Raw genomic sequence first — 72,089 nt, 5'->3', positions numbered from 1 at the left:
TGCTCAAAATAGTTTTTGAACTCGTCGATTTAGATGCCTTTTAGTGCATCTGCCGTTTTTGTTTCACCTTTCTGACATCAGCAAGACCTTTCTCTTTGAGGACTTTTTTCATCCAAGGAAACAAAAAAAAGTTTGGGGTGAGATTGAGTGAATGAGGCAGGTGGGGAGTGGGGTCTTGCCATTTTTGGTTAAAAACTCCTAAACACACTGAGTGCTGTAGGCAGGTGCACTTGTAAATCACCCATTACAGAATGGGCAAACAAGTCAAGTTAAAAAAAAGGTTCACTGAAGCGCAACACAGCCTCTCACAGCAATGCCAGCTGGTACACTGATACAGATGGGTTCCTAGAGCACTCACCTAGTGGAGGAAGCCTGTACTACAAGGGGCCACCTTCCAGAAGACAACTCTGGTTTTCTTTGGGTCATCCTCATAAGGAAAGGGCTTGGGCCATTTGGAGGAGTTACTCAGTTTTCCTGGGTATCTTCCATATATACAGGAGACATACACATTATTAAGCTTCTGGGTTTTTTTTTTCTTGTTAATCTGTTCTTTTATCACAAGGGAGGGGGTCTCAGTCAAGAACCTAGAACCGTAGAAATAAAATTATTTTCCTCCTCTACAGCAGGATACATTAATTATCAAAGAAAAATAGTAAAGTTTTACTAAAGTTATATAGGCTCTATAGTTCCACATGGAGAATTGGAGAGTGAATTTTCATGGAAAATAATTCTGAAAGAAAAAAAGGAAGGAGGATGGAAGGATGGAGAGGGGACCAGTTGAAGAAGGAGATAAACCAAACAGTTGTTTGATTCCTTCTAACCAAGTTTCAAGTTTAGATATGTTCACAGAACACCAAACAACTAGGGCTGAAAAGAACCAGTTGAAGGCCTAGCTCAGACTGTCAGGAAGCAGTTCACCCCTCTCCCCACCCTCTCTTTTCCTCCTCACTCTCTGTCTTTGTATTTCTCCTTTTGCCTTTGGCTTTAGCTGTGTGAGCATGTGAAGCCACGGTGATCTACCCCTCCACATCTGAAAAAAGAAATTAACAGAGAGGGAGCTGAAAGTTTGATCCCAATTTTTCAATTACTTCAGTCCTGAATCAAGTTATACCTGAAGACAGCCCTGTTTTATGTTGCTGGTTGTGTGAACTGAGAAATTACTTTGTGCTTGAGCCAGTTTGGGTTGGGTTTTCCACCTACAGGTAAATGAGTCCTAAGTGACACAACCCTGTTTTCCAGCCTTAACTCAAGGTGTTCAAACTAAAAATCTTATGCTATAGGATGTAATACAACCTGAACTCAAACAAGCTTAGGACTACCATATCATCACTCCACTAGTCTCACTCTTTTAAACATTATTCAATTGCAGGACACAACTCCTCCTTGGGCTGCTCTACAGTCAGTATATGACTTCAACTTACAATGGTAAATCATATCTTTAAAATTGTTGTTCATGGCACCAATTCATCAAGAAGGAATAGTACCTCTTTAAACTCAGCACACGCATATGGATTCTCCCCATGCAAGAAGGGCCCAATCTCACAGAAGCTATTACCTCATCCAGGAAAATTTTGTAATATGGGCTTTGAAACAGTTGGAAAGATTTGATGCTTCCCATTCCCAATATGGATTGTAATTTTTTAGAAGGAATATGTGGGCAGAGAGGATAGGTAAAATCTTCACAATGACATTACAACATTGCATTGCAGGGCTTCTTTTTTATTTCACAATGGGTAATTTTTTTTCTTTCCATGGATACCCCAAATGTTCAAATATTAAAATTATAATGTAAACACCGATATATAGGAATTAATTACACAAATTGATTCATCCATTTATCTCGATCCCAATAAAACAATCATATACTCATATAGGTACTTAGATAAATATTTTAATTTTCAATTTAAAAAATATTAAAAGAGGTACAAGAACTATTAAAGAGATTACCATTAATTTAAAAAAAGAGCTCTTGGCACAAATTAGTCTAAAGAACTATAAAATCAATTTTCCCAAACAGAAATAAAAGGAAGTTAATCGTTTTCTCCAGAATTTGATGAACATATAACATAATATAAAAGGTAAATTTGCCACAAAGCTAATGTTGCACACACAGGTCCCTTCTAAAGCACCTGATCTAGCTTTTGTGTTTTTAATTTTCTTCAAAAACTCCCACCAACTGCATAATTTTAAAACTCTAAACAAGGTGGATTGATACTGTTAGATAATTTTTTAAATAATTATTATCTTTAGTTTTCCTAATCATGTTCTAAAGATCATACATTATTTGTTTCTTTTAAAATATTACTTCAGCTAGTAAATTTAGTTGTCGTAAATCCATATGAAAGTTTACTTTCTTGTTATTAATTTCTTTAAAAGCATCCACATTCATTGGGAAAGAGAAGTGTTGACCTGAAATTGTCTTACAAGATTTCTTCAGTCTTGGGGCCTCCACAGAGAAGAGTAGAAAGAGACTTGCAAGACGACAATCTACTCAGACCAATTATTACACTCTGATATATAAAATACAAGGATACGTATTTTGCTAGTGCTGTTTGAACATTCTATTATTTTCCAGTCACTATGTAAAGTTCTGAGAAGAATTATTTCACTTACACCTCACAACAGGCCACTGGGGACATCAACATTATCCTTATTTTTCAGATGAGGAAATTGATATTTAGCATGCTAATAAAATTAACTTTACTGTATATTGCAGCATGCAGCAGTTAGAATGTATACTTGGTTATTTTGGAATTCACTAGTAGAAACTTCAAATGATTAGCACAATATACACTACTTTACCTATATTAAGCTCTAAGTCCACATTATGAGAAACCAGAAAAAACTGTAAATAAAATATATAATTTTCAATATATTTCACGGGGACTTTCAAATCCATAAAAAACAAAAATAAACCTTGGTAAAAAATATTTAGGTGAATGTGATATGCATTCCCATGTAACCCCTCAAAAATATATTTCTTTACTAAAAGGAAAAACACTAAATTTGATTGTATTTATTTTGTAATTATTATATTTTTTGCATATAAATAGTAATAAGATGTTAAAAAAATTGTAATTGTACTACTCCATGTCCTACATCCTACACCTTATTATATCTATAACAATATGCCAAATTCCTGTAGCATAATTTCATACATAGATGAGACATTATTAAATAAAACAAGGTGTGTATGAAGTCCTAGAATAAAGTAATTGTGCAATCTAGATTTAATTTACAGAAGAAATGAGTAGTAAATATGAACCACTGAAACATAATTAGAAAGTTAAATGAAATCTTGAAGAAACGGCAAAATACCACTCTGAACCAAACCAAGCCCCAATGCAACTTGGAGAAATAAACAGAAATTCTTCCTTGGGCTTTAGGTGAATAGCATGATCCTTTGCATAAGAGAGTAACTCTTTTAGAGAAGCTTCTATAATGCAGTAATAAGTGGGTAGAGAAGAACCAGGCAAATCAAAATTACATTTAGACATATTAGGAAATATCTTAGGAAAAGGCATTTTGAGGAAATTGGAGACATTTGAGGAATCAGCAAATACTCCCAAAAGTTTAATAAAATAATATGTTCTTCTTTAAAAATTCATGTATCCATGGATGGACACCCAGCATGTCTGAATACAATAAATACTTAACATTTATTTGATGAAAATATTAAAAAAATGGATGCAGGATTGTCTTCCAAAATAGGCATAGTGAGGGCTATGTCCCATCACCCAAGGGGGATATCTCAATTATTTATTCCTACCTTATAAATTAATGGTTTAAAGAAACAACTGTTTTATTTCTTCATGATTTATGGGTCATCATTTTGAGCTGTTTCTTCTGCTGGTCTAACCTGGGGTCACCCATGTGACCATAATTACTGGAAGCTCAGTTGTGTCTGAATGGTATAAGGTGGCCTCATGTGCATGCCCTGCCATTGATGCAGGCTGTCAGCTAGGTCACTGTCTCCAGCAGTGAAACCTGGGCTTCCTCACATGATGTTAACATTTTCCAGGAGGACAAGAGTGGTGGATATGTGGTTTCTGGAGGATTCAGCTTAAAAGTTATACCGTATTACTTCTGTCACATCTATTGTTCAAAGCAAGTCAAAAGCCAGTCCAGATTCAAGGAGAAGGGAAACAGATCTCTACTCTTGATGAGAAGACATACAATGACTTTGTGGCCATTTTGAATTTTCCTTGGAGGTAACAGTAAATAACAGCTGATAACACATCACATGGATTAATCTAGAAGTGGTCTGTTCTGGCAAAGATATATCTAGAATTAACCATCAGATTGCAGTTGTCAGGCCTCTTTGTCGTTAAAGTAATAGCAGAGAAATCTGGAATAGAAGAGACAAAATGAGTTTGTCGTTTGACTTTTTTCTGGCCTAGTCCCAAAGGGAAGGAGGTAACTGGGGGGTGAAGCCTGACACCCTCAGTAAGGAGTTTGCACATCAGCCTGCACAAACTCCATCACAAAGCGGGTGAGAGGACAGTGGGATGGAGAGCACTATCAGACAAATGTAAATGTTTCCATGATAAACAGTGTGCTCTCCAAGTTCCATCCAATCTTAACATTCAAAGAATTCTCTGGTCCTTGAGCACTAGGAAAAGTGCTCAAGGGAACACTTATTTATTAATCACCTAAGACACATCGGCCAGTGTACAATAGCTTACAAACCCCTTTTACAGATGAGAACTGGTAATTAGAGTGAATCACCCAATATGACACAGTCTAGTTTAGAAGAAAATGTGAAAAGAAAACAAAACATCCAAAAGCCAGTAGTATATTCTTATATTCCAGAATCAGGATTAAACACTTCCTTCTCATACAGCTACAGAACCCTCCAATGGATAACTATAAAATCTTTCATAAACTTCCAAATATAAAATATGGCAATTCAGAAAGTACCATAAAGAGAAAAGAAATTAAGAATGAGATACATATTCAGAGGATGGCCATCCACCTCAAAGGAGGCTAAAACACATTTATGAAATAATCAACAAAAAAACAGCCATAAGGCGTAGGAAAAGGGGGAAATCTCCTAAGTATAGCAGTCATAGCCTCTTCTTTAGAATCAGAAAAAATTGGATTTGAATTCTAGCCTTATCATCTATTAGTCATATAATCATGGACAAGTAAATTAACTGCCCTCAGTCCCCACTTATTCCTCTAATAATGTCTGTAATGGTGCCTGAGCTGCACGAATATTCCATGGAATAGAGGAAAGTGAAAGCCACCAGGGCCTGCCTAGCACAGGGTACATTCCCAGGAAATGATGAAGATGCTGCTGCTGCTGCTGCTGCTGATCCTCAGCTATTCTATATCATCCAAGATAACATTTATCAGCATCTCCTGTGCTTTCCACATAAAGCACTTGGCAGAAAACTCATGTGCTCTCCTCAGTGGAGGAGATCATAGAACTTTATTCATCCTCAGGCTCTTACTTTCCAAAGCTATCTAACAATCTTGTTATTTTGTTAATATGTTCCTATCAATGAGTTATAAAAGGAAAACAGGCTCATTAGGAAAAGTTAGCTAAAACAGAACAAGGATAAATGAAAGAAAACTCATACATAAAAATAGAAAGGAAAGAAAAGAAGCTGTAGAAAAATTACTTTTGGTACAAACTGCCTTAAATATGTCACAGGTTGGTCCCTGGGAGCATTTTGCAATCATTAACATACAATAAAGACCTGAAGTTGTTAAAAGAATGATAACTGTATTTAGAATTAGTATGTCAATAATGTAGCTTACATTCAAAGTAAAATTTAAAACAACATTTTTTAAACATAATGCCTAAAAAGAATAATATTCAAGGTTATGAAGAATGTTGATAACTAAAAGACCCATTCTGCAGTATATCCTATAAAGGGAGTTTCATTGTCATTTCCTCCCGTATTCAAATTATTTTTCCCCTTGTGAGTAATGAGGCGACAGCATATGGAGGCTGGAGAAACTGCTAAGACTGTTATTGCCAATTTTATTCAAAAATGGAGGAGGTTACACAAATTAAGTAGCATCAAGCCTTTAGAGTAAGTTAAAAGGCAAAGTTGTGAGAATGTCATCAATACTGACTGAGGCCTCGGGTTGCCCTTCTAAAAGAATATCTGTTCTTCACTCTCAGCTGCAGTTTGCCCAGAGTGGCATCTATGCCATTTGGCATTTGTGTCTCAAAGGAAAAATAGTGAGCAGAGTCTCAGCATGCACTAAATGCTGAATAAATGTTTGTTAAAGGAATCAAAGAATGGGCCTTGAGTCATTCTTATCTAGATCAGAGAGCCCCTGAGGAAGCCACCCCATCACCTGAGGATGGAGATAAAATCTACTAATCTTACCTTGCTCTATTTCATTTTCATATTTATTAGGAACAACATTATTATGATTTATATTAGTTTTCTTTCAATATTTAGTAGAAAAGATGTAAGTAATTTCATCATTATGAGCAAAACATGACGTCAGTATTGAGAAAGTCATCTCAGAAATGGACCTCTAGAAGATTCATTTGTTGTGAATCCCAAGAAAAAAATCTATCAGCTAAGATGGACTCTCCATGGTCAATGAAAGGCCCAAATTTTATGAATAATAAGAATCCAGCAGGGATTTGCTGACAGGGCTTCCACCCTTATACCAGGAAGAACCTCAGACTAAACTCTCAGCTTCCCCCAGTATGCTTCACTTGTCTACAAAGTTCGACTCAACCACTGCAGGAAAACCCTCTTTTTGTCTTTGTACCAACAGTTTGAGGCCTGCCCTGTCCAATCAGAACTGCACAATTTAGAAACCTCATTTACATAAAATGAAATTAATTGAGAACCTGGGCAGGAACTTCTACTATAAAAGGCAGCCTCCCTAATTTAGGTTGTTACCTGAATCTGTGTCTCCTGGGCTTTATCTCCTTTTTGTTCAAATAAATGTCTTTTACTCTTTATTATAGTCTAAAATTACTTTTGGTTTACACAGTATCTTTACTAAGGTTGAGACTCAGAACGACAAATATCCTTAATCTTGTGACCAAGCTTGGATTGACGAGTTGTAGCATCCCAGAGGCATGCAAGGCCTCCAAGGCCTTGTCCAGGCTCAAAATGTAAATAGTAATTGATTAAGCAGCAATATTGACATGAGTGCAGATGGAGGGTTACAGCATGTACCTGCTTTCTCTGTTCTAGAAACAAGGAAATAATGACCCTGCTCAAATCTTCACTAGTCATCCATGGAGTTTGTTGGCACAGGTACCACACTTCAGTGAAAAGTGAGGCAAAAACCTGAAGTCCATCTAGAAGAGAGCATAGTTGAAGACAATACAGCTAACATTTATTGAGTGTAAAAGGTACTAGGGGCTTGAAATCATGACTACTTTGGGTCCAGAGTTATGTTAATCAAAAGCAGAGCAATCATGGTTGGTGATCTCAAGCAACTCCGTTTAAATATCTGAGGTACTGTCATTGGCATTAGACTTCTTGTGTGCCCCTCCTTCCATACTGAAATTAATTAGAAGCTACAGGATGCCAGGTTTGAGGCTTAATACCAAGAAGAAATTTTATAATGTGCCCATTCAAAACCGGAACGTCCTCCTCTAGGTGGAGTGATTTTAGAATCACTGAAGGCACTAAGGCTTAGTCAAGATGACCAATTGGCAGGAATGCCTTAGAGAAAATTTTAAAGTGAATATATATCAGAATAATACCAAAGCTTTACAATACCAGATCCAGCAAGGGTTAAAACAAATTTAAATGTTAATGTCTTGGGTAAGTCTTGCATTCTCCAGTGTACCAGAGATTCTGCAACCTACAATTTCTTAAACCCAGTCAGATTTCCAGCTTTACATCTTCTGCTTAGTGTCTGAAGACAATGGACAACACGGCCCAGCCCGTGATTTGGCTTTTGCATTCCTTGGAACCCTGAGGGTCTAAGGCCCTGCAAGGGTAGGTCTTTAAGTCACCCAATAATTACATCCTTTAGTTTCAGCCTTTACCTTCATGACAGCTAATGATGAGATGATGATGATGATGATAGTAGCTAAGTATCTTTTATTATTAGCTTCATTTTAGAAGTGAGGACACTAAGTCTCAGAGAGGTTATAAGACTTGCTCAAGGTTACACAGCCGTGAGACACAAGTCTGTGAAATCCCCAAATCTGAGCTTCTAACCATTGTACATACCATCCTCCACAAGGCACAATTATGATTTCCTGATTTCCTCTTTCTCTCACACTAAAAAGCACAAAATATCAACATCAAATTAAATACATCAGTTACTTTTAAGTTTATCCATTTGTTTATATCTTTCACATCACTAAGAAAATAAGTTCCTTGAGGTCAGGATCCAATGTTCATTTATACATTGTTAAAGTGTCTAACATTAGAACTATCAATATGTGGCAAGTACCCTCCATAATTCCTATTAATAACCCCAAACTTTCAAAGTCAAGGTAGGCACGTTTCTCCTAAATGAGGCATTTCAAACTAAAGTATCTCGAAATATTAGTGATATAATGATCTCCCTCCATGTGGGATAAAGCATATATACCACTAAATGCTATGTTCAGTGTTGTCATATGAACTACATGGACTTTAATGTTGCTATAAAAATGCCTTAGCACTAATAAAATGAGTGAACATAAATCATATCATAAGCTATTTTTTATACCATGGGAAAAATAATAAAAATTGTTAATTCCTGAGAAATATACCACAACCTGTACTTTTAAAGAAAATAGAGTAAGCTAGTTTTTATGGTTAGAGTTGATATCTTTTCACTAGTAAATCACTTTAATGCAAACATCTTATAACTGTCCAAGTGACACTACTGAGATTCATGAAAAACCTACTTTAAGACAGGAAATGAGAGGTCAGCATGGGGAATGGAATCCAGAGAACAACTGGTATGTGTCCTTTAGGGCTCTTTAGCATTTCCTCAAAAGGACTACACAAGGCCAAGTGAAAATGTGTATGTAGTAACTTAAACAACACTGTCCTGGCTTCTAACCCTGATAAAATATACTGGCTCTAATTGAGTGTATATTGATCTAATTAGTGATTTCTTTCATTCTCTTACAAAGAATTAAGAAACTGCTCCCAGAGTTGGGGGGGAAATCCTGTAACTTTGTGTATCTTATTATTGTACTTCTTTTAGAGTCTTTTTGTTATAAAATCTAAAATAGATCCATTATTCAATGGCAATTCTACAATTGTTCTTCACAACGATTATAATAACACCAATTTCAAAATATTTCATTGGAAGTTTTTTTAAAGCAATGAATCACATATATGCTGTCACAAAGAAAAGAAGACATGAAATTTAAGATTAAACAGATTTCTTCTATAAAAATATATGTAAAATATATGTTTTCACGGAAGACCCAAATTGGTCAAATGGCATTTTCCTCCCATTATGACCAAGTCTGTAACTTAAGAGTGAAAGGCAGTTTCCGAGAAATCTTACAAAAATAGCTTGTAGTTTGAAAAATAGAGCCTTTTCATGGGGTTTACTTGGTATCAGTAAAATGATAGTGCATTTATGTAACCATGTAACTCCATTGCAATATTCTATCACAGGTTAACTACCTTAATAATTAGTATTGAATTATGTCATAGTTCAGTAAATAGCACTCTATCAGAACAGTATCTGTCAGAAAACTATGACATAAAAGCTTAAATATAGCATTAACTATCCTAGCTCTGAATTAAATTCTTATATTTATATTTTTTATACTGACATAAAATTTCGATTTTCATAATTGCATGCAATTTATGTTGGTAGAGCACAATAAAAATGGTTCACCTCTAACCAGAATAGCTTCAATACTTATAAACATAATACTTCTTAATTTCACCATGAACACACCATGTAATGGGCAAATTATACTACTTAGCTTTTAAATCGTCCTCAATGATTAAAGGATGCCACAGGAATAAAAATGGGGGCTGTAGAAACATAATGCATAATCTTACTCTCTAGATTTACCGAACAAGGCAAAACTATGCACATGTGTCAAAGGAATGATTTAGCAAAATTCTCTGTTAGTCACATATTCTATGAGGTCACAATCACTTCTATTTAAAAGCTTAAATTTATATCTTTATACCTCAATGAAACATAAAACTTAGAACAGATTATGTTACACACAAAACTCTGAAAGTAATGCCAATATATTACATTTCTTGGTATAGAGGAAATAAAAATCACTGAAATTAGTTAATAGATTAGCCAGTTAAGGCTTTAGAAAGTTTCAAGTAGTCTTTTTCCTCCAACTCCAAAACTGGCACCAAAAAACTTATTACAAATATTTATTTATTATAAACAGACCTTAAAATAACTGGGTAGTTATGAGCTATTATGTAGTAGTTTCATGTAGAAGCAGGAACATTGTTAGATATCTGCAAGCACCTCACTCCAACCACATAACAACATAGCAATAGTATCAGCAGAAAGCAAGAGCCTAATTTCACCAGCTAGAAAACTCAGCAAAACTAAGAAGCTAAAAGTGCTTCAAGCAGCAGGAGGAAATAGAACACTGGTTTAAATGAACCAAGGGAACCGATGGTCATTAATGAAAAGATAAAAGGCAGATATAACCTATGACGGTTATTTAAACAAAAATGCTATAACCAGATACTGCTTTAACACTAAGAATACATTTAATGACGGAGGAGACAAAATGAATGGAAGACGGGATAAGGATGGGGCAATTTTCCCCCAAGTAACCACAGCTGTTGCTATCCCCTCTCTAGAAAAAGGAAAGAACATCACCTCTGGCTGATATCTGTCAGATATATCTTGATAAACGTCCCCCCTCCAAAACACACAAGCACGGAAATCTCGTATTTCATAAATGAGGTGTGTGTGTTCATATATGTATACATCACATGTTTGAGGAAGGAAAAGACATTTGTGAAGCATAAAGAACTGCAGACTGGTGTTGCTCAAGGTCATTCCCTTCTTGAAAAAGAAAGGGGGAAAAATGACTACAAGAAATGGTCTAGGGACAGGAGTCAAGTGACAACTTCTTTTTACCTGCCTATATGTTCACATCTGTTCCTATGGGTGCCCTGACTTTCTTATTATTCTTTCCCTCTTAATAGTGACATAAGAGGGCTTACAAGGAAGGAAGATTTTGCTGGGCAATTTCCTATCAATACAAGTCAGTTTTAACCCATTAGTGAGCCAGACCAGCTCTAAGTACAATGCTTAACAAACACTGTGAGTTCATTTCCAAACTGGTTTGCAAATCTCTGTCTCTCCATACAAGGGAGCTGAACAGGGAGCAGAAATATCCATTTTTTCAGGAACTTCTATACATGAAACTCTATGCTAGCAGATCCTTTTGGTTATGACTTTTCACCTAACCCTTGAAGATGTGGGTACTAAGACAACACTTAATCTGCAAAACACTAAATTTTTACTGAGAAAAGGCTAAAAAAAGAAAAAAGAAAGAGAAAAGGAAGTGAAATGAGGAGGGAGAGAGGGAAAACATTATTTTTCCAAGTACTTATATTCTCCACCAGCATTCTTTCTTTCTTGGGCACCCTCTAAACAGGGATGCCCTATTCGTTAATGAATATTACAAATGATACAGTTTTTGTTGTAATAATTTCCTGGAGAAATTTGGGGGACAAAGAGGTGTCCTCATCAGATTTTTAGAATACACAGTCAGTTTTTTTGTTTAGGGTTTTGTGAGTGATAGGATAAATACCAATACATTCACTAAAGAGGAAAAAATAAAAGAAAAATTCTCACCTAATGTTTTCCTAATTGTCAGTTATTTTAAGTTTCATGCAGGCAGTCATACCATTTTTGAGTCTTCAGAAGGTAGAGTGGGGACCTGGTTTTCTGTTAAAGCTGAGTTACCCTATAACCGTTTTTTGATTCTCCCTGGAGTTTTAAGTTACAGGGCAAATCTGTCCTTAGCAAATCTGCCCTACCTTCTTAATGTTTGCTCGGAATTGGGTGAAGGGGGTGGCATCGTTGTCTTTCCATTGGTATTCCAACTGAGGGCAAAACTGGAGTATAAATGAGCTGATTAAATCCAGGAGAGCAAGAGGGAAGAGAAGAAAGAGACAGATGGAAATCTAGGAAAAACGCACTTAGTTTCAGGTTTTGAATACTGAGAAATCCTACAGTATTTGAATATCAAGGCCTTTTGGCAGCAAGCTTTCATTCTATGTTCTCGAATCTCATTTACAAGGGTGGGGAGGAAGTTTCAGGCCCAGAACATTTCTGACCTCCATGCACCTCTTTTTACCTCCTTCCCCTAATGTCCAGGGGGCCACCTCAGCCATGACGCGCCCGTGGTCTGCCCGGGGGCCCGCTGAGCTCTGCCGGCCCCGCCCCAAGAAAGTGTCCACGAGGGCCTGGCAGCTGCAGAGGAGGAGCCCAGCCCCCAAGCCCGCTGCAAACATGGCCTTGTAGCACCACCAGCCTGCGAGGGCTGCAGTAGCAGCCGAAACCAGACTCCAGAAGAGTCGGGCACATCAAGGAGAGCAGCAAGATAGTGGCCAGCTTGCAGTTTGCAAATGCCATCATATGGAAATGTATCGAAACGCAGCTAGAAGAGAAATAGCAGGCAGCACCCTTACACTTTTCTAACCGGCTTCGGCAGAAAGAAACCCTGGGAGCCGTCCCAGCCAGTCTCCTAAGAGCAGGGCGCCTTTTGCTCGGCCTGGCCAAACCCTCCCCTGGGTGCAGCCATCAGGCAGCTCTGGATGGCGGGAGACAAGCAAGCACTCCTCAACTGAATTATTCAGACCACCTTCACTATGGAATAAAACATTGATGAGACTACTTTAGAAGTGCTCTACCTTGTTAATCCTAATGCCCTCCAGAAGGGAGTGAAATTTCCTGTAGGGGACACTGGAGGTGATTGGAAAAAGAAATAAGAAATAAGGTGGGAGGGTGAGGGGCTTTGGAAGTTCACAAAATTTGTTCTGCCTCAGCCTGCCATGGGAATCTCCATTTTAACATCAGACCCAATATGTTAATGAGGCAGTCACAAATCCACCGCCTCCTCGTAAATCGAGAATTTTCAAAAATACATATTATACAAAACAAAAACAAAAAACAAAAACAAACAAACAAAAAAACCCACTGCACACAAGCCCCTCTCCACAACTAAAACAATACAGCTGGGGACGGTGCTGGGGTGGTGGTTATGGTTTTAGCCTGGCTCCTCTAGATACACAAATGACTTCTTTCATGAATCTATTTTGCTACATAAAAGCAAACCCTCACAGTTACACCCATATCTCCACACACACACACACACACACACACACACATGACAATGAATCCCTTCCATGCAAAGCAAGTTCCAAAAAAACTCCATTTGGGATTAAAGTCTCCAGATGTGCAATTTACAACTACTAAAGGATCTGGCAAGCTTAGCTACAATAAGGCAAAGAAAACAATTTGACACCAGAGGTAGAGAAGGGTCAAAAATGATCCTTGCCTGAAATGATGGGTGGAAACCAAGCACCCTCTTGCACTCCACAATCTGGGAAGGGTTGGATACCAAATGGTCCATGACAATCATAACCTGAAGGAAATATGGGGTTTTAATTTCTGGCATCTTTAGATAGGTTCAGCATGCCTTGCTTTCCAAAAACATCAGTTAGGGTGGAGCGTATCCATATTCCCTTAGCTTTCACTGCTAGATTAAGTGCTCAGGTATAGATTTATATTCCACCTACTAGAATTATATGGCAACATCACAGAACGCCCTTGGATACCCAGCTCTTAAAAATTTTCAAAACATTAATAAGTAAAGTAGCCTGCAATGCAGATAAGACACTAGAAACAAGATCATAAGGAAACTGGGTGAGGCGGGTACACGTTTGCTTGTTACCTGGTGCCTCTGGAGGAAAAGACGATCGTAGGAGGACTTTCTGCCCGCAGGTACAATCCCGGCAAGGTGGCTCCAGGTGGCTTTCACAGTCTTACGCGGGTCTGGCTCTTCACTTCGCTGCCCTTTGCCATAGCTCAGCACCTGCATCCTAGGGAGTCCGAGAGGCGGCTTCTGCCACTGCCGCCGCTTCCTGCAGGTCGCGCTGGGTGGGGAATCCGCGGCGATCGCCCCATGAAACCCGCGTTTCTGCGCCCGGGGAGCGGGCAGAGACAGGGCGGCCGCGCACGCACACTCAGACACACACACACACTCGCACCAAGGCGCGCGCGCACTCGCATTCACACTTGCACACGCACATCCAGCACAACACGAGGAGGGGTCAACAAGGAGGGGACTGGTCCTTCTCACGATCGGCTGGGATGCCCAACGGACCACGGGCAGCAAAGAAAGTGGTCTGGCATAGCTGGTAGATCACGTTTCTTTCAAGTTCTCCTCCGACCCAAATCCAAGTAATTCAAGAGCTGGTGACATTTCGATGGAGAGGAGAGAGCGGAAGAGAAAAGGCTGTGGAAGAGTCGGGGGTTTTGTTAAGCAGTTTTAAAAACAACCCTTTTTACCTCGTTTGTGCAGAAACCAGAACAAGCTCAAAGGGCTGAACTTTTGTCTTCAAATAATGTGGACCGAAATGTAAATATCCTTCTGGCCAAGAGAGGCAGGTCTGGATGCACAGAAACAAGACGACTGCAGGACCCTCTGTTGACCTTGTAATGTACCTGAAAGCAGGTTAATATTGGCGCTGTCCAAGCCTCTGGGTAGAATGATCCACACACATGGGTTCACAACCAGGCAGCCGCTTCGCATCCAGCCGGGAAAATGGGTTGAGCGTCCTCCGCACTCTTCGAGAACCGGTACACGAGGGGCACCGCCGAGTTAACACATTTGCTCCTGGGCAGTTGGATAAAAGACAGTCAAACGCACCAGATAGGCTCGCGCGTACACGCGCGAGCACACACACACACACACACACACACACACACACGCTCGCACGCAGCTATCTGGAGAGCGGCTTCCAAAAAAAAAAAAAATGCCAAGATGACTTTGAAATGTATAAGAGATCTCCTGTATATTTCCGGAAAACGGAAAGGCCAGCAAGAAGGTTATGAAAATCTTCCCTGGTCTTTCATTGTTCCTTTCTCGCGTGTGTGTGTGTGTGTGTATGTGTATTTCGTTTGTCTGCCCCGGCCCGGTTCAGATCCTCTTTTTTCTCCTGCTATAAACCGACTATGCAAAATGGATTAGGTGGGTGGGTTGTGCTCAAAGCCCAGAGCTCCAAAAAGTCAAGAATCCTAAGGTAATAGCCAGTTGCGAAAGCCTTCACATCTCGGAAGAAGGAAAAATACGCGCAACACATGCACACTCGCGCGCACGCACACACACAGAGTCCTCGATTTGGGCCGCTCTGCACACGCTCACCGCCTCCCTGCGCGCCACTGCACACAGCGCCCCGCCCGCTGAACGCGGCACCGGTGGGAGTCCGTGGTTAGGCACAGGACTGTCAGCTCAGTTCCTGGCTGCGGCCGGGGCTAGGGTGGGTCCCAATCCTTGGCTCTCCGCGGCGGCGTGTTCCGGTAACAGCTACCGCCCAGTCCAGAGAAATCGCGCCCCTCGCTGCAGCATAGAGGCGGCGGCGGGCGCGTGGCCGTGGGCACGGCCCTCACCACAGTGACTAGAGCTGCAGCGCGGCCCAGACTCTGAGAGTCAGGCGAGACCTCTGCCGGGGCAGCTTCGCCATCCTCGCCCCTCGGAGCTGGGAATCTTGAGAGCGATTTACCCCTGCTTGTCGTAGAGGGCCGGCGCTGCTCCTGCTTATCCTTAGGCTTGGAGGCGCGGGGGCGTTGCAGGCAAGGGGGAGGGGAGAAGGCGGAAAACCTGGAACTAGAACGCCAACTTCCAGGGGGCTCCCAACCTCTTCCAAGAGGGGACTTGCTGACCTCCTACTGCCCCATAGTTATGATATAAAGGGATTGTCACCAGGGCACCTAGCCACTAATGGCGGTAGAAAAAGCCATTAAAGCCCACCGGAAAAATCTGAGACTGAGGGCTGCTGACTTGGGACCCTAGTCACCGGCGACCGGCTTCCAGTGTCCCTTTAGTAATATATTAGGTAGTAGGTTTGCTTACAAATAAGTTGTAAGTGGAAGCTAATATATATTTGAGAATCAATAGCTTCAGGCAGTACGAGCGCTGCAGTTGGCCACATTTTAGTATATCAAGGGCAGAAAGCAAGCCCTGTAGTCATGACAGGCTAGGCCTGACCACGAAGGGCACTGGGACAGGAAACAGGTCTCAATCAAGAAGGAGAAGGGAGAAGCAGAGAAGGCTAGACAGGGCTCCACCGGGAGGGGTCAGCTTTTCTTTAGTCTGCCACAACTCTCCTCAACCTTATTCTCACTCCCTTCAGCCGGGGAAGCGCTTCCTCCCGGAACCCAGAATGAAATCTCCCTGTTTGCTGCTGCCAGAAACCCTTTCACTAACCAGCACGTGGTCTTCGTTACCAGGGAGCACCACCCTGGTGGTCTCAGCTCCCATCCCTCCCGAACGACCCGGGGCCCCGTCTGAATCCAAGGAAAATGGAAAAGTTAGGGGTCGCAGAGGGAAGCTGGCTATTAAGACCCTCCTCCTGGCCGACTTGGTAAAGCCACGTGCTCTAGTGTTCTCCTCGGATCGGGCGCTCTCACATTTCGCTACCAATAGGGCTCTCCCGGGTTTAGGTGTGCTCTGCACGCCCACGAGCTCACCCAGGTGCTTACACGTGCAACCACACGGAAGCAGCAGCCACAGAGAGCTGCCTCCTTCGGGAAGAAGCCCGAGGGGTGGTACTTCTGGTGTCATCTCTTTCTTCTCGCCTGCTCCTCCTCTCTGCCTGCAGGGCACCAGGTCCAACCCGGGGTTCAGGAATCCCCGCAACCCTCCTGGCCGCGTTGTTCCGGAGAAGTGCGACTCCGGGGCTGCCGTTGCCACCGCACCCCTTCGCTCCAAGGAGGCGGAGGCCCCGCGTCCGGGACTCTCCGGGGAGGTCTGCGGGGCCCCGGCGGCGCCGGCTGATCCGAGTTGCAGAACTGGAGGGTCAGATTCCCTCGTCAGGGGGACTGTGCGGCGGTATCTAACAGAAGTAAACCAAAGGGACACTGCTGCAGTCCTGGGACGAATAAAGCCATCAGCGATCTCCCTGGGGCGTTACGTCTCCCGAAGTGAAAACGTGGTTTCCAATAAGTCCACGGTAAGAACCTACAGCAAACCGAGTGCAGGGGCTCCGGGGAGACCCCGGAGCGAGGGGCCTTCCATCTCCGTTTCACTTTAAACTTAGCGGCTCTGGGACTTCACTGGAGGGCGGCGGAGACGCGCTAGCACGAACTCGCACGCGAGAGAGCACTTCCAAATACTTTAGGACGCGGGGGTGACTCCTTTTTCCTTCAGGATTGTCCCACTTTTCCCCCTTCCCTGCTAAGCTGATAGGAACTGCTCAAGTCCAGAAAATAAAGGCTTGCCGTTCCTCTGAGGACCAAAGTATAGAGAGATGTTTAATGGGAAACCCGAAGACCTTGCCTGGCTAGACTAAATCACTTCTTCGATTTAATTTCCCCCCCTAGAACCTGGATCGAATTGAGGCGAGGGCACACTGAGTCAGTTTTAAGTAGTCCAGTGTTGGGAATAGGGCAAAGATCCACTATCTTTCTGGACGTGTGTGTTGTTTGCTTAAGGAAGATGAAACCCAGGTCTCCTTAACGTAGAGAGAAGTAATGTGTAACTTTTCAGTGTTCTTTTATGCTGCAAGCCACACCAAGCTCATAAAAACATGCTTTCGTCGTTGTTTAGCCTTCTTGTACATGATTCATTATAGTATTTGAAAGTGCTTTCCTCTACTTTCACATTTCATCTCATCCCTAGAAAGCACTCTGGTCAAATCATGCACGTTGCATTCCCAGGTACAGGGTGTATTTGTTCCTTTCCCTCCCATACAAGCTCACGAGAGTTTGCCAGCTGAGAGGACGGAGAGAGTTTTGTTTAATGTTCTTCTCAGTGGAAGGTGTCAAGGCTTTCCAGGGAAGGCTAGGATTTTCTTTGCCAAAGAATCTTTCCTGAAGTTAACAAAGGGTAATCTTTATTTTTATTTCCTCCAAAGGTGAAGAAAAGCCTCTGAAAACAAGGGAGAAGGCAATTTCTCTTTTGTCTATACATTTATTATTACAATTAACTAACTCTGAAACTGTATACTGTTAAGAGTCCAAACGAATTCCTTGTAAATAGGGTCCCTTTACATATAAGACTCTAAAGAAAACTAAAATTTATTTCAACAATTTAGTTTTTACTTTTCTCAATATATTTGCCTAGGCTTTCTTAATTTATCCTTCAGTCTAATGTTTATGCCAATACAACTTTAAAATAATGTCAAACCTCTCTCTTTCAGATTGCTATGGTCATAAATATTAGACTTTAAATATTCAGTTCACTTTTTGTTTAATGTATTCTTTAGAAAACTTATTTTCGGTGGAATTATTTCCAGATCCTGGGTGACTAATCATCACTGTAAAGAGTTCTGATTCTCTTTACAAATATAAAGTTCTCCATCAATTCAAGACTAGAAAATGATATGAAGAACCAACAGGGAAACACAGGTTTCTGAATTTTAAAAAAAATAACATTTAAAAACAAACATAGTTAAAATAGAAATCCAATCAAGATTTTTTTTAAAAAAATTACCATCAAATTGTGCCCTACTTGGTTTTGAAATATAAAAAGAGATCTACTTATCTTAAAAACACGTTTCTGATGTTGTACCTGATTATAAAGTCCTAAGGTACAAATTGTTTTGGCAGTTAGACTTGAAAATCCAGCATATTTCAGCCATAAGTAAACAGATTTTTCATTTATCTATTCTGGACATCCCCCACAAAATCAAATTTATTTATTATTTAGCATTCTTCTGAGATACAGAAGATATTTCTCCCTTTATTTTATTTTTAAATAAAAATTTTATTGTTTGAAGATGTTTTTACTTGCTCGGGTATAAAACATACATTTACTTTTCTTCCTGTATCTTTGTAATATTTTTTAATCTTTATGGATCCTAGTAATGGGGTACTACATGATTTAAGGCCTACCTTATGAATGCTGAAAGTAGCAATAAGAACCCAATAAATTACTACATGAAAGTGGTCATTTCTTTCACTAAGAAAAGTGGTTTTTGAACCTTAGTTTTTAAACACACATGTAATGATTTTTAAAGACAGTGCCCCAGGAAGAACTTCTTGAGAGAGCACAAAGAGAAGGGATTATTTCACAGATAAAAATCACTGGACAAAAACAGCAATTCTTGGACAATATTGGAAGTAAAAAGTGAATTTTATCTTTAGTATCCATTTATCATTTTTTCTTTCTTATTTACTTTTATCCTGGTATCAAGTCCCTGCATTTGTCTGGTGCTTCCATTTGGTTACTCAAAAGCCCCAAAGTGCAATATCCTGTCTGGGAATATCTAACCTAGAGAAGAATGAGACAATATTGTGATTTATTTTCCTCTTTTAGTCAAAACCTCTATGTAGTCATATTAGATGGATCTAATTAAATTCTTAGGAAGGAAATAATCATATCATGCAAATTCAAACTAAAGTGTCAATGACTAGCAGTTTACCCACTTCAGGGATAGGAAACCAAGTTAATATCTAAAAAGCAGAATTTTTTGGCAGTGTGATACACATGTGAGAAGCAAAGCCACCTAAGTCATTCTTAAATTCACATACAGGATTGAACACTAACTATGGTACTATTTTTTTTATGTTTTCCTTTTTTGTATTTTTGACAGTGCCATTAAACAATTACTAAAACCTATATTTTAATCTTGAAGGAAACACTTAGAAAGTTTTATATTTATATATCTATATACCATTTCAGGGATATTTCCACTTGATCTTGAATCTTTATTCTAAAATGGAGCCAGTCATCACTTAATTATCTTAAAAACAAAAGTCTGCATTACTGTCCTTCTGACCTGAATTATGAGTACTGGTAGGCATACCAAGTTATAGTAGATGGAAGCAGTAAGCTGTTGAAAATCTATCGACTTACCTTCCCTAAGAAACCTGATGATAAACTGCATAACAAAGTATTTGCTTTTAGTCTTTAGTTTTACAGATTCCTTTTTCTAATGTTTTATCTTTCTTCCAAATCTGCCCCTGATTTTCAGCCTGGTGGCCACAAGTCGGCAGTAATGTGACATACTCACGTGGTTTAGATCACAGGGTTTGCCTTTCTCATAAACCACCATAGATTTAGAATTAATAATTCTGTTTTTCTAGAAAGATGCATTAAACAAATAATGTTGGATAAGTTTCACCTACATGAAGCAGCTAATTTTTTTTAGAAGAATTGTTTCTTAACATAAATTCCTAAAGTAAAACATTAGATAATTTTCTCCTGATCTATTCGCTAGTTCTCTTTAATTTGGGCCTTAAGATAGTATTTTACTTCTCATTTCTCTACTCATATTTTACATCCCCAGTTGTCCTGGTCCTTTGACTGACTCCTAAGTTCTCTGGCAGCCAGCATGGTGTTAAAGTTCCTTTGGCTTTATTTTTCAGTTATAATGACAGTGATTGCTGGAATGAAAGCAAATTCTCTCTCTGATGGTTTATCATCAAGCTTCATTCTCCGTACAATGGCATTTCTTTCTTTGGTTGCATTTTTGATAACTTGATGGAAATTCAACTAATGCCTTGTTTTAGCCAGTGTTCAGCACTAAGCACTGGGGAGAAAATACTTTTGGTTGATTCCAAAATAGGACTTCTCATCTAGTGGAGATAATAGCTAACAAACAGGTCATTACAATATGATCTTGCTTCTAAGTTCAGGTCTTCTTTCATTAGACCACTGGAACCTACCCCATCTTGACGCCAGTAATATTTTCTCTACTGCTCTTTGTTTCTAAATTGTTTTTCCCACATTCATTGAAACTGTTTTGGGAGCTAGCGTGCAAAATATCCAGATACAGTCCTGTATCAAAGTACAAGGTACAACACAGCAGAGTCTATAAAGTGCAGGGATATAACACATCTGAGTTTGAATCTTGATTGTACAATTTACTGCATTACTTGTGGAAATCATTTCTTTGTAGCCTGAATCTTTAACTATCTTATATGTAAATGGAAATTCCAAGACTTAGATTTGGGATTGGTTGAGAGGTTTTAAATGACTTTGCCTGTGTAAGCTACCCAGTTCAAGGAGGTTCTACATACATATTATTTCTGTTCGTTGCCATTAGACTATTTCAAGCTATGTAATAAATAACTAGTTTCATTGCAAGTATATTAAAAATAATCCAGTTTCTCAAAAAAATCTATTTTAATCAAGAAAAATGGCTCATAAATATAAAGTTCTCAGGAAGATTCATAAAACATTGTAATATTTTTATTTCCCTTCATATTAAATATTCTGTAATTTTGGTGACATATTGCCTAGCAAAATCTTGACATACTTAAGTTGCTTTTTTTCAGATACTGTTCACCTCCAAAATGTATTTTATAAGTTTAGTACTAGTTTTTTAAATACCCTACCCCTTAAGAGAGCTACTCTTCTAAGAATATGATCAAAGCAAGCTTTCTTCAATTTTATCTGGCTTAACCCTGGGTCTCAGACTACTTAGAATATATATAATATCTCTTGATCATTACTGAATTATCTAGAGCTCATCAGAGGGGGAAAAAAGTACTATATTAGTTATAAAAATTATGAAATATGCTGAGAATAAAAGTTGAGCAATATTAAAATAAAGATAAAACATTATTAAATACATATTTTAAATTAGTTGCTCTCTAATTTATTAATATCCTTATTAACATTTATATTTGTAGAAAATATAATTACTTTAACCATTTTTTATTGCATTATGTTACAATACTATTTTCTCAATTTCTCTAAAGTGAATTGGTATATCGGTAACATTAATTTAACTAGGATCCATTTTTATCAGTTATTTCTGCATGAATATGCCCCAGACATAAAATATTGTCTCATTTGTGCTAGTTTGGCATGTTTTAACCTTCTAGTATTGTAATATTATGAAGCAAAAATTACGTTGTTAAACAATTAACTTACTTATTTTGGGGACATATTAGATATATTGGTTTTATTAACAACACGATTTACTAACAAAAACTCAGTGGTAAATCATTGTGACACAGATAAGATTACAGTCTTTATGGTTTTCAATATGGTCAGCATGATTATAGTTAGCTTTTACACTTCTATAAATTTGTGGGTTTGCTACATTTTCTGGTGGAAATTTTTCAAGACTACCTTGTTTTCCAATGTACTAATGAATGTAGCCAAAAGTGTGCAAATATTGGCATTGAATTTATTACTCATTCGTTCATTCATTCAGTCACTTTCTCATTTTCATACACATTATGTTTCAAGATTAGGCCCTTAACTGCATTTACTAAGATGGTAATGTTCTCCAGTTTCCTTCATACTAATTTTGGCACTATATCTTGAAAGGAAAAAAAAAAAGGAGAGACAAGCAAACAATGAGAGCAAATTATAAAGCTAATGATTATTTAGAACTATAAAACAATTCTCTGCATTCTTTTTCACTTCAAATGTTAATTCTCTATTTACAAAAGTATTTTCTTAATATTCCAGTGAGACATTTATTTTATATGTCTTTAATAAGATGGGGATAAATGGAAGATTGATAAAAAGATAAGTAGAAATGTGTAAAACATGCACATATCCCTAGTCATTAATAGTGGATACTTAGAACACTTCAAAGGTTTTATTTTTCTATATGTTGAATAAGAGTTCAAAATGTAGTTTTAAATTTTAACTTTGTTTTAAATGTGAAAATTCTCATTTAAAAAAACCTATTAATTTTGAAGGACAGACACTTGTTTGAGACAGTGAACTAGAATAAGGCAGTTTCTTTTTCTAGTGACCTCATCTTGGAGACCTTGATCGAATTCAGCAATACTACACTTAACTCATTCATTTATAAAATTGCCAGTGAGCTTTGTGATGGATTCCTGGATTTCCTGAATTAATTCCTGCCTATTGTGTCTGCCTTTGCACTATACAACTAGCTTCTCTTTCTTTCTTTTGTTAATCACTTCTGATTAATCTTTGGCAAGATAATATTATTTTGTAAGTGAAATGCATGCTGTTTCCAAACACCAAGCAACACATGAATGATTCTGCTTGGAACTAGAGAATTAGAAGAGTACTTCTTTGAATAATTGTGAAAGAGGCTTCTGGAAAATATTGCAGAAAAATGTCCCAATTGAAACTTACAGTGAAACTTAAATATTAAAGAAGAAAACTAATATATGTAGAATGACCTTACACAGAATACTTTCTGTAAATGTGAAAGCATTCATCTCTGTAAATATGGAAGCTAATTTTACAGTAATATAACAAATGTCCAGTTCAAGTGGCAAATATTCTTTGAAGCTAACTTGACTTTCCTTTGAAATATTTTTCTGCTTTTTGAAATATATAAACACCTAGATAGTCACTTTATTGAGTTTTTCATTAACTTTTAGGTATAAAATATCTCCAACTGGAGTTCATTTGCTATTATTTTTTGCTTTAGAGCAGTGTATCTGTGCCATGGCTTGCCCTAAGAAGCAAAGACTGGAACTGAAAGTCAACAGTAATGAGTAGCCCAAGACAGTAAACTCAGGGTTTGAACAAAGTTGTGAAATTTGGGAAGAGAAAGTTACTGAGCATCACCCACAATGTACCCAATATGTCTAGTTTCAGCTACGATCTAGTCAGTGAATTCAGTGTTTCTGTTTATATGTAGATTACATTTACACAAAGTGATAACTACATTTTTTAAATGTAATGAATGGCAAAGACTTCCTTAAACTCTGTCATTTGTATTTTCAAATTTAATACTTATTCCTGTATCTCATAAGTGTTGCAGCAAGATAATGTGCATATGCATCAGGCTTTATAAAAACCATTTATTTTGTGATTTCAAACAGCTCAATTTCTCCTCTGTCAAGTTAAAATAAGCCATATACATAAAATTTATATAGAATAGGCTATTCAATTAAGGTATTACATTTATTTTTTAAATGTATTTTTGTTTTATTTTTTTTTCTAAGCCAGTGAATGTGTAGAATGAAACAGAATACCTAATTTTAACAAACTGCTATACATGAAAACAAGAAGTCATTTATATTTAATAGTCATGATTAAAAAAAAGTAATAGACTGTTCTATTTTCTGTTTCTGGAAGTCTTCCTGTTTCAGGTTTTAAAAGCATGAACTTATGGTATGATAGTAAGAAGCTAGGAAAATGGAATGGGGAAACCGAGACAGATAGCTGATTCAAACTGGCCTCATCCTGCACCCTGACTCACCTGCCTTGTATACCACTCCCTTAAGCATTAAGCCCTTAGGACAAAGAGGTTCTGATCAATATCAAATAATGTTAGGAATAAAGCCCCCTGTCTGTTGACCAGAGACAGAGTTTTGGTCAAACTAGAGATAACATCCAGGTCTCAGTGTGTTTCAGCTCCAGACCCAGAAAAGCAGCAAAACATGAGGAAGCCAAGACCATATACAAAGACAAACAACTCCCTACCCTAGCACCAACCAATCAGTAGAGACCATGGCTCTGAAAGGGTACACCTGGAAAGCTAATGAATATTCTGTTGAGATCCTCCCCCTGAGACCTGCCCTAAAAGGCATGTCTTTAGAAAACAGACAGAAACCCTTAAGGCAAAAGATACACTGATACACTGTGTGCTTATGCTCCTGTCTGTGCCCTTTCCCCGTCTTTTCCTTGGGTACATATTGTTTGCTTTCCCTTTCCTAAGCTCCAAGGGCCCTCTTTTGCCTCTAACTTGTTTCCTGTGTCCATGCTGACCAGCTGGTTCACACTATCTGCCTCTCCAACTTTCTAAAAAACTAAACAGACCTGATCAGTGTAGCTCAGTTGATTAGGCATCATCTCACAAGCAGAAGGGTTGCTGGTTTGATACCTGGTCAGGGCACGTACCAGGGCTGCGGGTTACTTCCCTGGTCAGAGTACTTATGAGAGGCAACCGATGAATGTTCTCTCTCACAACGATGTTTCTCTCCTTCTCCTTACCCCTCCCTTCACCTCTCCCTAAAAATAAATAAATGAAATCTTTTAAACACTGAATAAACCTTTTGTGTTAGAGCTCTTGGCTCTGAATTTTTTCTTTGCTAAACTCAAGAACCAAGGTCTTACATTGCTGCTAACAAATTGATAATGAAACAATCTGTTAGAGTTTACCTCCAAATGAATAAGTAATGTTTCTACGTAATCTGACATTTTGTTGTGCTCTATTTTCTGATATACTGAAAATTAAAATCAAATAATTGACATTTACATTAATTCAATATGCAGCCCTTTTACTTTTATGTGTATGTTGCTATAATCAAAATATTTTGTGATATTTCCACCTAGAGAGGGGTAATTCATTAATATATTTCAATTTATGTTCATACAAACAATGCTATTTGCCTTTGAGTATTAACATATGTATGCTGGCCACTGATGATTACTTTTCAAACTATTCTGTTTATTAAGATTTACAATTGTTTTGATTTTCCAAGAGCAGAAATTTAAAGTTAGAAAAAATTTTATACATCAGCTCATTTGACCTCTAATTTTAAGTTTTAGTTAACTTCTCCATTCTTCCTGGAGAGAAGTAGAGGCAGTATTAGAATTAACTAGATCACACTACCTCCTCCCACTCTCCAGTCTGATTAGTAAAGCTTCTTATTATCAAAAGGAGAAAATCATCTAGGTCGCATTTGGATAAGAGGAACTGGTTTAAAAAATACATGTGGGATTTGAATAAGGAAAGGTCAATTTTGGTTACAAGAAACCTTAGCCATGTGTCTCAATTTGAAATGCTGTGAAGAGAACCATTAATTTAAATAGGATGGGATTTATGAATGTTAAATTAATTAAACAAAGAGAGCATTGGACTAAGGTCATTCAAATGCCTTGGTAGCCAACACAAGCAAACCAAAATGTAAACCAGAGTCAATGTACTCAAATCCTAGATAATGAAACAAGATCAACCAATCATAAACAACCAGTTGGGTTTTCCCAAATAAGGCAACTGCTTAAGCCAACCCAGTGAAATAATTCCCCTACTTTGCTTCCACATCTTTTAGGTAAAAAATATTTCTCCTCACTCCCAGTGGTGGAGTTCTCCTACCACCTTTGGTTAGGTGCTGCCCCACTGAAATCAATGTGTGATTAAATAAGCTCTTAACCATTTTAATGTGCTTCAGTTTACCTTTTAACACTAGCTCCTTGACATTTAAAAGAGGTGCTGTATGAATTATAATAATTCTAAAGTTGTCCTTCTTGAAGAGAAAGTGAATTAGATTATGGATTAATACATACAACTGGCAGTCAATGATTAGGATTTAGAAAAAAAAAACAAAACCCAGATCTACTCTGGATTATATCAGTATTTTCTTGTGCTTAGTCAGATCGTAATGAATAAATAAATGTCACATAAAAAATGAAACAATGTTTTCCATCAATAATGAGCTCATATTCTGGAATGAAGGAAAGGCATTGAAATAAGTAAATGAAATAGAGTGGATAAATTCATATGTGTACATACTCCAAAGAAGGCAATAATCAGCTCTACTTGGTAGGTCGTCAAGGAAGACTTGCAAGTGAAGACACTGTAACTGAGTCTGGAAGGACGAGGAGGAATGATTAAGGCAACATATATAGAAGGATATTCCAGGCAGCAAGATTGACATGATACAGGAAACTACTAAATGGCTTTATCAGAAGAAAAATAAGTAAAGATTTCTATTTTAGACACATTAGTCCTACTGTTGTATTGAAGGTAGAGGGATGGCTGAGAGTGATTACAAAGAAACAAAAACATATAACTCTGTAAAGGAAAATTACAGTAGCTTGAGTGAAAAATAAGAAGGCATGGCTATAGATTGGAGAAAGAGGATTGGATTCAAGAGTTGGTAAAAAGTTAGTATCCATATGGCCTAAAGGATAATTCATTCACTGTAAAAAACTAGACTGTGTTGCCCCATAGATATCTCAGTCAGAATTTACTAGGTCTATACAGGAATATTACTGTATCCCAAGAAAAGAATGTACAGAAGAATTTAAGGATTATGAGAAGGCAGGGCAGTTAACATCCATCTTTTTTTACTTAGTAAGGTAACAGAGTTTCTCATTTGTATGTTGTTTTTACATGGGATTTTTATTGGCCTTTCTCTCAGACCAGCTTTTTTTTTTTTTTTTTTTTTTTTTTCCAGCTTGAGAGAGAACATGGCCTAGATATGGTCATCTCACACACTAGTAATACCACATTCATTCTGTTTCTCAATGTCAACCCCCATAGGAGAGATCAGATTGGCCTAGCTACCTAGCTGTACTCAGGGTGTAGGGTAATGTGGCCGGCTACCTAGTCAGCAAATGACCACAGAAGGCAGACTCTAAGATTTTGATAAGTTTTCTGACGTGGACCCAAAACCAAGAAAGAACATATTGGAGTCTAGTTTATCAATATATAGGTGTAGAGAGAAAACCAGTTTGGATGAGAATAATTAATTCAGCTTTTATATGTGGTTTAAGATGATTCTCAGGAGGTATTGGATATATAATTTGTATTCAAAGGAGTAGTCTGGGATGGATATACATTTGGAAGTCATGAACTAATAGGTGACAATTAAAACCATCAGATTAAAGTGAGAACATCTGACTAAAAATGGACTCCAAGCCAGGCCAGAGAGGGGTAGGGGCAGATCAGGGTCATGTGCCTTGCTAATAAGGAGCTCAGACTTGCTACTCAATTTCACAGGGGTTCACTGAAGGGTTCGAAGCAGGAGAGTAATAGCCTTCAATGTTCACTTGCCAGTTCTCTAATCAAGGGCTTGGTTTGTTCCATTTTGAGACTTCCTAATACACATGAAGAGTCACTGAAGTTACTCTCAAAGACTTCAAGGAGCATTTCACAAAATTAACAACACAGAAGAACTTCACAGTCCTTCAGCTGAACTGAAAGTCTGAGTCAAGAAGTAGGGCCAAGGAGAACAGCACAACACCAGCTCTCCCTCAGGTTCCCACTGTTCACCAGTCACTTGAGTGAAGCTGCCCTGTGAGGTGGAGGATGGCCCCAGACTCCCAGGCAACCCAGTGCTCTTGTGTGAATGATCTTAGGAAATATCCAGGCTCCTAGCAATGTTAGTTCCGGTGCCTCGGTTCAATCTGTTCTCAGTTAATAAGTGGTGCCTTCCCTGAACGCCCTCCCCTTTCTGGCCACAAAAAGACTTACCCATTGCCAGAGGGGAAGCTATCAGTAATTTGGAAGTAGTAGTGGGAACACTCCTTCCAGGAGCTTAGTGATGTAAGATCTTCTTAGGAATAAATACTGCACCAAATTCCTGTGTAGATTTTGTAAAGCCTTTTATTTTTTTCTTCTTAATGTGTTTTTTTTTTCATTTTTTTCTTTTTATTATTCTTGTTTATTCTACTACAGCTGTTCCAGTTTTCCCCCCTTTGTCCTCCACCATCCAACCCACCCCCAGCTCCCACAGTGCATCCCCACATCATTGTCCATGTCTATGGGTCATTCCTTCCCCTTCTTGCCACCATTTCCCCGTTGGGAATTGTCCCGCCTGGTTTCAGGAAGTGTAGCCTTGCCAACAGGTGAGAGGCCCCAAGGCTGGAGCTGAGCAGGGAGGCCTTGGAAAAGTAGGCCACTGAGGAGATAAAACTTATCCAACAGGTTTTTTCAGGAAGTGTAGCCTTGCCAGCAGGCGCAGCCCCTGCTTAGCCCTGAAGAATGGCTGGTTAGTCAATGACGAGTAAGACCCCCTGATGGCAGGGGCAACCTAAGACAAGCATAGCCGCATGGCCATCATGGGAAGGATTTGGGAGACATGGAGAAAGGGCAAAAGACCCTCACCCCTCGGCTTTGATATGGCTGGAGTCCTCATTCTCTCTGAAAAATGTCTCCTTATCCCTTGGCTGCTCGGCTCCACCCGCCTGGCTCAGGCTTGAAACAATACTAGAGGCAGGTATAGCCCTAAACTGGATAGGGTGGTTCCTGGGGGAAATTAGGCCTGAAAAAGGAATGCATTAAATTCTACAAAACTTACTTTGCTCAGAATGCCCTCAAGTTAATGAGTACTGATGTTTGGGGTTGAGCGTAGAATGTGATCAGTTTAGTTTCCCAGGTTTCAGGGCCAAATTGCCAACACCCTGTCTACCAGACCCTAACCCGAGGCAAATCTCTTGTGTTCCTTCAACTGTTATCTATGATCTCTATTTGTTTTCTGTAAACATAGCATTTGACATTCATTGATGAGCTTTGTGTTCATGCTGCATACCCCTGAACCTATCTTTCTCAATAAAAACCACTTCAAGAGAAGGGCTTGAGGCATTCTCCACTAGAGGGAATCACCACCCCCTTTTCCTGGCAGACTGAGAAGTGTCTGGAATAACTTATTTTATTTTCCTTCATCCACGGGGACCTGAGGGGACTCTGTGTGGGACGCGGTACCCTCCTCATTTCCCCCCATCCACCTTTCCTCTGGCAGCTATCGGTCTGTTTCCTGTTTGCATGTCTCTGGTTCTGTTTTGCTTGTTAGTTTATTTTGTTCATTAGATTCTTCCTATAAGTGAGGTCATATGGTATTTGTCTTTCATCAACTGGCTTATTTCACTTAGCATAATAGTCTCCAGTTCCATCCATGCTGTCACAAAAGAAAGGAGTTCCTTCTTCCTTTCTAATGAGTAGTATTCCATTGTGTAAATGCACCAGTTTTTTGATCGATTCATCTACTGATAGGCATTTAGGCTGTTTCCAGCACTTGACTATTATAAATATGTTGTGTAAACATAAGTTGTTTTTTTTTTTTGAGGAATCTCCATACTGTTTTTAATATTGGCTGCACCAAACTGCATTCCTACCATCAGTGTATTAGGGTTCCATTTTCTCCACATCCTCACAAACACTTGTTTTGCAATTTATTAATGATGGCGATTCTGAGAGGTGTGAGGTGCTATCTCATTGTGGTTTTAATTTTCATCTCTAGATGGCTAATTATGTTGAGCATTTTTCCATATGTGTATGGGCCATCTGTCCTCGGAGAAGTGTCTGTTCAGGTCCTTTGCCCATTTTTCAAGTGGATTGTTTGGCTTCCTGGTGTTGAGTTGTATGAGTTCTTTATATATATTGGAGATTAAACCCTTATCTAGGAATACATTTAACCAAGGAGTAAAAGTCCTTGTACTCAGAAAACTATAGAACAATGAAGAAAGAAATTGAAGGTGATACATATAAATTGAAGCATATACTGTGTTCATGGATTAGAAGAATTTACATCATTAAAATGTCCATACTACTCATAGCTATCTTTAGATTCAATGCAGTTCCTATTAAAATACCAATGGCATATTTCACAGATCTAGAAAAAATCAAGAATTTATATAGAACTGTAAACGAACCTGAATAGCCTCAGCAGTTTTGAGAAAGAAGAACAAAGTTGGAGGGATCACAGTACCTGATATTAAACAATACTATAAGACCATTCTAATTAAAACAGCCTAGTACTGGCATAAAAACAGACACATAGAGCAATGGAACAGAATAGAGAGCCTAGAAATAAACCCATGTCTCTATGGTCAATTATTATTTCACAAAGGGTGCACAAGCATACAATGGAGTAAAAATAGCCTCTTCAATAAATGGTGTTGGGAGAACTGGACCAGTAAATTCAAAAAAATAAAACTTAACCACCAATTTACACTATACACCAGAATAAACTCAAAATGGATAAATGGCTTAAATATCAGTTGTGATACCATAAAAGTCCTAGTGGAAAACATAGCAAGTAAAATTTCAAATATTCTACATAGCAATATGTTTGCCAATATATCTCCTAGGGCAAGGGAACTAAAGGAAAAAGTAAACAAATGGAGCTACATCAAATTAAAAAGCTTCTGCATGGCTAAAAAAACCATCATCAAAATGAAAAGGGAACTGAGTCTATTGGAAAATACATGTGCCAATGCTATGAGTACCTCAGACAAGTGTGTAAAGCCTTTAAAAAATAAATAAATATAAAAGTTGACTCAAGAAGTATAAGAAGATCCAAAAAATGATGAAAAAAAGATACGGAAATAAGTTTAAAAAGAATATACCATATATTGCCATGTATAATGCACACCCACATTTTTGTGCACATTATACATGGGATTATTATGCCCATTATTATACCCATGGTATATAATCATTATACCCATGTATAATGCATATCCTTATTTCTCCCTCAAAGCTTTGTTCAAAAAAGTGTACCTTATACCCAGCAAAATATGACATCTTAATAGAGAGTTGGGAGAAATGATACCAGGAAATGCAAGGACACAATTTCAAGAAACTGGGTAAAGAACAGTAACAAATGTTGCAGAGACTAGTAATATAAAGAGTGAAATGAGCAGAGAAGATTTATAGGCTATCTCTGGTCATATTAGCAAGAACCCTTTCAGTGAATTGATGAAAGGAGAGGACAGGTCCTTCTTGCAGTAGGTCAAAGAGAAAATGGGAGACGAGAAATCTGAGACAAATATGGACCATTCCTTCAAATGGGAAGGCTTAAGTGCAGACAGAGGGTATTAAAAGATCTATCAAGTCATATCCCATTATGAAAAAAAAGATTAGAAATACAGGGGCAAGAGTTAATAAACTGCTGAAGCAAGGTACCATAGGAGTCAGTAGTGTCCTATCTATAGGGAATTAATAACAGTCAGAAAAGGCTTTCTAAAAATAAGTCAGAAGGTGACACATTTTTGCCTTGTTTCAGCTCTTCCATAAATCTTTACTTTTATTGTTGTATAAGTTTTTGTACTGACATTTTTTAAAATTAAACTATGATGGAATGTAGTAAAACTATTTATTTTATAGTAAATTAACTGGGGTGACATTGGTTAATAAGATTATATGTTTCAAGTGTACAGTTGAATGATACAGGATTTGTATAGTGTACTGGGTGCCCACTGTCCAGAATTAATCATCTTTCATCACCAAATATTTGACCCCCTTTACCCTTCACCGTCCCCCAACTCTTCCCTCTGGTAACTACCATACTGTTGTCTGTGTCTATGAGTTTCTGTTTTATACCCCACAAATGAGTGAAGTCATACAGTTCTTAGCTTTTTCTGACTGACTTGTTTTGCTTAGCATAATATTCTCAAGGTCTATCCATGTTGTTGCAAATGAGAGTATTTCATTTTTTCTTATGACTGGGTAGTAGTCCATTGTATATATGTATGACACCTTCTTTATCCAAATCCTCTACTGAAGGATACTTTGGTTGTTTTCCTATCTTGGCCACCATGACTAATACTGCAATGAACATAGAGTGTATACATCTTTGTGAATAAATGTTTTCAACTTTTGGGGGATGATACCCAGAAGGTGGATTGATGGGTCATATGGTAAGTCTATAACTACATTTTTGAGAAACTTTCATACTATTTGCCATAATGGCTGTTCAGTTTACATTCCCACCAGCAGCAAAAGAGGGTTTCTTTTCCTCTACAACCTGTCCAATAACTGGTATTACTTGTCTTAACAATAGCCATTCTAACAGGTGTGAGGTTGTATCCTATTGTAATTTTGATTTGCACTTCCCTAATAACTAGTAAAGTTGAACATCTTTTCATATTATCTGTCAGCCATTTGAAGTATCTGTTCAGTCCTCTGTCCATTTTTTTATTGAATTGTTTCTTCCTGTTGAGTTGTAGGAATTCTTTATACATATCTATATGTATAAAGATATATACATACTATATATATATATATCTATATATATATAGATCTCTCTCTCCCTCTCTCTCTCTCTCTCTCTCTTTGGATGTTAACCCTTTGTTGGAGCAGTTGTTTGCAAATAACTCCTTCCATTGAGTTGGTTGCTTTCTTATTTTGCTGGCAGTTTTTTTTTGCTGTGCAGAAGCTTTTTAGTTTGACATAGCCCCATTCCTTTATGTTTGCCTTTATGTCGCTTGCTTTTGGGGTCAAATTCATAAAATTTTCTGTAAGACAAAGGTACTTAAGTTTAATACTTATATTTTATTCTATGTAATTTATTGTTTCAGATCTTATATTTAGGTCTTTGATCAACTTTGAATTAATTTTTGTACAAGGGGAAAAGCTATAATCTAATTTCATTCTTTCCATGTGGCTTTCCAATTTTCCCAGCATCATTTATTGAAGAGGTTTTCTCCATTGTGTTTTAAGCTCCTTTGTCAAAAAATATTTCCCCATATACTCGTGGTTTTATTTCTGGGTTCTCAATTCTATTCCATCGATCTGTGTGTCTCTTTTTCTGTCAATAACATGCTATTTTGATTATTGTTCCTCTATAGTATAATTTGAATACAGATAGCGCTATAACTCCAGTTTCTTTTCTTTTTTCTGAGGATTGTTTTGGCTATTTGGGGTCTTTTCAATTTCTGTATAATTCTGATTTTTTTTATTATATCTTTTAAAAAAATATCATTTATGTTTTGATGGGAATTGAATTAAATCTGCATCTTGCTTTGGGTAATATGGTATTTTAACTATGTTGATTATTCCAGTCCTTGAATACAGACTACCTTACCATTTCATGGTGTCTTTCTCAATCTTTTCAAATATTTTTTATAGTTTTCAGTATATAGTTCCTTCACATCCTTTGTTAAGATTATTTCTATGTATTTTATTATTTTTGTTGTAAGTGCAAAAGAAATTGGTGGGGTTTTTTTTTTCATTTCTTTTTCTGAAATTTTTTTGTTCATATATAAGAATGCAGTGGAATTTTGTAGATTGATTTTGTATCCTGAAACTTTACTGTATTTGTTTATTGTTTCTAATACTTTTTAGTGGAGTCTTCAGGGTTTTCTATATACAGAATCATGTCATCTGCAAAAAGTGACACTTTTACTTTTTCATCCCCAGTTGAATGCTTTTTATTTCTTTCTCTTGCCTGATTACTCCAATTAGGACTTCCAGTACTATGTTGAATAAGGATGAGCATGGGCTTTCTCTTGTCCCTGATCTTAGAGGAAAAGCTTTCAGTTTTTCACCATTGAGTATGCTATTAGTTGAGGGCTTTTGATATATGGCCTTTATTATGTTGAGGTACTTTCCATCTATACCTATTTCATTGTTTTAATCATAAATGGATATTGTATCTTAACTACTTTTTCTGCATCTATTGATAAGATCATGTGATTTTTATCCCTTGTTTTGTTAATGTGGTATATTACAATGATTGATTTGCATATATTGAGACACTCTTGTGCCCTATAAACCCTATTTGATCATGATGTATTATTTTTTAATATATTGTTTTATTCAATTTGCTAGTAATTTCTTTAGGATTTTTTGCATCTGTATTCATCAGAGATATTAGTCTGTAATTTTCTTTTTGTGTGTTATCAACGTCAGGTACTAGGGTCATGTTAGCCTCATAAAATGTCTTAGGAAGTATCACCTCTTCTTCAATGTTTGGAAGAGTTTGGGAAGGATAGGTATCAAGTCTGAATGTTTGGTGGAATTCACTAATGAAGACATCTAGTCCTGGATTTTTAGTTTTTGGGAGGTATTTGATGATTGTTTCAATTTTCACAGTGTTGATTGGTCTATTTAGATTTTCCAGTTCATAATTCAGTCTAGAAAAGTTACGTATTTTTAGGAATTTATCCATTTTTTATAGGTTATTGATTTTGGTGGCATAGTGACCACCACATTTTGTCTTTCATAGTATTCTAGTATGATCCTTAGTATTTCTAGGATGTCTATGGTAACTTTTCTTTCATTTCTGATTTTGTTTATATGAGTCTTTTCTCTTTATTCCTTAGTGTCACCAGGGGTTTGTCAGTTTTATTGAATCTTTTCAAAGGACCATCTCTTTGTTGTAATAATTTTTTGTATAGTTTTTGTTCTCTACTTTATTCAATTCTTCTCTAATTTTTATTATTATCTTTTTCTGCTGACTTTGGACTGCTTTTGTTTTTCTTTCTTTGATTCTTTAGATGTAATGCTGTTTTTTCCAGAGATTTTTCTCTCTTCTTGAGATAGGCTTGTAATGATGGTTTTGCTGTATTCCAGAAGTTTTGGTATGTTGTATTGTCATTTCTCATTTGACTCTAAATATCTTTAGATCTCAACTTTTGCTTCTCCTTTGGTCACATATATGTAGGTTTTTTAACTTTATTTTTGCAGTTTATTTCTAACTTCAAAGCACTGTGGTCAGATGGTATACATTGTATGACTTCAATCTTCTTAAATTTGTTGAGGCTAGTTTTGTGACCCTACATATAGTCTATCCCTGAGAATGTTCTATGTGCACTAGAGAAGAATGTAGTCTGAGGTTCTGGGATGAAAGGCTCTGTAAATGTCAATTATGCCCATTTGGTAAAATGTGTTCTGTAAGGCAATTTTTTTTATTGCTTTTCTGTTTGGATGATCTATATAGAGATGTTAATGGAGTACTTAGGTCCTCTAATATGATTGTATTTTTTGTCAGTTTCTCCCTTTACTTATGTTAGTAGTTGTTTTATATATTTTTGCACTCCCTGAGTGGGTGCATATATCTTGAGAAGTGTTATGTCTTCTTGATGTAGAGTTTCCTTTATCATTATAAAATGTTCATCTTTATCTCTTGTTACCTTTGTTATCCTGAAATCTATTTTGTCAGAAATAAGTATGGTTAAACCTGCTTTTCTGTGGATGTTGTTTGCTTGGAGAATCACGTTCCACCCTTTCACTTTGAGTGTATACTTGTCTTTGCTGCTTAGGTATGTCTCCTGAAGGCAGCACATAATTTGGGTTGGTTTTTTTATCCTATCAGCTACTCTGTGATTTTTTTTATGTCAATTCAGTCCATTTACATTTAGGATAATTATTGATATATGATGATTTCATAAAAACATTTTATCTTTTGATTTCTGGTATCTCTGTGCCTCCATTAGTTCTTTTTCTTTGTGTTTCTGTCTGTTGTTTTTGTTTGGTGGTATTTCATACTTTTTTTAATCTGTTTCCTCTTTTTCTGTATGTCTCAGTTTGGGTTTTTTGTGTGTGGTTACCACTAGGTTTATGAAAAGGAAAGTTTTATGTATACATTAGTCATTTTTCTTGTGAATTCATCTGATCGCCATTCTCATTTACAAATTCAGACCTTTAATCCCTTTTTCTTTTATGTTTTTGTTGTCAAAAAACAAAATTATTCATTTATGCTGTAAGTTAGTTGGTGATCTTACTCATACTTTTGTGACCTTTTGTTTTTTTGTTTCAAGTAGAATAACCCCCTTGAGTTCCCGCAATGGAGGTCTTCTCGTGATAAATTTTTTCATCCCTTTATGTCTGGAAAAGTCTTTATTTCTTCTTTATATATAAAGGATAACTTTGCTGGATATATTATTTTTTGGCTGGAAATTTCTTTCTTTCAGTAATTTGAATATCTGTTTCCACTCTCTTGTAGCTTGTAGAGTTTTTGCTAAGAAATCCAATGTTAACCTAATGAGCTTTCCTTTATAGGTTACTTTCTTTTTTTCACCCTGGCTACCTTGAAATTCTTTCTTTGTTATTACTTTTTTAAAAAACTTAATCTTTGTTTTAACAGGTCTCAAAATTTAATGACAGATTTTTGGTCAAGTTGTTTCCATTACAAAGTGCCGATTTCAAAAACCAATAACATAAAAACTGCCACACACACACACACACACACACACACACACACAAATGGTCTATGAAATGTTCTTCTTTTGTGAAGGTTTTGTGATGCTTTGTAATTATTAACCAGTATTTTACTATTAAACTTAAATGGTCAATTGAAACAAACAGTTTTGGTTTATTCTGTTTGGTTTTTTGGATTAGAGCATCTAGCTCTATCTATAGGTTTGAGAATTTCTCATCAACTATTTGTTCAAATAGGTTCTGCATTCACTTCTCCCTCTCTTGTTCTTTTGGTATACTTATTATTGTTATGTTGCTTTTTCTGATGGAATCACATAGTTCTTGTAGAGTTCTTTCATTTTTTTTATGCTCAACTTTCTCTCTTCTTCCCTCTGCATCATCACTAGATTTTCATTCTCAATATCACTAATTCTTTCTTCCATCTGGTCAGCTCTACTTCCTGTGCTCATTACTTCATTTTTGATCTCTTTTACTGAGTTCTTCATCACCAGAATTTCTATTTGGTTATTTTTTAAAGTTTCAGTCTTTTTGGTAAAGTATTTGTCTTTTGTTGTTGCTGTTGATTTGGTTTCTGAGTTCATAAACTGCCTATTTGAGCTCTCTTTCATCTTGTTGAGTCACATATTTCCATGTCTTTACATTTATTTTCTGAAAATTTTTAAATTTTCTTTCTAATCTAGGTTGTAACCTTGGTTATTCATGGTTTTGATGGATTCCTTCTCTATGTATCTCTGTATGAGTGTCACTTCTCTAGTAGGTTGCTAAGAAGAAATCTTTCTATTGTTTTCCAGTAGGTGGTGAATCGCAAGTTTTTTAGTTCACTTGCCCTTCTCTGGCTTTTAGACTTCTAGGGAGTGGTAGAAAATGCTCTGTCTTGCCTGAGAAGTTAAGACCTCCCCTATTATTCAGTTGTCCTAGTTCCAGGGGACCAACCCAGCAGGGGAACATGGTGGGTGATGGGGCTCCAAATCCATGAAATCCCAGTGCTGTCTCCTGCAGCCAGACACCACTGGCTGTGCAGCCTCTATGTGTGGAAGATGGGGTGAGTTTGAAGAACCCCTCTCTACCTCCTTTGTTGTTTTGACCTCTGTGTTGTTGCCCTTGCACCGCCACCTGACCGTGGCATTAGTCTCAACCCTTTGCTCAGGAAAAAACAATGTCCCTGTAGTACCAGTTCTTGGGTCTATAGATAATGTCCTCAGCAAACTGAACAGGAAGAGTGAGGGGAAGTGAGCTCTGGGAGGACAAGGGGACATACCAGGCTCTGTGGTTTTGTTTCTCTCTCTGGAATGTTGATCGTCAGGTAACTGTGGCTGCACTTCTGTGCTTCGTCCTTGCCCAGGTCACTGGGCTCCACTGCACCTGGTACTGTCCATTCCTGCAGGAATGCTCACCAAATATCTTTTTTCCTTCTAGCTGAAGAGAATGCCATCCATAATATGACTTCTCCCTTTTCTGGGCTGAGCCTCACAGTGAGCTTCGGGCTGCAGGGCTGTGTTGGTGGCTCCTTTGATCTCTTGTCCCTTTTTGCCTGCCACTTGCCCACCTTTAGATGTTTCAATATGCAGACCCCTCAGTTGTGTTTGTTTTTTGATCAGAGAGTCTTATGTTGAATTATAGTGCTCAAATTGTTGAAACTCCAAGGGGAAAGACCAAGGGAATCCCTCATGGAGTTATTCTGACGTCACCAAATTATTTAAATATCTGTTGTTTGAGGTGCAAAAGGTTCTATGGTAGATGTATTATTATAAAAAGCTGTGCAAACATGTGTAAACAAACTAGTAGTTTACTAATATTTTTAAAAACTCAATAAATGATCAAAGACAACATAAAAATTTAAAACAAACAAGAAAAGACAAAACAATTCAAAGACACTGGTTTTTCTGTCACAAATTATCACAACTTTTACTAGGATTTAGATAAGTATAAGTTTTTTCTTTTTTCTAACAGCACACATGAACACTGATTTTTCAAGGACAAATACATTATGAAGAAACAAGAAAATGGGAAATTATTATTATTATTTTATAAATACTCACTTGAGGATATGTTATTGATTTCAGAGAGAGAGGAAAGGTGGGATAGAGAGAGAAACATAGATCAGTTGCCTCCTATACAGGCTCCAACCAGATATCAAACCCACAACCTAGATATATGTCCTGACCAGGGATTGAACCCAGCACCTTTTGGTGTATGGTACAATGCTCCAAACAACTGAGCCACCCATCCAAGGGAAAATGGGGAAGTTATTTTATAATATAGAAAGTAGTAAATTCAGAATGGATGTTTGAGTTACTGAATTTCAGAAAATATCCAATTTGTTCTTAAGAGAAATATAAGTTTTTCTAAAATTTATTTTTAACATAGACTAATGCATTGGTATATTGGAGGAGGTTATCTAAAGGACTTCACTGCTGGTTGATAGAAGGGTCCACTTAGACATTCAGAGTCTCCCCACTCTCACTGCCATCCTTGATGTACATTCTGCTCACCATTTCCACAGTGGAAAAGTTTTTCAAAGATGTAGCTTTGAGAGACCAATATGTTGTTGAAATTATTTGAATGAAATACATCACTTATTATGAAATTATTTGAATGGAATATATAAGCCTGTATATAAGTTCCTTTACTTGTTAAACCTATCACCTACCCATCTGAAGTGGCCTATCTCTTCCATCTCTCCCTGCAAATGGGGGCCAGTTTACCAAGCAACAGGATAATAAGCTCCAAAAAGATTTTCAGTATACTTCTAAAAGCAAAGATGCTGACTTATTAATTAGATAACAGCTCAATTCATATTTCAAAGATTTGGGTAATGTGTCAGTCTCAAGGTGGTTAGATATCATGAAGTTAATATTTAAAAGATTTGCACTTTTAGAGCGATAATTCTCATTGTGTGGTCCATGGCCCACCACATTGTTAGAAATACAGATTGTTAGGTTTACCCCTAATTTCTGAAACATAAACTCTAGGTTAGGGCCCAGAAATTATTTAACAAACTCTCCATGTGATTCTCTGCTCTCTGTATTGTGAGCACCATTGTTTTTAAGGTTAATGCTGATCAATATTAAAGGGGCAACTGTTGCAAAACAGATATTCTAATTTTACGTTAATTTCATGTAAGTATTACAAGTTTTTTATTCTATATAAATGATAAAACATTTTATGTAAACACTGAAGTACATCAATTATTTCACGATGTACTTGAATTAAAAAAGCACAAGAAAAGCACTTTAATAAACCTACATTTTATTGTCTGGATCTTTCCCTCCTTCTGTAGTTGTGCTTTAGCTTAAATTGTTGATTTTTAAGAAAATTGCTTAAAGTATGCAGACAGTTCTTATACTCTGTATATATTCACAAATGTCTATTTGCCTCAAAAAATAAAACTGATTTAGTTTTAAGTAAATTATTACGGCAAATAAATTTTTCTTTTCTTTGATAACTAATTTTACAAGATCACAGAATCTATGGAATAAATTACATGTAATAATTTTTAATTTTATAGAAGATAAAAAATTGTGGAATTTTTAGATTAGAATTCATGTGTTAGACAATCATTGTCATTTACCCAATGTAATTCTTTAACAATTTTGACACTAAGTATAAACACAAAAATAGAAGTTCTAGATTTCTATACTTGCATTATAGAGCCAGAGAATTACCATTAGGAGGAATTTCAGCAGTTTGAGAAATGTTGCAGAGTGCATAGCAAAAAAAGTCTTGATGCCAGATGGTATTTTATATGTTTAGTATTGCTCTTGACTGTAGTGTACTGGGAGAAGGTTTAAAACCAATTTGGTAGGAAGGTTTTGGGGAGGAGAGAGGGAAGGTTTTGATATGTAACATTTGCCAATCTCCATGGCTTAAAATAATGATTTTACCTTGAGGAATTTCAAGCTACTTTCTGGGGTTGGTGAATACAGATTTGGGGAAAGAGTCACACAGTTGGCTTTAGCTAAACAACAACCTGGTCCAAGCATGTAAGTGTCTACAGGGTTTTAAAGTGTCTCCACAATTGTAAATAATGCTGCAATGAACATGGGGTGCTTATGTTCTTTTGAATTTGTGTTTTGGGTTTCTTTGGATATATTCCCAGGAGTGGGATTGCTGGGCTAAAAGCCACACTTATTTTTAACTTTCTTGAGGTAGCTCCCTACTGCTTTACATAGTGGTTGCACCAGTCTGCATTCCCACCAACAGTGCAAAAGATTTCCTTTTGTTCACATCCTCATCAGCACTTGTTTGTTGATTTATTGATGATTGATGATAGCCATTCTGACCTGTGTGAGATGGTATCTCACTGTGGTTTTAATTTACACTTCTCTGATGATTAGTAACTTGAGCATCTTTTCATATGCCTATTGGCCATCTGTAGGTCCTCTTTGGAGAAATGTCTATTCAGGTCCTTTGTCCATTTTTTTAAATTGGATTTTTTTGTTTTTTGGTTTTGACTTTTTAAGTTCTTTATACGTTAAGATATGGAAGCAGCCCAAGTGCCCATCAGTAGATGTGTGAATAAAACAGATGTGGGACATTTATACAATGGAATACTACTTGGCTATAAAAAAGAAGAAAAGATTTGTTTTGCAACAGCATGAATGGGCCTGGAGAACATTATGCTAAGTGAAAAAAGGCTGTCAGAAAAAAACAAATATGATATGCTTTCACTCATATGTGGAATCTAATGAGCAAATTGAGCTAACAAGGAAAATAGGGACAGACTCATAGATAGAGAGTAGGATGACAGCTATTGGCAAGGGGAGTTTAAGGAGTGGAGGGATCAAGTGAAAAGGAAAAAAAAACTCATGGACATGGACAGCAGTTGGTGATTGCAGGGAGGAGGTGGACATAAGGGCCTCACATGGTAATGGAAAAATACAATAATTTTTTTTTTAAAGTATCCTCGCATGTCTCCATTATTACACATTCAGTAACTTTAACCAATGTATTCCCTGAAAAGGCTTTCAGGAAATCTGGGTGGCGGTGATGTGTGTAGGGGGAAACTTTCCCAAATGGAACCATGTCTTTGATATAATATTAAAGGATAATTTTAAAAATGAATATATTTTATCTTTAGTAGGTTGTTGAATACCAACTTTATAAAATGAAAAATGTATGTAATTATTCTTTATTCTACTCATTGTTTTATTTTTTATGTAGTGGGCCTTTTTATCCACCTTTGGCTCTCATAAAATTTGTGTTGCTTTCATACTAATTATTATAGAATAACTCTAGTATATAGGGCCCAATGAAACAAAAAATTGAGAAATTTTAATTCATAAATATAACATGCAACATAATTTTACAAATATTCATTTATATATTTGCAGACACAATTTTCCAGGAATTTCAGAAAAATATCTTTTCACCTAAGTTGTTTTGAGTAATTAATTTTTAGGGTTTTTTTAAGTGAATTACTGTAAAATCATTATTAAAGAGACTTGAGGTAAGTCGTTTAGTACTTTCTAAAGGTATTTTTGCAAGACTGTAAAAAGTATTTGTTTAAGTATTGGGTCAAACTGATTTGGTGAGAAAAGACTCTTGGAAGTGGAAACATCACTTTTAAAATGTATAAACAGAGCAATGAAAATTAATATTTCCAGAATATGTTACAAAAGCATAGGATACTATAATATTTATTCATCATTATAAGGTGAATTTTAAATATCTTAGACTCTGAAATATTTTTAGTGATTTATAAGGATTTTCTGTTCTCAGGTATGTAGAAATAATGGTTACTTTTGGAACAATTATATCAATGATAAGGTTTCTCTTCTTCTTGAGAGCTAACGAAAGAGAATAAAATTAACAAAATAAAATATAGATGTTGCTAATATTACTATCAAAAGTTCATATTCTTTACTTTGTAAGATGGGGGCGCTATTGCATTACACAAATACTGACCAGTTCTTTTCTTCTGCACATTTTCTTTTGAGTAAAAAAATTTGTAGTAAATGATGACCGGGTTTTTTATAAATGCCACTTTGACTGAGGTTATTGTCTAATTAAATTTTATCTTAAAGGCCAGGGTTGCCATACTAGTATCAGACAATGTAGATTTCAAAACAAAGGCCATATAAAGAGACTCAGAGGGGCACCTTATAATACTTCAAGGAAGAATCTATCAAGAAGACATCAACATTGTAAACTTATATGCTCCCAGTACAGGAGCCCCCAAGTATATAAGGAAATTGTTGGATGACATCAAAAAAGATATAGACAGCAACACACTGATAGTAGGGGATTTCAACACCCCACTGTCAAAAATGGACAGATCCTCCAAACAAAACATTAATAAACATATTGTGCAGCTTAATGACACACTGAATCTAAGAGATTTAACTGACATATATAGAACCTTACATCCCAAAGAGGAAAAATACACATTCTTTTCAAATGCCTATGGCAGTTTTTCAAAGATAGACAACCTGATGGGACACAAAGCAAACCTTAGCAAATTCAGGAAAATTGAAATAATACCAAACTTTTTCTTGGAACACAAGGGCTTGAAACTCGAAATCAACCTCAAAGAGAAACTTCAAAAACTTACAAACTCATGGAGACTGAACAGTAGACTATTAAACAATGCATGGATCAATAATGAGATAAGAGAAGAAATCAAAAAATTTCTGGAAACAAATGAAAATGAACAGACAACAGTCCAAAACCTATGGGACACAGCAAAGGCAGTTCTGAGAGGGAAGTTCATAGCAATACAGGCTTACCTAAAAAAGACAGAAATATTTCAAATAAAAGACCTAACACTACAACTTCAAGAACTGGAGAAACAACAACAAATAAATCTGAGAGCAAGGAGAAGGAAGGAAATAGTCAAGATTAGAGCAGAACTGAATGACATACAGATGAAAAGAACAGTTCAGAGGATCATCCAAGCCAGAAGCTGGTTCTTTGAAAAGATAAATAAAATTGACAAGCCTTTAAGCAGACTCATCAAGAAAAAAAGGGAGAGGACCCAGATTAATAATATCAGAAACGAAAGAGGAGAAATAACACCTGATACCACAGAAATACAAAGGATTGTCAGAAACTACTATGAACAATTATATGCCAAGAAATTTGAAAACCTTGATGAAATGGACAAATTTTTAGAAAAGTATTATCTTCCAACACTGAGGGAGGAAGAAACAGAAAGCCTGAACAGGCTGATAACAGCTGGGGAAATTAAAGCAGTAATCAAGAAATTCCCGGCACACAAAAGCCCAGGGCTGGACGGTTTCACAGGAGAATTTTACAAAACGTTTAAGGAAGAGCTAACCCCTGTCCTTCTCAGAATATTCCAAAAAATCCAAGAGGGAGGAAAACTCCCAGATTCTTTTTATGAGGCCAGCATCACCCTAATCCCAAAACCAGATAAAGACCGTACAAAGAAAGAAAACTATAGGCCAATTTCGCTGATGAACATAGATGCTAAAATCCTCAACAAAATATTCGCAAAGCGCATCCAGCAATACATTAAAAAGATTATCCACCATGATCAAGTGGGATTCATCCAAGGGATGCAGGGATGGTTCAATATACGCAAGTCAATAAACATAATACATCACATAAATAAAAGAAAAGACAAAAACCACATGATCATCTCAATAGATGCAGAAAAAGCATTCAATAAGGCAGCACCCATTTATGATCAATACACTCAGCAAAATGGGAATAAATGGGGCATTCCTCAACGTAATAAAGGCCATATATGAAAAACCTACAGCCAATATCATACTCAACGGGCAAAAACTGAAAGCTTTCTCACTAAGATCGGGAACACGACAAGGATGTCCGCTCTCACCGCTTCTTTTCAACATCGTATGGAAGTCCTAGCCACAGCGGTCAGACAAGAAAAAGAAATAAAAGGCATTCAAATAGGAAAGGAGGAAGTAAAGCTATCATTGTTCACAGATGACATGATAGTGTACATAGAGAACCCTGTAGACTCTACCAAAAAACTCCTCAACCTAGTAAGTGAATTTGGCAAAACAGCAGGATACAAAGTCAACACTCAGAAATCAAAGGCATTTTTGTACACCAGCAATGAAAGAGAAGAAGAAGTCAGAAAAAAAAAATACCATTCGATATAGCAAGAAGAAAAATCAAGTACCTAGGAATCAATTTAACCAAAGAGGTAAAAGACCTGTACGCAGAAAACTATACAACATTGAAAAAAGAAATTAAGGAAGACACAAAGAAATGGAAGCATATACCGTGCTCATGGATTAGAAGAATTAATATCATCAAAATGTCCATACTACCTAAAGCAATTTATAGATTCAACGCAGTCCCTATTAAGATACCAATGACGTATTTCACAGAAATAGAATAGACATTTCAAAAATTTTTATGGAACCATAAACGACCCCGAATAGCTGCAGCAATTTTGAGAAAGAAACACAAAGTAGGAGGGATCACAATACCGGACATCAAACTCTACTACAAAGCCACTATACTCAAAACAATCTGGTACTGGCACAAGAACAGACCTATGGACCAGTGGAACAGAATAGAAAGCCCAGAAATGATCCCAGGTCTATACAGGCATCTAATATTTGACAAAGGGGGCAGAAGCATAAAATGGAGCAATAATAACCTCTTCAACAAATGGTGTTGGGAGAGCTGGATGGCTACATGCGAAAAATTGAAATTGGATAATCAGCTGACACCATACACAAAAATAAACTCAAGATGGATAAAAGGCTTAAGTGGAAGTCGCAACACCATAAAAGTCCTAGAGGAGAACGTTGGCAGGAAACTCTCAGATATCCCACGCAGCCATTTTTTCACAGATGTCTCCTAAAGCAAAGGACATAAAGGAAAGAATCAACAAGTGGGACCTCATCAAAATAAGAAGCTTCTGCATGGCGAAAGAAAACATCAGCAAAATGAAAAGGGAGTCAACCGTATGGGAAAATATATTTGCTAATGATACATCAGATAGAGGTTTGATCTCCAAGATATATAAAGAATTCACTTGACTCCACTCCAAGGAGACAAACGATCCAATCAAAAAATGGGCAAAGGACCTGGGTAGACCCTTTTCCAAGGAGGAGATACAGAGGGCCCAAAGGCATTTGAAAGGATGCTCGGCATCACTAGACATCAGAGAAATACAGATCAAAACCACCGTGAGGTACCACCTCACACCGGTCAGAATGGCCATCATAAACAGATCAACAAACAAGAGGTGCTGGCGAGTCTGTGGAGAAAAGGGAACCCTAGTCCACTGTTGGTGGGAATGCAGACTGGTGCAGCCATTGTGGAAAGCAGTGTGAAATTTCCTCAGAAAGCTGTAAATGGAACTGCCTTTTGATCCAGTGATTCCCCTACTGGGACTATACCCTAAGAATTGCAAAATGCCAATTCAAAAGAACCTATGCACCACAATGTTCATGCAGTACAATTTACAGTAGCCAAGTGTTGGAAGCAACCTCAATGCCCATCAGTAGATAATTGGATCAAGAATTATGGTACATTTACACAATGGAGTACTACACAGCAGAAAGAATAAAACAACTACTAAACTTCGTGACAGCATAGATGGAACTCGAGAGCATTATGCTAAGCAAAATAAGCCAGGGAGTGAAAGACAAATACCATATGATCTCACCTATAAGTGGAACCTAACCAACAATACAAAGATGCAAGGAAAATAAGACCAGCAACAGTGAAAAGAAAAGAAACCAACAGAGACAAGAGGGAAGGAGGGAGGGGGGACAGAGTAAAAGGAAGGGAAGGGGAAAGTCAAGGAACATATAGCAAGGACTCATGGACAAAACCAAAGGGGAAGAGTTGAGGGAGGGAGGGAGGGAGGGGGCAAGGGAAAGTGGTGGGGGGTAGGCAGAGACAAATGTATTTGAAGAAATAAATTAATTAATTAAAAAAATAAAATAACATATTAGTTTACCAGTAATATATTTAACGTGTGGCATCAATTTTTTGTACAACTTCAATATATATTGTTTAATATTCCATTTTTAAATAACACTTATTTGGCTCAAAAATGAGAATTTGTCTATCTAAATAGTATGAAAATACTATTCCTGAAAAGTAAACTCTCTGCTGTTATTTCTGCTTCTCCTTAAAACCCTGATTATCCAGGAAGTCTCTTAAGAGGAAATCATGACAAACTTATCCTTGGGTGAATCCAAGACAGAAACACAGAATGCCTTAAAATTTTAACCCTACAATCTTCCTTTCTACAATGTTGAGGGGAAGAAAAAAAATAACACCACATAAATTATAACCTAATGTCTTTCTAAACTAGGTTGAAAACCGGGTAATGGAAACTAATAACATCTTATATTCATATAATAGCGTTTTTTTTTTACAGAAAGAGGTTTTTGTAATAATCTACAACCTTAACATTAGCTCCTATTATACATATGGGAAAACTTAAACCATAAAGGCTCTTTCTGGTATGTAGTTATTTTTCTTCTGCCTTATCTTGGTATTGACAGGAACCCTGGAATTGAGAAAAGTATACATTACAAGTCCAGATCTATAGGTAAAAAAACTAAGGTATGGAAGAGTTATTTTCTAAAGTTACCCAGTTAATTATCAGCAATCATAGTGCTATATGAATTCAAAAATTTTAAGTTTATTCAGAAATATAGGGAAAAATAAATTATACTTCCCTATGTAACTTAAGGTTCTTGAAGTTAATGTGTGTAAAAATAAGTTGTTATAAAATGTGATAAAAATGTTAGTTCTTGGTCTCTCATTGCCAAGATAAGTTGCTGATCATTATGTATCTTTATGTATAACTTATGTTTTTAAATGTTCCAACTGTAACCCTGAATGCACAAGAAAAGAAAGTCCAGTCCAGTGTTTTTAAGAAAATATCACTGTTTTCCCTTGATATTCCACCTGAAATGTATAAGGAGTATCTACTTGGAATGGTGTATGGTGTAAAGGAATAATTACTTCTCCATAACCATGAGTTTAAAATTTCATTAACAATTAATGCAAAGAAAGCTGCTAAAATAATTTTAGTAATAACAAAATTTGAATGCTCATCAAGAAATACATGTACTGTTCTTAGGAATAATGTAACTAAATAGGTAATCCAAGCTAACTTGCAGGACCACCACCTCTAACAATCTGTGTGGGGTGGGTGGGTGTGTGTGTGGGGGGTGGATGTGTGTGTGTGTGCGTGCGCTCGCGCATGCATGCGTGTCTGTGTGTGATGAGAAAGACAGAGAGAGAACTGGTAGCAAATAATTTTAAAAGCCTAAGACACAATATGGGATAGTGGTTATGACCCCAAGTTTAGGAGTCAGATCTGAAGTTTTATTTACCCTGACTGTCATATCTTGCTTTGGGCAACCACTTTGACTTCTGAGTTTCTTCATCTGTAAAATTTAGATGAAAATGGTCACTGCACACAGTTAGTAGAAAGATTAAAAGAGGCAGTATTTGTAGAACACATAGAAAAACACCTGGCATAAAATAAGTGTGTAATATAAAAGCACATCAAAATTTTTAAAAACTATTAAGACAATCCAAATGTTTATCATTTGGTTTTTTTGTTACTTTAATTCAATCAGACTTTAAGGAAACTTATAAATTTATTCTAAGTTTACAAATTAATATTTTATTTAGATAGGTCTCTGACCCAACCAAAATATTTTTTATTCTATATCTGAGAGAACCATGACTTTCATTCTTTCACGAAAATATTAAAGTCAATACTACTATTTTCTTGAGGTCTTTAAAAGCAGTACTTTTTGTTAAAGAATAGATTACTTTGCACATTGTTGAACCAGCAAGAAAATAACTTTAGAAATCCATATTTAGATATCTAGAATCTACTTTTAGATAACCCAGCCCAAGAATAATTTTGATAAATATCTACTTTCAAATCTCATCCTAATTTACTATTTTATGGTGGTTTGAGCTTTAATCATTGGAGGAACTCTGCCACCCATTACTCTTATTAATCTAGGTAAATGTATATATCTTTACGGTTATTTGTAATACCACATATGTCTATTTTTTTGCACTAGGACAGACATTAGCTATATTTGATCCTGTATTAAATTCTCCTATAACCTTTTCATAGTTAACAATAAGCAAAGGTTAAGATTGCAGGCTCTACAATGAGGTTACTTGAAGTCAAATCCTAAGGTAAGTTATTTAACCCATCTCTACTTCAGAATTTTCTGTTATAAAATGCACTAATAGCCCTGACCAGTGTGGTTCAGTTGGTTGAGTGTCACTCCACAAAGCAAAAAGTTGCCAGTTCAATTCCTGGTCAGACCACATGCCTGGATTGTGGGTTTTATCCCTGGTTGGGGCATGTGCAAGTGGCAAATGATTGATGTTTCTCTCTCACATCGATGTTTCTCTCTCTCTTTTTTCCTTCCCTTCCCTTCTCTCTAAAAATAAATGAGTAAAATTTTAAAATAAAATAAAGTACATTAATAATATTTACTTAATAGGTTGTTATGGCTCTTAAATTAATGGACACCTGCCAAGGACCTAGAATAATGCTTGGTGCATAAGTGTTCAGTTGACATTAACTATTATTTTTGTGTAAGAAAATACATATAAATAATTACTTGGATATAGATATTTCAAGAGTAATTATTGAAGTTAGCAAATATTGAGTGTTTAAACATATCTATATTATATTTTCATATTATTGAAATTAATTATGTAAATTTAATGGTTTTTTAAAAAACTCCAAGTGCTTTCATCTAAAACACACTTATCTCCATTTCAATTGTATAGGTAAGGCAATTGATAACAAATGGATGAGGTTATATCATGGCTTTCTCAAGATAATTTTCCCAGAGGCAGAATTGAAATGAGGATATATAATTTCTGGAGTCAGATCACTAGGTACAACTTCTTAAATTTGAAAAATATCAGAAAAAAATCAGTCACATGCATTATTAATTCCTCAACATGCTAAGACTAAAATGAGACTTCAGAGAGTGAGACAAAGAAAAAAAAAGATAGGGAAGAAAAGCTTTTTCATAAGAAGTAAATTAAACAAGTTTTCTCCTTAAGCCATTAAATCTACCTTGAAAAAAAAAAAAGAAAACCGCCTAAAAACGAAAGATTTCAAGGGAAGAGCAATTAGCCCAAAGCCACAATGAGGAAAAATACTTTTTGTTTGTTTTCAAAGCAATCAAATCAGTTCTGAAATAACTTTTCAGTTTTCTCCTTCTTAGTGAAAAGAAACATCACACAAATCCTGGTGTGAAGGGACTGCTGAGAGAATAACTTCTCCAAGCAAATTTGAATATGCCCATAATTAAAGTATTTGAATGGGTGCTTAATCTGTTTTAAATTATGTCAACTTTTGCTTATTAATACACTTTGTAAAACTTTGTGGTTAAAGATTTATTTAAACTGTTCTCAGATTAAAAAACAACTACAGAAAAGATAAGTATCATCATGTATATTACTGGTAGCCCCTTAAATCATGCGAGTTTGGAAATATTCATGACTCTGGATTTGATTTTAACTTTTACTGTTTAGTTATGTATCATAATTAATTATCTAAAAATGTTTTATATGTTTAACATGAAAATATGAATTGATATGCATTTTAAATTACATGTAATATAAAATATCTGTTTACATGTACATAAGTACATTCTACAACCTACAAAAATATATTTTAATATTTGCTACCCTATACTTCAAATCCACATATGAGATCTAAAAAGGTATACAATACCATGTTAAAATATGTATGTGTATACAAGTATATGTTTAAAAAATGTTTATTTTTTAAAAATTAGAAAAGTTGCCCTGGCTGGTGTGGCTCAGTGGATTGAGTGCTGGCCTGTGAACCAAAGGGTCACCAGTTCGATTCCCAGTCAGGGCACATGCCTGGGTTGTGGACCAGGTCCCCAGTGGGGGGGGTGCTCAAGAGGCAGCCACACATTGATGTTTCTCTACCTCTTTTTTTTCCCTCCTTAATTAATAAACACAACCTTTCGTAAAAATGAGATTAGAAAAGTTAACACCAGCCTAGTAGTTATTTCAGTTTTATTAATTACATTTGATGTTTAAACCAGTTTTTACAAATCTAATTGTTTAAATTGCCATATTTTATATTATATTTTATATTTTAACTCTCTAGTTGTTTCTTTAATATATGTTTTAAGTCATTTTCTTAGTTCTTGCCTAGTGATTGCAGTTTACACCTTAATTCAAAGAAATTTAAATCATATTAATATCAAGTTAATTTAAATGCTATATAAAAAATTTTGCTACAATATAGCTCCACTTCTCCTACTTCTTTATACAACCATTTTCATACAAATTATATCTTTATCCATCTATAAGCCCATTAATACTATTTTAAGACATTGCTTTCTGCAGATATATTTTAAATCAGAGAGTAGAACAAAAGAGTTACAAATTTACACTTATATCATCTCTTTGTTTTTCCTATGTAATGACCATTACCATTTAACTCTTTTCTGTGGATTCCAGTTAATATCTACTTTCCTTTCATGAAAGACCAGAGAACTCCTTTCCAGGGCATGCCTGCTAGCAATTAATTGTCTGTTGGTGTTTGTTTTTTTTTCTTTTCATCTTGGAATGTCTTAATTTCTCCTTAAGGTTGTTTTTTTTTAATTGTTTTCAAGTACAGTTGTCTCTATTTCCCCCCTCCCACACTCCCCCACCCCACCCATTGGCACCTCCCACCCTTAATCCTATCCATCTTTTGACTTTGTCCTTAAATCTTGAAGAATAATTTTGCAGAATATAGAATCCTTGGATTTACAATCTCTTTTCTGTCAATACTTTGAGTATACTATCCCACTTCCCTCTAACCTCTATGGTTTCTGAGAAGTCATCTGCCAACATTATTTAGGATCCCTTGTATGTGGTGAGTCACTTTTTCTTGCTACTTAAAAAAATTCTCTCCATACTTGTCTTTCAAAGTTTGATTATGATGTACTTACACATGGATCTCTTTGAGTTTGTTCTACTTGGAGTTCACTAATCTTAGGTGTGATGATTAATGTTGTTCATTACATTTGGGAAGTTTTCAGCCAGTATTTCTTTAAATATTCCTCCTCTCTCTCTCTTCTCCTCAGAGACCTTTCATTATACACATGTTGGTGTGCTTGATGCTGTCCCATACATCTTGGCGGCTCTTTTCACTTTTCTTCACTCTTTTTTCCCCAGTTCCTTAAACAGGATAATCTCAATCAATAATCTCTATTTTTACATTCACTGATGCTGCCTGCTGAAATTAGCTTCTGTTACTCTCTAACAGTGTTTTAAAATTTCTGTTGTACAATCAACCCAGAATTTCTGCTTGGTTCTTTTTTATCATTTCTATCTTTTCAGTGATATTTCTTATTTGGTAAGAAATCTTTCTTATACTCTTCTTTTATTCTTCACATAGTTCCCTTTAGTTCCTTGACCAATTGAAAATGTTGATTTAAAGTCTTTGTTTAGTAAGTTCAACATCTGGATTTTCTCATGGGCATTATCTTTTGACTGCTTTTATTCCTGTGTAAGATTCTTACTTTCCTGTTTCTTCGCACACATTATTTTTATTGTTGTTGAAAACTGGGTATTTGAATAACATATGTTCCAACTCTAAAAATTAGATTGTTTCCCCTTACCTAGGGTTTCCCACTTTTGTTATTTGTTTGTTTAGCTACTTTCTCTGATGTATTTTTAGAGTATGTAATTTTGTCATAAGTGCTGCTGAAGTGTCTGCTTGCTTCAGTTAGTGCTCAACTAATGATTGAACAGAGGTTTCCTTCAGTTTTTGAACCAATGAATCTCCCAGATATTGCAAAGCAGTGCTCTATTTGTACTGGAACATATCTTAAAGGCTCTGGCTAGTAGCTGATAAGTTTTCTTTAGCATTCACTTTTTTGCTTGTGCTTACCCTGAAGGTCAAATTGCGGTGAAAGATCAGGACCTTCTCAGGTCCTTCCTTATTATGTGCATAATCCACTGATGTTGCCTTCTAAATTCCTGGGAATATGTTGACATTTTTATAGCCTCTTATGAATATGTCTGTCATTCCTTATTTTCCTTTCATGCTTTTTAATCAGCCCCTTATTAGCCCCAGCTTATAATTAGACCCAGGCAGCTATGATCATAAATAATTAATGCTAAATGTCTTTAACAAATGTCCTAAGAATAAAGCTGTTTTCACAGAGCAGGCCCTGAATCAACCTTCTCTTGAGAATTGAACTTTATAGTAGCTGCCAGACAGGTCGACTTGCCACAATTCTCAGGGTTGAGGGTTGGGGGTTGGGAACTCTAGTTTCATTTAGTCTCTTCCAGAAACTTCAAAGTAGCTTATTTTTATAGCATTTATAGCTGCCAGGCTATTAGTTTTCAAGGCTACCACAGAGCTGGGAAGGTATAGAATGATGTATAAGCTTGTTGCTCATATTGAGACTTGGTCATTTTTCTCAAGCATGCACACTTTAGACTGTGCAGAACTTTAGTTGACTTCAAAAGTTCTAAAAAGGTTGATTTCAAAATTTGTTGATTTTGAAAGTGTTTCCAGTTGTTATTGCTGTTATGGAGGAGGAGATTTTTGGAAGTCATAACTCCACTATTCCAGAATTAGCCCTCTCAGGAACCAGTATTTTAATCTACATTTCTTGAATCTAAAATCATCCATTGTTTGAAAATTAAATTTTCCACCATGTGATATCTATTTATATAGCTTGCTAGCCCAAACAATGTCATGACAACTGCCTTCTTACCTAAGTATATCTCTGAAAAATCACCTTTTCTTGGATTACACATTGAGTTGACCACACTATAACAACCTTTTCAGGTTCAAAGACATGAGAATAATAATTTAAACTTGAGAAATGTTACTTTCACTCTATTTTGTTTTGTTTAATTTAAGTCACATTTCAAGGATGTATAATTTTGCATACTGTTCTTCCCTTTATTCTGAAACTGGCCTTTTACAGAGCTCCCTAAGCTTTGTTAGTACCGTGTCTTAACAGAATAAAATATTGGAGGATGGGGCACAGAGTATTCAGTATGATGTGCTTGCACATACCAGAAGGGCACTGCTATAGTCTCACTGAGGTATGGCCCTGAAGAGGTACTCAGGCAGGAAATCTTTCCAGTGGGTATAATATCCAGTGGTACATCTTGCTGCCTACATTGCTTAAAGCAGTGATGGCCTGAAGTTAGCACCTACATTGCTTTATGAAGATGATTGGAAGATGTAGGACTAGAAGGAACATTAATAAGAAGATTTAAGAAAATATTTGTAGATGGATAGCTCACATAGGGCTTAGCCTCAGAATTTGGTAATATTTGTGCACGATATAAGTATTCACATCCAAGTTCCCCAAAATAAATAAGATGAAAACAATTGCTTACTCAGTGCTTTCTCAGTAAGGTAATAAAAAATGACCATCTTTTAAAAAAATTTCCCCTGAGGATATATTTGTTGAATTGAGGGGGGGGGGAGGGAGAAGGGGGTCAGAGGAGAGAGAGAAACATCAATATAAGAGAGAAAGGTCGATTTGTTGCCTCCCACATGCACCCCGACCAGGGATCAAACCTGCAACTATTTGGTGCCAGGACAATGCTCCAACCAAATGAGACACCAACCAGGGCTAAAAATGACCATCTTAAAGATAAAGGCTATTCAGGAACTCAGTGATAGAATTTTACCTCAACGAGGCTAACTTGGTTACTGCCCAGCTAAGTGCTTACCTTTCTAGGAATACTGAGTCCTGATATGGAATATTATCTTGAAGGGACCTGCACTGCCAACTGCAAAAATTGAGGAAATTTGTTTACACTGGATCCATTCCCTTGAACTGGCCTTTTGCTCTTATATGTAAATAGACAGATTCTGCATTTGACTTTATTTTCTCCTTGTCATGTTTCTGCTAGAACCATTCTCCGCGGAATTTCTGTCTTATAAAACAGCATGTTACATCACAAACTATTGCTTTCTAAAATAACCTCATTTTAGTAAAAAAAGTAAGACAATTGACAAGCATTCTGAGAATTCACTGATATAAGGTTCTTCATCAGCCAGAAGCCACTGGACATAAAGAAAATTGGTATGGTTATTTGAAGATTTGTTATAGTAATGTTAAGAGATAATACCTTGTCAATATTGAAGTGTACTCTAGCATTGTGTGGTATGTGCTCCAAACCAGTGAACAGTATAAAAATTTACCTTCATCATTAGAGTATAGAAGTGTAAGAACAAAGATGTAGAAATATAGGTGGTATCTGGTCACTAACATATCATGATCTATGGGAAGCAAAGAATTGTTTCCTATTCCTATTGCTTTTAGGTCTGATGGCTTGGAAATTGTAATGCCCAAGAAAAATTGCCCCTACCATGCTGTTTGCCCCTACGTGAACAAGTGCAACAGGGATTTTAGGTAATGACGATGATCATGATCTTTCCCATCAAGGGGAGATGCCATGGTGCTATAAAATTGGAGCAGGGAAGAGTCTGAAGAAAATTTAGAGTATTTCTGAAGTTCCATGATTTTATTATCAGTGGTCAATATCAGAAGAAGAATGTAGACAGGATTTTGATACCTTCAGAATGTCGGTTTGAACCACCTAATCTCCATCACAAGTATAAAGCTGTGAGGACTGAAATGTTGGATGAAGGCAGGGAATTTTGAACAGCTGGAAAAGGAAGTTTTATAGATACTAATCATGGTCTTATATTCATTTGCAAAAGCACTGACCTTACTAGTTACTTATATTTGATTTCTTGCACATGTTTTTATATTTAATTAATATCCTTTTTAAATTCTATTTCTCCACCATTATATTGGTAGAGGCTTTCTTTATAATCTATATAGCAATTTCTACAATTCAACATAAAACATAATATACCACTTTTTTTTACAAAATTGAAATATTTGGCATTGTATCTAAGATTTGTCTATTTTTGAGGGAACAAATGGTTCATATTGTAAAATTATCTAAAATTTTGCAACCTAAAGGTCAGTGATGTGAGAATTGTCTAACTACTACAGTTTTATTATAAAAAAATTATGCCTAAGATAAAAATGACTAAACTTTTTTAGACTGTTGTTTTTTATAAAGGTTTGAAACTGTCATAATTGTGTGTGTGTGTGTGTGTGTGTGTGTGTGTGTGTGTGAGTGAGAGAGAGAGAGAGAGAGAGTAAGTGGGAAGCATTATTGCAGCATATCTGCAGTATTAGTATGAGTCTTTTAAAAATTTACCTGCTAATATTTAAGTTAAGAATTTATCATCCTATAAATTAGTGGTATAAAGTTGCTGTGGGTTTTTCAGATATTAGAATTGAAATATACTGACAACCAAAATGGCTAGTTACCTGGTCTATGGAAAAGCAATTCATTTAGAGTTTGAATATTACAGCTAATAGAATTTTTCATCTGTTCCATATGTATACAAGTTAATGTTATCAGCAGAATGTATCTTTAGATAAATGGAAATTTTTCCAATTTAACCTACTGCCATATTATGCACCAACATCTTATTCAGCTCCAGTCCTTTCTCAATCTCCTCTTGATACTCACTTTTCATATGTTTACTGTTTATTAACACTTTTACCAAGGTGTGTGTAGAGAAGGATATGGGATATGTTGGTTTTCTTTTAAATAATTGAGGAGATAGGTCAACAGAAAATTTTAATTTTGAAGTTTACATGTGACTGCTATTTATTTCCTCCATGAATCCTGAGATGTAGAATTGGATATATTAATGTGCACTTAAGAGCACATTATTTCTAAATCTAATAGATTTTGAAATTTAAATAGCTTGTGGATCATTATAAACCATACAGTTAGTTTGGCCTTTCTTAACACTAAATCAAAGTTTATAGAGGTGAGACTTAGCAATGCATCTTTTAGCTCTTATTACAATTAATCATAATCAAATATTTATAATTGAAATACCTATAAAATTGACACAAATTCATTTAGGTTAAGAAAAAACTTTTTCATACACTCTAAAATACAATTTGAGTATAGTTATGAAGTTTGTTGACCTTTTACATGTATATATATAATAAAGGACATATACAAAAATTCTCTATAAGAGCATTAATTTTAAGTGTTGATTTCCATAAAAAGCCAGTCTTAAGGATGTTTGGAAACTGCAGCTACATATTGGGTACATTTTAGGACATAATGTCTGAACCATGTCATAGTGTCTGACATTCTCACGTTACTCACAGCTGAAAGAAACTTTAAACTATAAAACTTTATTTCAAAATTCTGTTTCATATTATACAGTTATATACCTAGAGATAACCTAGCATGTTTAGAAGGAAAAGAAGAGGAATAAAATCTAGAGGAAATGTGGAATTTAGCAGGGCAAAATAGGGTAGGATACAGAATTAGGATACATTGGTCTAAATGACAAAAGTGGGTTCCTTTTTCTGGAGTGTTCAACTAATAATTTGGTTAATCAATATTATTAGGCACAAAGGAATTATTCTCAGATTGAAGTGGGTAAGTTGATACAATGACTAAATCCTATAGGAACTTACACAGTAATTGAATAGTTTAAAAACTCATATGTTTGCATTCACTGGTGATGCAAACATATTCAAATAACACATACACATTGAGAAATTATCACTTGGTCCCTGGCTGGTGTGGCTTAGTTGTTTGGAGCATTCTGAATCGAAGGGCTGTGGGTTCAATTTCCAATCAGGGCACATACCCAGGTTGTGGATTTGTGAGGTGGCATGGGTCTTGAAGGTCCCTGTTTGGGTGCCAGCTGAGGCGAGGTGGGTCTCTAGATGTGAGGGTCCCTGTTTGGGCACTAGCTGAGGGGGAAGTGCAGACTCTGTCCCACAGAGTAAGGTACGAGTCATCGCAGATGGGGGAATAAAATAAGTCATGCCAGACATTTCTCTGTCTGCCAGGGAAAGGAGTGATACTTCCCTCTAATGAAGAAGGCCCTGAGCCCCGGTGTCCAATGGCTTTTATTGAAAAGGTTATCAGTGGGGCTAGGTAATAGGAATATACAGGTGATCTCATTGCATCAGTATGTTAATGTTTACAGAGAATAGATGATGTTTAAAAAAAAACAAATGGCAGAAACACACCGATTTGCATGGGTCTGAGAGGTGACAAGTAAACATGAAAGCGTAAACATAATAGTGCCAAAGGGTTTATGGTCAGGGTCTGTAAATAATGTAAATTTCCTTCCCAGGATGAGCTGGTTATCATAGCTTTTGAGGGAAAAACAAGGCATGCTTCAGGAATTTACTTCTAGGCCTGATTTTCTGTGGGAATTGTCCGATCTAATTTAGTGCTGTCTCCAGTATTGTTTCAAGCTTGCGCCTGGTGGGGGGAGCAGAGCCACGAAGAGATAAAGAGACTTCTTTCAAATAGAATGAGGACTCCAGCCATATCAAAGCCGAGGGGTAAGGGTCTTTTGCCCTTCTTCCATGTCTCCCAAGTCCTTCCCATGATGCCCATGCGGTTGTGCCTGTCTTAGGTTGCCCTGCCATCAAGGGGTCTTACCCCGTCATTGACTAACCAGCCATCCTTCAGGGCCAAGCAGGGTGATATGAGGGAGGCAGGAACTGTGCCCCTGCCAGAGGGACAGGTTTTTTCTCCTCAATGGCCTATTTTCCCAAGGCCTCCTTGATTAGCTCCAGCCTTGGGGCACTCTTCCCTGTCAGCAAAGCTACAGTTCCTGAAACCAGGCAGGATGGTTCCCAACAGGTCTGATCTCTGGACAGGGTGTGTATGAAAAGGTAACCAATAAATGCTCCTCTCTCTCAATTTCTCTCTCTCTCTCTTTCTCTCTCCCTCTTCCTTCCTCTCTCTCTAAAAATAATGAAAAAGATGTCCTCAGATTAGGATTAAAAAAGAGAGAGAGAAATTATCTCTTGGCATGGGCAAGCAAAGATGTCAACTTCATGCATTGGAAATAGGCAAGTTCTAAAGCTTTTGTGGCAACTTTATCTTATCAAGCAATAACATTTCTGTATTTCTTTCTTGGGAAATTAATGCCTCTTCTAGGGTTTATCTTACCTTGAGATAGTTTATTATAGATACCAGTGCATACCTGTGTTGGAGGAACACGTACAGGTGTTCATTTGTCCTAAAATACTGATGTCCTTAACTAGTTCCAGTTTGTGGCAATTTGAGAGATTACTAAAAAAAATTTCTTCCTTTAATGAATTCTATGATTTGAACCCATTTTTAAGTTCTGATTACTCACAAAAATAACCACTTTAGATCAAAAATGATCCAAAGCAAGACACACTTTTCTTGCACTTATTTAAAATGATAATATCATAAATATATCCTATTAATAACAATTTAAATTTTTCTGGTTATCAATCATAAATTTTCAAGTGTGTATTTTATCTGCCAGTGCTACAAAATCTTTCAAATATTTATATTTTATGTACTCTGAAGCACAGCCTGATAAAGTTTCAGAGGTTGAGTGATTTCAGATGAATTAGTAGAAATCAGGAAAATTCATTTAATAAATTAATACTTCCTGAGCACAGGGTGTATGTCAGAGATGTGGCTTTACTATAGATTCCTATAAGCTGGTCTAAAAGGTGTAGGAGGAATGTCCAACAAGCTCATAAGGTACTTTGAGGCAAAATGGCATAAAATAGTCTTAGATTAAGCTTTTTCTTATTATTTCACAAATAAATTTTAACTTATATAAAAACTCAAATATTATATGAATGTGACTAAAGAAATAATATATCTGTTGGGATAAAGCAGTGTAGAGGAAAGGGATGTTTTTAGACTTGAGCCAAATACCATAATGTAATACAGTTCTTATGTGACTCTCCTTGATTTTATTTATTTCCCTTGGAAAAGAATAGTTTGTGTCTATATGTTATCGACCTGGTTTCTAAACATTACATTTATTTCAGCATAGAGTTATATTATTATAAAGAGGTCATTTTATCTGAAATCTGTAGATTAACATTAAAGTAACCAAAATAATACTATTTAATAAACTTATATCTTAATGGCCATAAAAATTCTGATTGATATCTATTACAGAGGTTTCATGAAACTCATGTATTTTTTTCTAAACATCTGTTATCTTTCCAGAAAAATTCCATAATTAAAGCCACATTTAAAAAACCAAGGATAAAAGTATATGTATAATGCCATACATATTGTGTTGGCCAAAAAGTCCATTTAGTTTTTCTTCTATAAAATAACATACACATTTTTCATCTCACCAATAATTTTATTGATTTGGCTATTTTGAGTATGTCGACTATCTGCTTCATGGTATAACATTGATTGTTCTGAATTAGTGTCTCAATTTGGTCGCTGTCAACTTCAACTGGTCTACCTGAACATGGGGCGTTCATTGTCCAGTAGGAAATCTCCAGCACAAAATTTTGCAAACCACTTTTGACATTTTCAATCAGTCACAGAACCTTCTCCATACACTGCACAAATCTTATTTTGCATTTCAGTTGTGTTTTCACCTTTCCTGAAATAATAAAGTTCAATATGCTGAATACATTGCTTGTCTTCCATCTTCAGTATTAAAATGGTTACACAGAAATTCATCAATTTTGAAAAGTGCTTTTTAATGTATGCTGACATGACAGCTGTCACAATACAATCTAACAAAATTGTTTCAAGTTAAGTTAAAGACAACTAAGCACTACTAGAGCTGATTTATGGTGGGGGGACAACAAACTTTTTAGCCAACCCAATATAATTTCCACTCAAGATTAACCTTTGTCCTTAAATGAACAAAAATTTTTTACCAATATTTTTTTACATTTATTTCATTGTGACAAAATAACGCAATAATTATAATAGAAAATAGAAAAGTTACAATTTTGTTGCTTTAACACAACTCAGTTTTATATTCTAATCTCTGTCCATACTATAATTTTTATGCTGAAGACATGTATACTTAATGTCAAAACCTCCACATATATTATAATTGTTAGTAGAAAGAACTAAGGAAATGGTCACATTTAGCCAGTATGTTATAGCATGAATTTTATGTCAATAATTGTTTAAGGGTTTTCTTTCCATCTCAGTGGAAAGATGCAAGGGGACCATTAGGAAACTCTGAGTGTTATGCCCAAGCGCCTTGCAAGTGTCACATTTTGTTTCTAAAATCCAGTTTGGATTCTGTATTGACACTGCCAGGCAGCTTTAATGAAAATCATCTCCCAAGCAGCTGCAACTTCCACTTCAGTTTTAGGCACAGCGGCGCTTTTGATTAGCCCCTGCAGGAGCTGCCACGAGACTGAGCCTAAATCTGCTCTCCAGAGTCATAGACATGCGTAACACAAGGCCACTAGTTATCAAAATTCATAAAAGCAACGTGATAACCTTTCTGTATGGCTTAATCATTTTGTGTGCTCAGAATAGCCATAGATGTTCACATAATGTGCATTGTCTAGAACTTTAGGCATAAGGGTAGTAATTTGTAATTATGTAATTTTTGCCCACTAATGATATAGGATGTAGAAGGGCATGGAGCGTTAAAATAACAGCAGAAACCATAACCACCTAAGATTTTTATTCTAACCTTTTGAATTTAATTGTATGCGCTTACACTCTTGGTTTCCTGTAGGTTTTCTGTATAACTCAACAGGTGCTAGATCTGCATAGTTCTTTCCAATTCTTATTTAAAAGGCACAGCATGGCAATGAGGTTTTATTTAGAATAAATTTTACCATCAAAAAGACTAAGTGAACAGCCTTTATACTGGAAGATTTTTTTTTTTTTTTTTATGAACGAGAGGTTTTATTATGGTACAGTTGTAAGTTGGTGCTTTGTTTGTTTCTTTTGATTTAACTTGCTATAAAGTCTTAGATTCTGACTAGTTATCTTGGACTTAAGAAATATTCTTTATTCGTGGGTGTGTGAACACGGATGTGCGTATATATGTATATGCTTTGTGTGCCCTCAGACCATATATAGAATGGGTCTTCCAGGGCAAAGGCGTACTGACAGTGACAACAAGCTAGGGGCTCCATGGGCGGGACATCATTAGGAGACCAAAAGAAAGCAACATCGTGGCTTGGAATATGTAAAGAAGATGTGTGGAAGAGGTAAGCTTTGTGTATTGAACAGAAAAACAAAGTTGGAAGGCAAAAATGAGCACAAAAATTAAAGACGCTGGGGTATGAATTTAAATGGCATAACTACATGTTAGTAAATAGTTCTATATTAGTTTTGTATAATTAGAAGTCCTCAAAAAGCTCTAGGTCAACTTGGACTAGGCTACACAGAACCAACAGTTAATATCAGAGAAAATTCTAGATCCTCAGTTTTCCTAGAGTTTGGAGTGACTAGAAATAAAATAATAATAGAAGCTGATGTTTATTGAATGATGTTACTGGGCCATTTACTGTTTAAGAGAAAGCAGCAAGGACTGTTTCCAGCACTTGGCTATTGCAAATAGCACTGTTATGAGCACTGGCCTGCATAAGTTCTTTTGAATTGGTGTTTCAGGATTCTTAGGGCACATTCCCTTAGATGGAGTACTAGGTTATGAGGCAGTTCCATTTTTAGTTTGTTAAGGAATTTCATACTGCTTTCCACAGTAGATGCACCAGTCTGCATTCCCACCAACAGTGTGCTAGGGTTCCTTTTTCTCCACAACCTTGTAGCACTTGTTGTTTGTTGATTTGTTTATGGTGGCCATTCTGACCAGTGTGAAGTGGTATCTCATTGTGGTTTTAATTTCCATCTCTCTGATGGCCAGTGATGCTGAGCATTTTTTGAAAAAGCCCAAGTGCCCATCAGTAGATGAGTGGATTAAAAACTCTGGTATATCTACACAATGGAATACTCCAGGGCAGAAAGAAAGAATTACTACCTTTTTTGATTGCATGGATGGAACTGGGAACTATTAGGCTAAATGAAATAAACCAGTTGGTGAAAAACAAATACCATGTACCCTTGTTTATAGCTGTAATCTAATGAACAAAATAAACTACTGAGAAACATACAACCAGAGACATAGATACATGGAACCGAAGGGAAGGAGAAGGGGAATGGTGGAAGGAAAGGGAAGGGACTAGTCAAAGAACATGTATGAGTAACCCATGGTCATGGACAACAGAGAAGGGGTGGGCTGGGTGGAGGAGTCAAAAGGGAAAAAATCAGGACAACTGTAATAGAAAAAATAATAAAAAAGAAAAGGCAGCAAGGAAAATATATTTTAAGGTAATTTGTGTTATTGAAAAATGAGGGGAAACTGACTAGTAACCAAGAAGGAGTGGGATAAAGCCATGCTTACACTCGATATGTGAGTGATGAAGAGGACTGAGGGAAGACAGAAAAGGAGAGTTTCAGAAAAACGGGGGGCGGGGGGGAAGAGAGAGAGAGAGAGAGAGATGAATGTGTGGTTCCTGAATCTTTCCAGCAAAATTGAAGCTGAAATCTACAGCATCTGTACACAGTGCTGTGTGGGGAAGCTGTCAGAATTTGAGCAGGAGAAGTAGAATCCCCCATCAAAATTGTCATCACAGGCAGAGTTATGGTCATTGTATACAATAACAGTGTTCTATACAATATCAATGTAGGGCTCAAATAAGACAATGTGATTGGCAAGGAATAGGATTTGTGTTGAAAGACAGAAAAGCGTTTCAGGATCCATCTCAGTAGGTGAGAAGACCACAGGCAAGGGGCATCCTGCCCTTGAACCTGATTTAAGCAGTTTTCCTAAGATAGCTTATTAATGTCATGGACACTCCAGTGAGGCTGAGCTGTTTGCAAAGCGAGTGGACTCTGGAGAATGCTGACAAAGGAGCACTCACAAAGGAGGTAGATATTCAACTATGAGAGGAACTTTGAAAATCTGGAGCAAGCTTTAAGAAGGTGAGATAGATCAGTAATGTGAAACAATGTTTAGAATTATGGGAGATGAGGAAAAATACTATTTAGAGTCTAGGAATTGGGGATACCTGATACACAGTTTGGGTGGTATTAAAAGGAAGAAAGACAAGGAGAAAATAATTGAGAAGCAAATGACTTCAGAAAGCAAAAAACCCCAATATGATCCTTACTATTAAGAAAAACAATACAGTTGTGTTTTTTAGGAAAAGCAGAGTCAAGATAAAATGCCAGTGGAAAATCTTATAATCAATGTGAATCTTAGTAAATCTTATAATCAATGAGTTGAAATACTGCTGGAATGAATAATCCAGTTTGGCAGGTTCTTTTTGTAAAGCACTAATAAGTTATGGTAAGGAGTTTGAACAAACAAGAAGAATGTTAAATAAAAGTTTCACAAGCAATTTATTGAGCAACTAGTAACACCAAACCCTATCTTAGACATTGACATATAAAAGGCAAGTCCACATGCTTGTATTTAAAGAGGCTTAAGGAAGGGCTAATAGAATATGGTGTGGGTGGAACAGACTGAGGTGAGGGTACAACAGGGAGACATCAAACCCTATCTACAGTTGAGGGAGATCATGGCTAATTTCTGGAGGTATGGAGCTAGAATTTTCACAGAGAACTTCTAAGAAGTTCAGGGCTAAGGGTGGCTAGTATATAATATCTATATTATATATAAAATCTATATGTTATGCTTTAATGTTATATTTCAAATCTAGCTCTCCTTAAAATAACTTCTAGTGGTCCAAGGTTACCAGGAGGATTATCTGTCTAGGGAGTGATGGAACTTTTACCCTTACTTTTATCCTGAAAGATAAAGCTTTACCTTGGAATTTTCTAACAGCTTATATAGTTTTTCTACTACATTAACCTTAGGGATACTGGTACTCCCTTTAATACCTAAATATAAATGGATCATATTGATGATTCTCCTATTTTATGCCCATAGGGCAATAGAGACCAAGCTAAAATCTCTACATGAGAATTTACTAAGGTATTACTTAGTAATGCAAAGGAAATAAACTGAGAGTAGCAGTCAACTAAGACAACTGGTTTTAAAACTTTGTATTTTCATCTTAAGCCTGGGTTCTTGCCTTCATATAGAAGCTACCTTTTAAACACTTCCACCCAGGATAACTTTTCTACTGCAAATCTAGCTCCAAAGAATAAAGCCCAGAGCGGTGCCTTTCTTTTCTATGTAAGTTACATTATGCACAAAGATTAATACCAGAACTAATATAAACAGATATAGGAGTAAATTTATTCCTGTCTCAAGTTTTATGCCAGATATATACCCAGACAGTAGCAAGAGGATTACCTTTATAAAACAGTCTTTCAGCAGAGAGTAGAGATTAGTACTGAAATTTGTCATGAATTCTAGGAAGATGGATTGAACAAGGGACCACTACCTCAGCAATGGAGATAATGAACTACTATTAAAAAAATCAAAGCCAGGATATGTTACTGCAACTCAAGAATGACAGTGAACTTGATCATGAAGAATGAGACAAGAATATAATTAGAAGTAAGTTTAAAATCATAGCAGGGAGGTAATTCTGGAATAAGAAAATAATGGCTTCTTAAAATCTGCTCTTTAATAACACAAAAGGAAACAACGAAAGTTGACAAAATCAACATTTCCAGAACTCTGAAAAGTAATCAAAGACTTTTAGGAATTCAAAAAGCATCATTAGTAAGAAGGACTGAATCTCAGCAACCAAATTTAACAGGATACTACATTTGAGTATTATACAGATTGTTAGAACCAGTTCTTTAGACCTCTAGACTGAAAATTTCCCAGCTCATTCTTAAACTAAGTGAGTTAACATATTTAAATCATCTGTACTGGTAATATTGCCCTTTTGTCTGAAAGCAGACTTCCCCCAAATACCTAACACAAGACTGAGTACACAGTTATCTTTTTCAGAGCAAAAAGATGAATGTGTGTGTGAGCAAATAAGTGAATGAGAGCCTATTCTGTTCCTGTGTGAATATTACCTGGTTGGCTTATTATTTATGAAGAAATATTCAAAGTCCTGAAAAGCAGGGACCTACAGCCAAGATTGCTCTATCTAGCAAAGCTATCATTTTAGAATCAAAGTGCAGATAGAACTTCCCAGACAAGAGAAAACTAAAGGTGTTCATCATCACCAAACCATTATTATATGAAATGTTAAAGGGACTTATTTAAGAAGAAGATCAAAACTAAGAACAATAAAATGGCAATGAATACATATCTATCAACAACTGATTCTAAAAAAAAACAACTAGCAAACAAGGAGAACAGAGACAGAATCATTGATACAAAGAGTGTTTCGATGGTTGCCAGATGGGAGGGGTATGGAGGAATGGGTGAAGAGGTGAGAGGATAAGGCAGTACAAATGAGTAGTTACAGGATAGCCATGGGTTGTAAAATACAGTATAGGAAATGGAGCAGCCGAAAAACTTATCTGCATGACCCATGGGCATGAACAATACTGTGAGGATTGCCTGAACGAATAGGAGAGTGGTGGGTGGATGGGGACAAAGGGAAATATTGGGATAACTATAATAGTATACTTGATAAATTATAATTTAAAAAAAGAAAGTCAGCAAGATGTGTCTAACACTTATCACCTTGGGATCTTGGGAAAGTTACTTATCACCTTGGGACCTTGGGATCTTGGGATCTTGGGATGTTGGGATAATTTTTTCATGTATAAATTGGAGTTGATAATAATGGTACTGCCGACTTTGCACAGTAGCTGTATTATAACTGATGAGATTTTTCCAGAGCCTAATTATTGACAATTGATAATAACAGTGCTGCCCATAACAGATAGATTGATGGTATTTCTGTGAGAACAAAGTGAGATGATGTATGTTAAATGCCCAACAGTACCTGGCACAAAATAGATTTAGATAAATGTTTGTTAAATGAATAAGTAAATGAATATAATGAATATGCTAACAAATGAATGAACAAATAAACACATGATATTGCTTTGTGGGGAGGGATAGCTTATGAGTATCAGCTCCCCTTTCTCATTGCTGTACTGAGGTACTGACTTCTTTGCTTTCATTCCCTTACTAGAAATAGGACCCATCAAAGAGTGAAGGAATGCCCTTCAGGTGCTTTGGGGCTTGGAAACCTGTAGGAGATGAAAGTCAGGATGGAAAACAATAAAAAGGATGAATAAGAAATGGTTTTGAAAAGAGGAAGGACTTAAAACAATGTAGTAGAAATTGAAATAGAATTTTTTAAAAAGTATTAAGCCATATAAACAGAGACTTCTCTTACTAAAAATATGAGCCAGCAAAATTATCATCTGATTCAAGTAAAACCAGTTGAACTTACTTCAAATAGGATGATACTACAATTGCCCTGCCCTTAATAAACCTATAGGTGAGGTGATTAACAGCATAAACTGGATTAGGGACACTAACTGCCACCACACTGCATTCCTTTCTATTTCATATTTTCTGAGTAGTAAATGCACACCAAAAAATGCTAACACATAGGTTGACTGTTCTAAATATTTCATAAAAGGTCAATAAAAATGCATCCTAATTCTGATTTAGATGTGAATGTCTATATTAAAATGTTTAATAATAAAAAAACATATATGATCAAAATTTACATATGAGGTATAATGTGTGCCAGGCATTGGTTGAAATCTTTTGATATTTTTATTCATATGCTCCTCACAATAACCCACTAATATACTACTAGCATCCCCATTTAACAGTTAGGGAAAGTGAGGCAAAAAGACACTACATAACTTGCCCACATTTTCTTAGTCTAGGGATAAAATTCAAACATAGACAAACACCAGAATTTTATTTTCTGCAAAATTCACTATCTTAAGTTACAAAATTTGCATTATGCTTTGTCATTATGTAATAATATTTATCTTTTTTTAACACATATACTTAATGGATCTTTTTTGTTAAAACTTTTATATCTAGCACAGTTTTTTTTTTTTTCTATTCTATTCTATTCCAGTTGTCCCAATTTTTTCCCCCTTTCCTTTCTCTGCTGAGGCCAACCCTCTCTTTCACAGTGAATTCCACACCATTGTCCATGTCCATAGATAATTCATACATGTTCTTTGACTAGTCCTTTCCATTTCTTTCCACCATCATTCCCGTCTCTTTCCCCTCTATCTGCTGTCAGTCTGTTTCATGTTCCCATGTCTCTGGTTCCATTTTGCTTCTTAGTTTATTTTGTTCATTAGATTCCTCTTATAAGTGAGATCACATGGTATTTGTTTTTCACTGACTGGCTTATTTCCTTAGCATAATATCCTTCTGTTCCGTCTATACTGTTGCAAAAGGTAGGAGCTCCTTCTTTCTTTCTGCTGTGTAGTATTCCATTGTGTAAATGTACCAGTTTTTTGATCCACTTACCTACTGATGGGCAACTAGACTGTTTCCGGCCCTTGGCAATTGTAAATAGTGCTTCTATGAACGTAGAGGTGCCTAAGTTCTTTTGAACTGGGGATTTGGGATCCTTAGGGTATATTCACAACATTGGAATTGCTGAGTCAAAAGTCAGTCCATTTTTACCTTTTTTGAGGAAATTCCATACTGTTCTCCACAGTGGCTATACCAGTCTGCATTACCACCCACAGTGCACTAGAGTTCCCTTTTCCCCACATCCTCACCAGCACTTGTTTGTTGATTTATTAATGATGGTGATTCTGACAGGTGTGAGAAGATATCTCATTGTGATTTTAGTTTGCATCTCTCTAATGGCTAGTCATGTTGAGCATTTTTTCATAGGCCTATGGGCCATTGAGTATGTCCTCTGTGAAAAGGTATCTATTCAGGTCCTTTGCCCATTTTTTAATTGGACTGTTTTTCTTCCTGGTGTTGATTTATATTTTGGAGATTAAACTCCTGCCTGATGTATCATTGGTAAATATGTTCTCCCATAAGGTTGGTTCCCTTTTCATTTTGATGAAGGTATTTTAGCTCTGCAGGCACATTTTAAATTTAATGTAGTCCCATTTGTTTACCTTGTTCTTTATTTTTCTTGCCCTAGGAGATATGCCAACAAAAATATTGCTAAGTAGGATATCTGAAATTTTACTTGCTATGTTTTCCACTAGGATTTTTGTGATATCATGATTTATATTTAAGTCTTTTATAAATTTTGAGTTTATTCTGGTGTATGATGTAAGTTGGTGGTCTAGTTTCAGTTGTTGGCAGACACCAATCCATTTCTCCCAATACCATTTATTGGAGAATCTATTTATACTTGATTATATGTTTGTACTTCCTTTGTCAAATATTAATTGACTATAGAGACATGGGTTAATTTCTGAGCTCTCTATTCTGTTCCATTGCTCTATATGTCTTTTCTTATGCCGCTATCAGTCTGTGTTGATTATAGTGGCCTTATAATATAGTTTGCTATGAGGTACTGTAATCCCTCAACCTTTGTTCTTCTTTCTCAAGATTTGTGAGGCTATTTGTATTTTTCCAAGTACAGGTCTTTTATCACCTTGGTTAAATTTATTTCTAGGTACTTTATTTTTCTCGTTACTAAAGTAAATGGGGCTTTTCCTAGTTTTGCTTTCTGATAGTTATACTGGTATGAAAATGTCATTGATTTCTGAATATTGACTTTATATCCCACTAGTTTGCCAAATTCACTTATTATGTTGAGTAGGTTTTTGGTGAAGATTACAGAGCTTCTTATGTACACTATCATGTCATTTGTGAATAATGAAAGTTTTACTTCCTCCTTTCCAATTTAGATGACCTTTCTTTCATTTTCTTGTCTGATGATTGTGGCTAGACCTTCCAGTACTATGGAATAATAGTGGTGAAAGTGAACATCCTTGTCTTGTTCCTAATCTTAAGGGAAAAGGTTTTAGTTTTTGCCCATTAAGTGTGATGTTGGTAGTAGGTTTCTCATATATGGCCTTTATTATGTTGAGGTATATTCCCTCTATTCCCACTTTGCTGAGTGTTCTATAATAAATGGGTACTGGATTTTAACAAATGTTTTTTTAACATCTATTGTTATGATCATGTGGTTTATAACCTTCATTTTTTATGTGGTACATTACATTTATTGATTTGCTAATATTGTACCATTCTTGCATCCCTAGGATTAATCCCATTATATCATGGTGTGTGATCTTTTAAAGTATTGCTGGGTCTAGATTGCCAATATTTTGTTGAGGATTTTAATATCAATGCTCATCAGAAAGAGTAGCCTGTAATATTTTTTCTTTGTTGTGTCTTTACCTGGTTTGGAATTAGGATAATACTGGCCTCCTAAAAAGAGTTTGGAGTCTTCTATTGAAATTTTAGAATAGTTTGAATGGGAGTTAGTTTCTCTTTGATTTTTTTTTTTTTTTTTTTTTTTTTGCAGTTAGGCCACAATAAAAATGTTTATACTTTATAGAATGGATTATACACTTTGATGAGAAAAGAACATATCAATAAACAAATAAATGAAGTAAATTATAAACATTTTTTACTTTTACTTTATGGGTATGAGGTTATCTTGAACATAGTATTTAGCAAGTCTTATATTTTTATGTCACACTGCCCACACAAGAAATATCCAGAAATGAGAAAACTCAGACAATAGCAGGTACAACCCAATAGAAAATGGAATCCTCTGGTGAAATAGCTTGTTCATGTAATAGTAGCTACTAACTTTTGTTTTAAACTACATAAGTTATCTATTTTTAAATATATTTTGATTATACTATTTTAGTTGTCCTATTTTTTCTTCCTTTTATCCCCATCTTCCCTGCCCCATTACTCCTTCCAGCATTCCCCTTTCTTCCTACCCCTTAGTTCATATCCATGGTTTGTACATATAACTTATTTGGCTTCTCCATTTCCTATACTATTCTTTACCTTCCCCTGTCTATTTTGTTTCCCCTACCAATTATGCTTCTTATTTCATGTACTTTTTCCCCCCAATCTTTCTCCTCCCCCTCCCAGATGATAAACCTCCATGTAATCTCTAGCTCTGTGATTCTGTTCCTGTTCTAATTGTTTGCTTAGTTGTTTTTGTTTTTGTTTTAGGTTCAGTTGTTGATAGTTGTGAGTTTGTTTTCATTTTACTGTTCATAGTTTGGATCTTCTTCTTTTTCTTAGATAAGTCACTTTAACATTTCAGATAATAAGGGCTTGGTTATAATGAATCCCTTTAACTTTACTTTATCTGGAAGCACTTTATCTGCCCTTCCATTCTAAATGATAGCTTTGCTAGATAGAGTAATCTGGGGTGTAGGTCTTTGCCTTTCATGACTTTGAATACTTCTTCCCAGCACCTTCTTGACTGCAAAGTTTCTTTTGAGAAATCAGCTGGCAGTCTTATGGGAACTCCTTTGTGAGTAATTCTCTCCTTTTCTCTTGCTTCTGTTAAGATTTTCTCATCCTTAATCTTGGGTAATTTACTTATGATGTGTATTGGTGTGTTTCTCCTTGGATCCAACATCTTTGGGACTCTCTGAACTTCCTGGACTTATATGTCTATTTCATTCACCAGACTGGGAAAAATTTCCTTTATTGTTTGTTCAAATAAGTTTTCAATTTCTTGCTCTTCCTCTTCTCCTTCTGGCATCCCTATGATTCAGATATTTGAATGTTTAAAATTGTCCCAGAGGTTCCAAAGCTTCTCCCCATTTTAATTTTTGAATTCTTATTTTTTTCATTCTGTTCCAGTTGCATGTTTATTTCTTCCTTTTGTTCCAAATCATTGATCTGAGCCCTGGTTTCCTTCCTTTCACTGTTGGTTCCTGGTATATTTTTTTCTTTATTTCTTTTTGTATAGCCTTCACTTCTTTCTTTACTTTGTGACTGTACTCAATCATTTCTGTGAGCATCCTGATTAGCAGTGTTTTGAACTCTGCATCTGATAGGTTGGCTATCTCCTCGTTGCTTAGTTCTTTTTCTGGAGTTTTGATCTGTTCTTTCATTTGAGCCATATTTCTTTGTTGCCAAACCTGGTACATTGCAAGAGGGGAAGCCTTAGGTATTTGCCGGGGTGGGACAACCCACTTAGCTGCACTCTGGTATTGTGTGTGGGGGAGGGGTCATAGAGGGAACAATGCAGTTGCTTGGCTCTCGCCCCACTTTCAGTCACCTCCCTCACCTCCCACAAGCAGATTTTGCCCTTTCAGGTACTGCTTTGATTCGTGGGTGGGTGAGCTTGTGGATATTCTAGGATCCTGTGGGCCCCTTCAATGGACTGTCCTGTGAGACTGGGAATTTCTATGGCTTCCACACCCCCCAGAGGTTTTTACAGGTAGAAGTTTTGAGACTTTAGTATTCCATGCTAGAACCCTGGGTTGTGCAGTCTGTCTCACTCCCAGTTGTTCTTCCCAGCTTATCCACACACCAATATTAGATCAGCTGGCCTGCCAACCACTGTGTTGCCATGTGACCTCTCTTCCTTAGCTTCCAGTCTTTGGCCCTCCTACCAGTCTGGATGAATGTTTCTTCTTTAACTCCTTGGTTGTCGGGCTTCCATACAGTTCTATTTTCTTGCAGTTCTGGTTTTTTTTGTTTGTTTGTTTTTAAATTGGTTGTTATCCTTCTTTTGGTTGTACAAGGAAGTGTAATGTGTCTACCTAGTCCTCCATCTTGGCTGGCTGAATGTTCCATAAAATTTGCCTGTGAAGTCTCTT

This window comes from Pteronotus mesoamericanus, unplaced genomic scaffold, assembly GCF_021234165.1.
Source record: "Pteronotus mesoamericanus isolate MK-2021 breed Mesoamerican mustached bat unplaced genomic scaffold, CSHL_Meso_final contig_100, whole genome shotgun sequence".
Classification (NCBI taxonomy): domain Eukaryota; kingdom Metazoa; phylum Chordata; class Mammalia; order Chiroptera; family Mormoopidae; genus Pteronotus; species Pteronotus mesoamericanus.
Note: the sequence above shows the minus strand (reverse complement) of the source record.